This window comes from Hibiscus syriacus, unplaced genomic scaffold (assembly GCF_006381635.1).
Source record: "Hibiscus syriacus cultivar Baekdansim isolate YM2019G1 unplaced genomic scaffold, ASM638163v2 tig00112738_pilon, whole genome shotgun sequence".
NCBI lineage: Eukaryota > Viridiplantae > Streptophyta > Magnoliopsida > Malvales > Malvaceae > Hibiscus > Hibiscus syriacus.
Genome location: NW_024063392.1, coordinates 5,215,140 through 5,287,228, shown reverse-complemented (window position 1 = coordinate 5,287,228; position 72,089 = coordinate 5,215,140). Strand labels below are relative to the sequence as shown.

The 72,089-nt window shown below is 33.7% G+C and overlaps 2 protein-coding genes and 1 long non-coding RNA gene across 4 annotated transcripts; 1 reads left to right on the top strand and 2 right to left on the bottom strand.

Annotated features, from left to right (window-relative positions):
* Positions 1-16,309: 16,309 nt before the first annotated feature.
* LOC120183139 (succinate dehydrogenase subunit 7A, mitochondrial-like) lies at positions 16,310-18,141 on the bottom strand. The gene is made up of 4 exons (XM_039187900.1): positions 17,981-18,141; positions 17,820-17,888; positions 17,177-17,279; positions 16,310-16,580 (listed from the first exon to the last, which is right to left on the bottom strand). The coding sequence occupies exons 1-4, from the start codon at positions 18,035-18,037 to the stop codon at positions 16,498-16,500; spliced, it is 312 nt and encodes a 103-aa protein (XP_039043831.1). The 5' UTR covers positions 18,038-18,141; the 3' UTR covers positions 16,310-16,497.
* Positions 18,142-54,514: 36,373 nt separating this feature from the next.
* LOC120183140 lies at positions 54,515-54,867 on the top strand. The gene is made up of 3 exons (XR_005521917.1): positions 54,515-54,551; positions 54,632-54,695; positions 54,821-54,867. It is a non-coding gene; the product is annotated as an uncharacterized LOC120183140 (long non-coding RNA).
* Positions 54,868-55,452: 585 nt separating this feature from the next.
* LOC120183138 (mitochondrial import inner membrane translocase subunit TIM44-2-like) lies at positions 55,453-59,273 on the bottom strand. Of its 2 annotated transcripts, XM_039187897.1 has the most exons (14): positions 58,938-59,270; positions 58,721-58,827; positions 58,564-58,626; positions 58,372-58,447; positions 57,804-57,848; positions 57,300-57,716; positions 57,116-57,184; positions 56,927-56,991; positions 56,728-56,796; positions 56,565-56,637; positions 56,357-56,461; positions 56,049-56,120; positions 55,880-55,942; positions 55,453-55,678 (listed from the first exon to the last, which is right to left on the bottom strand). In XM_039187897.1, exons 1-14 carry the CDS (start codon positions 59,010-59,012, stop codon positions 55,547-55,549), a joined length of 1,431 nt encoding a protein of 476 aa, XP_039043828.1. In that variant the 5' UTR covers positions 59,013-59,270; the 3' UTR covers positions 55,453-55,546. The 2 variants fall into 2 exon arrangements, with proteins under 2 accessions (XP_039043828.1, XP_039043830.1); XM_039187899.1 differs by lacking the exon at positions 56,049-56,120 and having other exon boundaries at positions 58,938-59,273.
* Positions 59,274-72,089: the final 12,816 nt, after the last annotated feature.

Genomic DNA, 72,089 nt, shown 5'->3' with positions numbered 1-72,089 from the left:
TGGTATATTGAATATCACAAAGCCAACTAGCATCAAAGTATCCTTCTAAGATAACATGATCTATTGAACAATGCAACTCATAATCTCGAGCATGTGTAAGATATCTCAATATCTTTGTTATCTTTTTCCATTGGTTTTCACCTGTATTGCTTGTGAATATGCTTAGATTGCTTATAGTAAAAATGATGTCTAATCTCGTACAGCTCATGAGATACATTAGGCATCCTATGACCCTTGCATATTCCATATGACGAACGCTTTCACCTTAAGTTTTAGACAAATATGAACTAGAGTCTTTTGAAGTTATGTCTATACCATAATAATCATTGTTAAATTTCTCAAGAATATTGTCCATATAGTGTGACTATGCTAGTATGAGGCCTTCAGATGACCTTTTAATTTGGATGCCCAGAATCGTATTAGTCAATCCCATATATTTCATGTCAAATATTGAATTTAACTTATCTTTGGTACGTTTTACCATTTCATTGTTACTTCCAACAATGAGTATGCCATAAACATACTAGTCACAGTTATTTATCTTGAAGTCGTTTGTCATCATGATATTGTCGAACTTCTCATTGTCATTATTTTGGTGCTTGTTTAAGTCTATACAAAGACTTCACCAACATGCATACTTCTTTTTCTTGACCTAAAACTACATGGCCCTCAGGTTATTCCATGTATATTTCTTCATCAAGGTCTTTGTAACACCCAATTCCCCTCCCTTAAATTATAAATCCTAGAAATTAGAAATTTTACATTATATCCCTAACTTGTTCTTTTTTTGTGGATAATCCCCAACTTGATTTTGGACTAAATTAAATTGACATAAATTTCAATGGCCTTTGTTGAAAGAAAATAGAACTTTGTGACACTTTTGAAAATTCTAGGAAACTTAGGGACTTATGTTACGATTTACTCATTTTTATAGAGTATTAACCCTAACCATATTTCTAGGCATGTAAACGAACCGAACGCACACGAACGGATGTATGTTCATGTTCGTTCATTTAATAAATAAGCGAACATAAACGAACAAAAAAATTTTTGTTCATGTTCGTTCATTAAGGAATATAGCTTGTTCATGTTCGTTCATTTAATAAATAAACGAACATAAACGAACACAAACATAAACAAACACGAACATAAATGAACACGAACATAAACGTTGGAGACCCTACCTTCCATTGTTCTTTCATGAAAAATAGTCGACAATGCAAATCAACCAAATCTACAGTGATAATAGCGTAAGAGCTGATTAGCAGTGATGAAATGTTTGAAGATATCAGATATTTCGATCAATCTTTTAAAGATATTAAATGATTCACACAACTTTAGAGTTAATTTGTTCGAACACGACAAAAACATACATAAATCATAAGTAAGCTATATGAAATATAATAAAGTCTTAAAGTTAATTTGTTCAACAAAATAATCTTCTTGAAATCCAAACAACTTCAATAATATTTGTAACATATTCAACTTGCATTCATAATCAGTCGTTAATTCATCATCCATCCTGATCAAAATCAAACAAATAAAATTATATTAAATTAAAGGAGTTATAACAAAAGATGAAAAATATACTAAATTAGCGAGGTTATACAAATTCATTCATCCTCATTTTCAAGGAATCTCAACATGTATGATATCTTCGTTTTGCTACAACAAATCAAAAAACCAAAAATATATTAGTCATTGTAAAACCAAATTCAATAAAACTTAAAACATAAAAATACCTTGTTTTTTATTTTTCTCCAACCCATAGTATTGACGATACCAATCAGCTCCACAAACAAGCATATCTACCATCTTAGTTCCTAAAGAGGATCGATGCGGATCAATAACCCTCCCACCAGCACTGAAAGCAGATTCAGAAGCAACAGTAGTGACCGGAATTGCCAATATGTCAGCAGCCATTTTTGACAAAATGTTAAATTTAATATTGTTCTCCTTCCACCATCCCAGTCTTCATCTTTCCCAAGCCCCGAACCTTCCTACCATGCGAGTCCCTCATCTTCCTTATGCCCGAGTCTGACTCGTTTCAATTCAAATACCTCGACTCACCTCCTTCCATTCCTCCGCAACATTGCACCCATATCCAGCAGCGCTCCACTGACCACGCCACTTTCTTCCCCCACTAGAGGATATAAGCGCAAATCTAACTGGGACTCCCTAAGGGCAACTCTAACGCGGATGATTGGGCAACGAGGGGTGGGCTGGAGAAGACCGACTGGTCGAATGCACCGTTCATAGCGGCGTACAAGGGGTTCCACATCGTTCAAGATACCACCAAAAATCCCTAAATTCACACCCCAAAATTAACAGACCAAAAAATATTCAAATTATTTACCTTATGAAATCACGTTCAAGAAGGGAAAGAGATGAAGCTTTGTCGAATCGTTGCAGTTGAAGACTTGAAACTCCGTCGAATCGTTGCAGAAATGACAATTGTGGAGGGTGGGGAGAGTTGAGAATCAAGAACAGCTGAATGACGGGTTGGAGAAGAGTTGAGAAAATATTGTTTTTAGATTTAGGGTTTTTTGTATTACCGCTTAATCAGGCTGTAAAATTGGGTTAATTATGAAATTGGTCATCAAAATATCATATTAATTAATATTTTTAAGATACATACAAATTGGTCACCAAAATTGATTTAAGAATATTAGGTTAAACATAAATGAACGCACATAAACGAACATAACTAAACGCATATAAACGAACATAACCGAACGTTCACGAACGTAAATGAACGAACGAGGCCTATGTTCATGTTCGTTCATTTAATTAAACGAATACAAAATCTTGTTCATGTTCGTTCATTTAATAAATAAACGCACATAAACGAACTTCCCGCCGTACGGTTCATGAACTGTTCGTTGAACGTTCAGTTCATTTACAGGCCTACATATTTCTTCCCCTTGCGGCTGCTTCTTCCTCTCTTTTTTCGTTCTTTGCTTCTGCCCATCGCGTTACTTTTTTATCCATTCTTTCTCATTGCCGTTGAGCACTGTTGTTGTTGTTTCAAGCCTCGATAAGGCTCGATCTGTCATCGATATTCTTAACTACGACCGTTTCAGACCTTGTGGTGGTCGGGCTTTGCAAGGGAATGGTTGATCGACTGATTTAAAACCAAGCCACCACTGTTGGTTGGTCATAACACTTTCTGGCCATTTTTGGCCTTTCCATAGGTAGCCGAGTGGTCGGCAACTTCTTGGTCGTGTCCTCACCGTCGATCGATCTTGGGAACAGTAGATCGAGTTCTCTAATTAAACCAGCATTCCCCTACCTTGAACCGACATACTTGAATCGAACGAAAACCCTATTGCTCGATTACCTCATTTTGATATGGGAATTTAGTTTATTTTCGATTTAATTGTGTTAATTATCAAAATTAATAATTGGGATATTAAATCAGATATCGTAATTTTTATAGGAGTTATCAATCTAAAATCGAATTTATCAACTCTTCCGTCACTACCCGTAAATTTTAAACCCGCCCGTATTACTTGTGTTGACCGTGAGTGATAATTTGATGTTTTTAGTTTATTTGGCTATGTCAGTTATTTAGAATAATTATTATTACATTATCATATAGAAATGGATTCGGGTTGATCAATTGTTCAAGCTGACAGTGGAAAATGTCACTATCATCGTTAGTTATTTGTCAATGTGTCTCTGGTGCTAAATCTTCTATGTGACAATTGTTTGATTGATTGAGATTGTTTTAAAATATGACTATTTTGTGATATTGTGGTTTTAAATATAAACTTAAACTGGATAAGAATGTTTTTTGGAAGTTGACTTTGAGGATGATGATTATGTGATATTGTTGTATTTGATGTAATTCGAAAATAAAATATGTGATATTTATCGGATTCAGATTATGCTATGCATTTGGTCTTTGAAATTATGTGTAAATTTTTACATTAGGATCTGATCAAAAATCGAATATGTATGTCATTTTCCCATGTCATATTGGGGTGTGTTTGGTAGGAGAAGTTCAGTGCATTCACTTAACGAGGTGAATGTCACTTTCAGATAATGTGATTGTAATTAGAGTGGTTCTAGGGGATCCACTCTTCGGATGGTGTGATAAGTGTATATGTGCATAATCATTTGCATAACATTTAAAATTATATTTGTCACTGTTTGATTTGGATTATTATTATTATTGGTTGTTTCAGACTATGATATGAATTGTGACTAGTTTGTTTGATTGCACTTTAGAGACACACTAAGCTAATAGCTTACACCCCTATAGTTTCAACCTTTCAGATTCTCAAACTTAGGCAGTCCGATACTAGGAGGGTTACATAATTTATTTAAAAAAATATTATTTTTAACATGAACTTTTAGTTAAATTTTTATTTCAAATTTTTATTTGTAACTTTATTTTGGTATTATTATTATTATTATTATTATTATTATTATTATTATTTATTTATGTAATATGAGACTTTGTACATTATAACTATTTTTGGACCTTTTATGCATGTTTATAAATATTTATCATTTATGCCAAATTTTCTTTGGATGTATACTTTTAATAAAATATTGAAGTTTCAAATTGAAAGAAAATGTTTATAAGTTAAATAATATTTTTTATGTTTTGAATTGAACATAGATTTCATGGGGGACAAGTTTCAACATGGACTCTCTAAATTCTACCAATATCTTCTAGGTCGAGTTTAGGGGTGATATTCCTCATTTAGGAAAGCTATTTTAACATCGATTTGATGTATTTTCTAGATTTTGCAAAACGACAATTACAATATCATTCTTATGGGTGTTATTCTTGATACAAGGGAGTATGTATCAAAGTAGTCAATATCTTCCTTTTGTCGATATCCTTTTATTACCAATCTAGCCTCGTACTTATCAATTGTTCCATCCACTTTTATTTTTTGTTTGAAAACCATTTAAAATTTAGTGGTATGATCCCTGGAGGAAGATCTACTAAATCTCACATATGGTTCTGCATGATGGAATCTATTTCGCTCTTAATGACTCCCTTCCATAAGGTGCCTTCAGAGGATCGTATAACATTCTATATGTTTGGGGTTCAACCTCCAATATAAAGGTTAGAAAGTTTGGTCCAAAGGATTTTTTTCACCCTTGCTCATTTACTCCTTCTTGGTTCCATTTCAGTTTTAGCCTCTTATTGATTATCTAGACTATCTTCATTGTTAATCTCTAAAGTTCATTTTATTACACTTTGATCAACCTCCTTATATTTATAAGGGAAACTATTTTCAAAAAAGTATGCATTCTTTGATTTCATATCGTGTTCTTGTGAATCTCATGATTCTTTGATTCATGCACAAGAAATCGATACACATTGCTATTTTCTACATAGTCAATGAAAATGTAATTCATTATTTTAGAACATGTTTTCATTTTCTTTGGTAATGGAGTCGTTACCTTGGCAAGATACCCACACATTTTCAAATTTTTGTAGGAAGGTTTTCGACCTTTCCATAATTCGTATGATGTCTTGTTTTTTTCTTTTTAGGGTATCTTGTTTAAAATGTAATTAGCTGAAAGGATAATTTCCCCAACATGTTTTATGATAACTCATAACTACCTAACAAGGCATTCATCATTTCTTTGAGTCTGATTTTTCCTCTTGATTACTCTATTTGATTGAGGAGAATATGGTGGTGTTACTTTGTGAATAATACTATGTTGTGAACAAAATTCACCGAATGATTCAACATATTCACCACCGCGGTCACTTCTTACCATCTTAATCTTTTTATTAATTTGGTTTTCGACTTCTTGCTTATAGAGTATAAAATTCTCTAAAGCTTAATCTTTACTTTTAAGAAAATATACATTGCAATACTTTATGCTATCATCAATGAAGGTAATAAAATATTTATTTCATCCTCTCACTTGAATAAATTTCAAGTCACAAACTTCACTATGAATTAAATCAAACGTTCAATATTTCTTTCAACAATTTGAAATGTGACCTTGTTAATTTTGTCTCAACACATGTTTCACATTTACGATTATAATTACAATGAAACGAAGAAATGTGTTCTAAGTTAATTAATCTACGCAGAGCATCATAATTAACATGTTCAAGCCTATCATGCCATAAATTAAATGACTTAAGCATATAAATTGAAGAAGAAACATTATTCTTATTCATGCTTTTGGCTTTTGTAGAGATAACATTGAGTTTCCACATATCATTCAATATATATCCTCTACTAAAAAACATTCCCCTTTAGACAAAATTAATTTTTGAGATTCAAACATCATTCTAAATCTGTGAAAGGAGTTTGATAGAAATAAGGTTTTTTTGTATGTCAGGTACACACAACACATTATGTGGCTTGAGTTCCTTGCCAGAAGTCATCTTCAAGACTACGGTACTCTTCCCCTTGATTTCAGAAGTCGCAATGTTATACATGTAGATCTTTTCCCCGTTGTTGTAATGTTTCAATTTAAAAAATGAGTATTTTTCGCAACAAATATGATGCGTAGCTCCAGTATCGAGCCACCATTGTTTTGGATTAGAGTCAACTAGGTTAACTTCAGAGATTACAACATTGATCTATATCCTTCACATCCTTAGCCATTCTTTCCACAACATTAGCCTCATGAGCTTTGGCTTTCTTTGGATGTCTGTACTTAGAGGATTTGTACCCTATCTTTCCACAGTTAAAGTACTTCCCTTGGAATTTCTCCTTCTTGGAAATTCCACCTTTAGGTCCTAGTTTTGACCTATTTTGAGTTATTTTCCCTTCTTGAAGTCCTTGACCTCCATCACGTTTTCCTTAGCCTCTTTGAAGGTTTCCTTCTTCTATTTGAAGCTTGACAACTAGTTTTTCCATGGTCATTTCCATCCTTTTTTGTTTCATATGATTCTTAAAGTCACTTCATCTAAGAGGTAATTTCTAAATATTGGCGTCTACCTAAAAGGATTCACCTATGACCATTCTTTCAGCAAGAATTCCATTGATCAGTAGTTGGAATTTCTCCACTTGTTTTACTACTAATTTAGAGTCAACCATAGTAAAATGCGAGAACTTGGCAACTAAAAACTTTTTAGCTCTAGCATCTTCATCTTTGTATTTATGGTCCAATGCCTCTCATAATTTCTTAGCCGTTTCATAAGCAACATATAATCGATACAGGGAATCTTGTAGACTGTTCAGAACTACATTCCGGCATATATAATCTATGTGCTTCCAATCTTCAACAACATTGAAAGCAAAAACATTGTTTACCCCTTCTTCTCATTCTTTAAGAACATTAGGATCTTCCTTTAATAACTTTGAAAGGTTCACTGTGGTCAAATAGAAAAATATCTTATGTTGCCAGATCTTAAAATTCTCTCCGTAGAATTTCACTGGCTTCTCATTCTGGTTAACTATCACTATCGATTGAGTCATATTCAGATTTGGATTCTGAACATGTACCATCATTTTAGCATCCAAGTTGGATAAACCGGTTGAATTTCTCGTCTCCATTTTCAGTTAAAGAAACATAAATGGAATTAGAAATAATTCCAACACACAAAAATTAATTCTCATTTATTTTAGATTTTGTTATCGAATACAATCAATATTCTGAAACAAAATTAGTAACCAAAGTTACTTTTACGAAAAATTTCTACTGTACAGATTTTTCCACTTTGAAATTTTAGCAAACCCATTAAGACAACATGATAAACCATGAAACAAATTTCTTCGCTATCTCATTTTTCCCACAATTTCGAATCGCTCGATTAAGAAATACAGAAGAATAAAAAAATTTGTCTTAAGATTGTTATCTGAAATAACAATCAGAGATGAAATTGAACTTGAGAAAAAATAAAATAGAAGAAATTAAATTTCTTTAAAAATAAAAGTGAATGAAAGGAAATAATAATACTCTTTTTGTTTTTTGATCTTGTGATCGGAAACAGTTGAGGCTTGTCACTAAACAGTTTCATTAAGACAGATTTTTAGCCACTCCTTTGGTGCTTGAGAGCTTTGGTTGTTTGTCTCCCAAGATACAACAACTAAATGATCAACGAACAATTGCACAAACTTTGAAAAGCACGAATTATCCTTACCTTCGTCTATCACCGGAAAGCTAAGAAGTACATAAATATTTTTCAAGAAAATATAAGCTTTTGAATTTTGAGATGTGGAAAACCTAATAGGTTTGCTCATTATTTATAGGGTATTTTCAAGAGAGTTTTACTCCAACAAGATATCTTTTAATATCCAAATTTAAACAGATAATTTGAAATATTCAAAATATATAAACTCATTTTACCATTCAAACTTAAGCAAATATTTTTTTGAAATATTAAAAAGTATATAATTATCTTTTAATATTCATATTTAAATAGATAATAAATACTTTTTTAATTTGGAATATTCAAAAGAACAATTATCATACTAATATTCAAATTAAATAATATCTTTTAATTTGTAAATCTTAAATCCATCATTAAAATTCATTCTTTTTTTCCAAACGTTTTTATTTTTTAAAATGTAATATAAGATTTTCATACACTTGAGGTGCAACTTTGAGCTTGAGTTCAAGCTTCAACCGAGTTAAGTCTGAGAATATTTTGAGTTCATGTTTTTTTGAGTTCGAGTTAGGTTTCAATTCCTGATTTCGAGTTCGAGTCTAGCTTGACAATTTTAAGCTTGTGAACTTTTGAATCGAGCTTAACAATTTCAAACTTGTGAACTTTCAAGTCGAGCTCAATTCTAAAATTTTTTAAGTTGAGTACAATAATACTCTAACACGACTCATGCCATTTACAACCCTAAGACCAATCAAGTATTTCTTTAATAATTATCTCAATTGCGATAGATATTATAAAATTTAAATTTAACTAAAAAATAAGTGTCTAAATTATTCATCTTGTTGTATTTATGTGTTCATTTTTTTGTTACAGTATGTGCATAATGTTTTCTCCGTTATCATTTAAGGTGCCGAAAATTTCACTACATTACCCTTTTAAGGTCATCTCGTCAACGTATGTTAAAAAATTCATTAACCAACACGAACTGAATGGTAAAAGAATTATTGTTATTTCTTGAGGTCCTGAGTTCTAGCACCAAGAATGACAGGGGTGAGAACGTTCAATGTCAAATAGTTGAGAATTATCTTTGAACATATACTGCCTTATACTTAGCTCATACTAATAAAAAAAATTATTAGAGTCAAAACGTTAAATGACGATAAACAAACATTGATTGAGTGAAAAATATAATCGTGTATGACGAGATTAAAAAATGACGTTAGATTTTGGACGAAGACATAAGATGTCAAGAAGGTGATCGATCACTTAAAGTCCAGCACCCTATCACATTCCGACCCCGAAGCCTGAAGCCTTCAATTGGTCCTTTCTCTATTCTCTTTTACCAATCAGTGGTGAATTCATCTCTTTTCTTACTTTCTCTTTCAGATTATTCAATTGTAGGGTCGGTTTGACAATCGAAAATACAGACTCATTTTTAAATTAAAGTATGAAATTATGAAAATTTCAATATAAATTTAATTGTGACATGTATTTTTTTTGTAATATATTTATTAAATTTTAAATAATTTAAATACTTGGTTTATTTTTAATAATTATTTCGATGACTAATATAATCTCTATAATTCAATTGATACTTCTAAGCCAGATCAAGGAATTGGAATTTCACTATGTGTTAATAACTTCATCATGTATGAATGAATGAGGGTGAGCGTTCGATCGAGTAGAGTAAACAAATTTTGAGTTATTCGAGTTGGTAAGTCATATTTTACAATATTGAGTTGACTTAAATTTTTTTGAGTCGAGTTGATTTTACTATTTTTTAATTTAATTGTAAATATTTATAATATTATATTATTATTTAATTCCAATTTAAATGACTTTCTATAACCATATATACAATACAAAAATATTTCTTCATATTTTTTCATATGTAATATACATATATCAAACAAAATTAAAGGGCACGACTCAAACTTGAAAATCAATCCACTAATTACTAAAAATTTTGAGTTATTCGAGTTATATTTTACAACTCGATTTGAACTTGAAATTTTTTCTAGTCGAGTCAAGTTTATGGAATTGTAACTCGAAGTCAATCTAAATCAATTTTTTTCAAATCGAAAAAAATCAATTTTTTAAATCTAGTGTTTTACTAACCATTTCATTTACCATTTCAAACAAGAGTTTCTTATGATTTTTTACGACACCATAATCACTTCTCATATCAAATTTGGTACTAACAGAAAGTTGAACAATACAAAAACAAACAAAAATAGTAATGAGTTAACTACATGAATGATTATTTATGTTTGTGTTTTGCTACATTTTCTTACTGATTTTAAAAAGTATAATATAAGATTATTTTCATTTTTATTTGATAAAGATGTGATCACTTACCTGATCAAATTGTAAATATTTAGTCACTAAGACTTTAACGGCCGTTAACCATTAATGGATTGATAACTTGATACGGTAATTAAATAAAATAAAAAAACACATCATTTCTACATGAATTATACGTGGATTAAAAAAATAAGTGATTGTTTAACCGACCATTTGACTTCATTAAACTAATTTAACCCATTTTAACTTACTTCGTTAATGGTAATCAAACTGAATGACATGATTTTCTCTAGGTAAAACCAAAAGTTCATAGGGAAAATTTCTCTAGGTAAAAAAGTTCGTTAGTTTAAGGTTGGTTTAGAATGTTTTACACGATTAGTGTTCTTTAATTAGTTGAGGTATTTTACAGGATTAGGACTCTCTTTTTTTGTAGGTTTGACAAGATGATTAAAAAGAGGACTCGCGAATAGGGGATAATGCAATGGAATATGGTAAATGTCTACTTTTAATTATTTTTTTGTTTTGTTTTGTTATATTTATGCTATGTCAACTATACTAATTTTTTAATGTTTTGTTTTTTTACTGTTTGCTTTCTTTGAGAATATAGGCTTAAGGTTATGTTTTTTTTTCCTGTTCTATTATGTTTATACGAGGTTTATGAGTAGTGTAAATTTTTTAGGGTTTTTACACTTGATTATTGCTTATTTAATAAAGTTGTAGTAAGGTGTATTCTGATATTTTTAGAATTACGTTTCTTCTTACATGTGGTCATATACTGATTTTTTTTAATGTTTTGTTTATGTTATGTTCTTAACAGTTTGTTTTCTTTGAGAATATGTGTTTAGGGTTATGTTTTTTCTGTTGATGAGTGCTATAAAAAGATCACCCAACTAGCTATATACTTTTAACATAATTTATTTCGTGAAAGGTATTGTCCCCTAATTCAATATAATTCTTTATTTTTAATTTTTGTTTGTTTTTTAAAATGGTAAAGAGTCTAAGTAGAAGAACTAGGCATGTTGTTGGGATTTTTGGAGCTCAATTTGAACAACCGAAAAATGTACAAGAGGATGAATTGACAAAAATTGTTTAGGGAGTAAGGAAAATAAAAGATAGAAAATTTGACACATCGATTTATAGTGATTCGACTTCTTAACTAAGTCTACTTCCACTACCTTAGCTCATCACCAAGGATTTTCCAACAAATTCACTAATTTGTTCTTTCTTTTTCAATGACAAAGAGATAACCTTTACAAGACTCCTTCGTTTTCCACTTGGCTAAACTAGAATAAATCCCTTTTACAAAAGGTAAAAAAAAGTAAACAATAAAACCTCTTAAAGGTAGGGTGTTTACAAAATAAAGCTCACATGAACAAAATATTTATAAGAGAAAGTAAAATAGGAATGAAAAACTCTTCTATTATGTTTGAATGTTTGGATATGTGTTCTAACCCTTCTTCAAGTGTCTTGAACTTGTATTTATATTTTGGAATGAGTTTGTGGTCGTTTCTAGCCGTTGGGAGTGATTTGGAACCGTTGGGGATGTTTTTATCTGCAAAATAAAATTGTCCAGTACAAAGGGTATCAGTACTCCTATGGGGAGTATCGGTACTACATTTTTTATTTTTAAATAAAACTAGTTGTTACTAGCCATTGGGCCTGATGGTATCGATACTAAGCCTTTGGTATCGATACTAAGCCTTTAGTATCGATACTACTATGTAAAGTAGTATCAGTACCCCTTTGTGTATCAGTACCATTTTTGCATTATGGAATTTGATCAATGTCGGCAGTATCGATACTACCTAGGGGCCGTTTGGTTCACGGCATACAACATTACTAGGGGAATGTAATCCTCATTCCCCCGTTTGGTTGGCCGGTAATCTTATTCCCAATAATCTTTTATTACCAACAGTGGATTTTTTGGGATATATTACTGGGAATGTGATTACCCCTTCCCTTAGGTATTGTTGGATTACCAGTGTTTTGGACTAAAATGCCCTTAATTATTTTCCCAAAACTATCCTTCTTCTGTCGTTGAATAATAAAAATTCTACGAAAGTTAAATTATAAATTTATCCTTAAACTATTTTAGATTTACAAAAAAAATCCATAATTATAATTTTATATGAAGTTCAATGGTTAAAATAAAATTTTACTTTTTCATTAAACCTATTTATCTTTTCAATTTTGTAAAACAAATTATATGAATTTTATGAATTAAATTTTTTTAAAGAAAATATATAAATTAATTATAGTAATATTATAGTAGAATTCAACTTGTTAAAAAAACAAATATATAATAAGGACAATTTGGTAAAATATACATTCCAATAATCTTTTATTCCTTTAACCAAACAAAGTAATCTTATATTCCTACTAAACCAACCAAACACAAAATACAACATTCTCAGTAATCCTATTCCCTGATAATCTTTTATTCTCACTGGTAATCTTACATTCCGTAAACCAAATGCACCCCTAGTGAGTATCGATACTTCTCTTACATTTGATGTCGGTAACATATAAACAATATTGGTCATTGTTCATGAGGTATCAATACTTTAAGAACAAGATCAATACTTCTTGTCTAGAAAAACATTTTGTGCTCAATTCTAAGTTAAATGGACTTTGAATTATTTTTTAAAACTTTAAAAACTTTGAATAAATTTAATTTAAGTCAAAAAATATTTTGTCTTAATTTGTTATATCAAAATATAGTTCAACACAAGTCCCCGAACATAAGTAGGGCCGTAAATGTCGTGCCTAAGGAGCTCTTCATTTTGACGAGGGGGAGACTCGAACAGATTTAACTGCCCCGCAGTTTTGTTCTCCAATTTTGCTAAGGAGTCTGCAACCATGTTGGCTTCTCTTTTGATGAGTTTGAAGTCAATAAACCAAGCTTGTTTAACGAGAGCGGTAATCTCTTGGATTAAAGCATAGTGGTTTTTGGGGGATCCTTCTTTTGGAAGGTGGTAAGCATTCGAGCTATAGACTTGGATTTGGACCATTTCAAACCAGTAAAACCAAGCGATCTTGAGTCCTTCATAGACACCCCAAAGTTCAGCTGAAAGGATCGAGGCTACGCCAATGTGCTTATTGAAACGTGCGAGGAAACTGCCAAGATGGTCTTGAATGACCCCGCCTATCGTTGCTAAGCCACTCGAACTAACCGCACCATCGGTGTTGATGCTAGTCCAATCCTCAGGGGCAGGCCACCATTGTATTTCAGCGTCCCTTATGGTACTGTTAGAATTTGAGGTCAGCTGATGATGCGTGGAGTGCTTTCCAAGGTGCAAGCTCTGGTGGAGGATGGAATTTGCATTACCTCTAATTCCATTGAAAATTAGGTTGTTGCGGCTTTTCCATGTGTGCCAAAGGGCGTAGGCAAATAGAGTATTCCACGAAGTATCCAGCGATGGGTGGCAGCCCGTGATTTCCAGATTCCTGGATATCCAAACGTCCACATGCACATTGAAAAACCAGGGGATATCAAGATCTCTGAGGATATAAATGGTAGTCGTACAGGTTGGGTCGTGAGAGATGCGCCGTTTGCAGTGGTTACCATTCGATAGGATTCTATCACGGATGGAAAGCCAAAGGAAGCAGTGGATCCTTTTAGGGACCGAAAGGTGCCAAATATTTTTCCAAACAGTTTCTTTATGTTGCATATTATGATTAGAAAGGTACAGATAAGCGTCATTTGGGGGAATAATACTATGAATGAATTGAGCTTCCTGGGGATGAAGGATGTTGTAGATTGCATCCTAATTCCAGGAACCATCGTTAAGGGAGAAGTCTTTAACGCAAGTATGGACAGTCAGGGCAAGAACCTACTTTTAGTAGGAAGTTTGTCTAGAACAAACATTCAAGCCATCCCCGAATGTCGAGGGATGTGTCTTGAGTGTCAAACCACCTTATCCCGACCAACTTTATCCTTACACTCGAATAATCTCCCAAATATCAGAAACAGAATTCATACGAGCAACAAGAAGTCCTTGAACCACGAGTTATATCTCTAAGCCTCAACAGACTTCTCCAAGTCCAGCTGCAACATTGTGAAATTAAGATAAACCAAAAACAGTTCTACTTAAGCATATATTCATAGATCCAGGCTACCCAAAGAGACTAAGAGTAAAGAACCCGCAAAATTTCAACCACCCAGGTCTTTGAGCTCGAGGCTACCTTCAAATTTTGGGTACAAATGTGCAGTCAACTCACCCTAGCATCCTTCGGTGTCTTGTCTTTGACTTTCTAAAAAACTTGGAACATAGTTAATTAATTCTTTTAATATTAACTCCAGGCATTTAACTGTTTGTTCCAAAATTGCTAAATACTAAAAATAATAGACTGAATTAACTTTCATCTTCCGGCATATTATAACTGCTTTGCATACCAACCTTTAAGCCGATTAATAATCTACATCGCTCGCTGTGGCTGTCGTGCTTTTAGTAATGGAACATTGAAGAATTTTCAGTGCCTTATAGGCTACAGATATATTTAATTGTTTCTTGTACTGCTCATTCCTTTTTCACTGTTTATTTATACCACAGATATTACGTTGACATCCTCATCTTATACAAGCAAACTATTCAATCCACAATGATTGCCGACACGTATTTTACAACTTTGCTTTCAACTTAGAAGCAAAGAAATTTCAAACTCATTATTCTTCTGATTCTTAAATTAGTGTCTGGTCGCAATAAAATTTAAATATATTGTGGGCAGAAAAAAGAATTAGAAAAATATAGGTATTGGGTAATTAATTTGAGATATAGACCATTTACTATGGTACACCTTGAACTTGTCATATTCACTCGATGAGTTCCATAATATATATTAAAAAAATATTAAAATTCAGCACGTAAGTTGGACGAATGTTGTATGAAACTCATCGAATTCACACGATAAATTGAGTACATCGTAACAAATGACCCCACATATGTATTTTTCAAAATCATTTTTTTCTGCGTAGCTTATTTCACTACATAAGTCATCTGATCAATCACATGAATCCTAAATATAATATCAGGATTCAAGTTGGATCGGATCCCTAAACAAGAATAAGTTTTTCTTAATAATTATTTTTTCAATAAGATTTGAACTCAATATCTTACTCAAGAACATCCAACTCTTTATCCTATTATCCGTTCATAAAGTAGTATTTCTTAGGCATGGCATATATCTATAGGTGCAGGCTAAATAAGTTAAAGCCTAATGGTTGTTAATTCTTATATTCCATGAGGGATGTCATATATATATATATAGGCGCAGGCTAAATAAGTTAAAGCCTAATGGTTGTTAATTCTTATATTCCACGAGGGATGTCGTATATATATATAGGCGCAGGCACTCAACATACATAAAAGTGTAAAGGTTAAAGGTTTTCCACTACCAAAGGTAAGAAAAAGCTGGTTTTCACCTTAAAGGAGTCTCGTTCATGTCTAACAAAGAACAATGCCATAAGAATCTCCACTGAACCAAAAAGCAGCAGCAAGGACTGGCACAGAGATCGAAAGGTTATTTCCCGAAAGAGATTGCAGCAAAATCGATTCGTAGGCAACATTACTGCTCAGGTAGTTCATATACGTCAAAGTTATAACATGGTATCGAGTTCGGAGTCAAGAAGGAAGCAGAGAAGTTGACGACTAGTAAAGGTCTTTATCGTGTAATTGTGAAACCCAGAATCGGTCAAGCTTTTGTTTCGGGAGTCATTGCGGTTCTTGATTACATTCTACCAGGTGCAGGTCAACAGATCAAGGAATTTCTTGCCTAAATCAAAAATCCGATATTATATCAATAAAGAACTTGCTAGAATGCAATCAGATCTGTTGGTTTGACACCATGATGATGATAGCCAACACACTGAATAGCACCCAGTAGCAAATTTTAGGAATTTTCATGTCATTGTGGATACTCCAAACCCAGGGCATTCCCCCCCCCCCCCCCCCTTAAAATTACTGGAATCATCATTAAAAACAATTTTATTAGGCAGATGAGAACCTGAGAAATTAGTTGACTGGTGTCTTCAACAATGTCACAACACGTCCATTTTGCTTATTTATCATTAGCCAAAATCATTAAAAAGCTAAAACAACGCTGCCAATACACTTTTTCGTTTTGGCACATAAGCAAAAGAACGGACAACCTCATTTGTTTTCACCACCAGCCTTAGCATTGTTCCGAGCTTCTTCTCTCAGTGATGCCTTCACATAAATTTCATAGCAACACCCTGAAATAAACAAACATAATACAATCATACAAGAAGTTTAGTCATGGAGTATTTAAACAGTAACAACTATATTTCTTTATGATCTTATGCAGGGTCTGGTACATCACACTCTAGAAACCGAAACAATATCTGATCTATCAAATCTATTAATATCGATTGATTCCACACGCTGTCTTTGTTGATGACTTGGTTCATAATTTCGCAATCCCATTGAAGTAGTGAGGGAGAGCAGTCATTAACCTAATTAATTCTACAATCAAGCCATTGATAAGGAAAGGATGCAATGCCAAATAGGTTGTATAAATTTAAAATTAAGTTTTTTAAATGATCTTGCATAATTTTTGTTTCATTTCAAGCTTTTTTCCCTTCTTCAAAGACGGGGAAAGTGAACTAAAAATGCAAAAGAAAGAACATTTCCAGTTACAATCAAGTCTGATGTCCAAATTACTAAAAATCAAGTCAAAACAAAATAAGCATTCAGCACATAGTTAGAGCATGTCTAAAAGCATATAAATAGGATCCTAGAGAATCAAATCCAACTTCTGGAATTATATTCATAAGCCAATTCATTCAACTTATAGCAAAAGTAGCCTCACCTGCTACAACCACAATCGTCAGTACATCCCCGATTCTCTTCAGCCGCCACACACTCTTCTTATAAGATTTAAATCGTCTTAACAAAGGGTCCTCTGCCAAGAGCTACACGGGGTATTCCATATCAACACAATATCAAGTATGGCACAAGAGCATCAATTTTAAGAATATATGTACATATATATACATATTTGAAACATTAATCTAATCATTTCTAAGCCTCTCCCTTCTAAGCCATAAAAAAGGAAACTGAATGAAGGATCAGAATCATTAGATTATGAATAATCAAAAACCAATTTCCCTATCCAATGTCATGACTCAGTAGCTAAACATAAAAACTTATAAAAAAAAAAGAAGAAACCCACCATAAAAAAGAATTAAAAGAAACTAACATTGAGAATCTTTTCAAATGAGAATCCTCCTACCGTATGCTCCATCAATTAATATGGCTAAACTCAAAGAGATGAAGTCACACTATTAAACCCAAAAGCGTACCTCGTAGCACCTCGAGCTGAACCGGATTCTAGATATGGAAACTATTAAAGCAAATCAAAAGAGCAAAGACGCAAAAAGGAAAACGGGAAACCATAGGCTTTTATCAAGAAAGTTGAACGGAGAAAGAAATACAGAAAAGGGGGAACTCACAGCTTTCTCACGATCCCCAAGCTCAACGTGAAAAGCTCGACTTGGCAAAGCCATGGAACCCTCTGTCTTCTGCTTTTGTTGAGAATTTCATAGAGGTGTTAACAAATTAAGCTAAGATCCACCAAAACTCTATGCACGCATAAAAAAATATATTTTTATACCTGATAAGGAGATCGGAAGTGTGTCGCAAGGCTACTTTGTCGAATGAAAAAGGCCATCTCTTTGATAATTCAGAGATTTTCAGATTCAAGAACAAAAACAGAGATAATAATTAGTTGCCGGGAATTGTGGATTGTCAACCAAAGCAAAACTCCAAGCAGGGCTTTCTTTAAATTTATCATAATATATTTACTTCATATTTGCAGAATTGAATTGATTTTTATAGAATTTATCATAAAATATTATAATAAAATGACTTTAAAAATAATGAAATGTGATATTTAGAACTTTAGAGCGAAGTATTCTCTGTTTAATTAGCTTTTTTATAAATAAAAAAAATGATTCATTTTTAATATCTCTATTCTATCTTATTATAATTCATATTAACTAGTCTGCGCTTGTTGTATTTAAAAACTAGGTTGCAATTGACGAGGTGACAGCGACAACCGATGGGTTTCAACAACAGATTGGCCAAAAGGGATTTTAAAAGAAAAATAAGAAAATAGAAGAGAACAGGACTATGAAAATTTGAGCCCTAACCTGGATTTGCAAGAAGGCGGCGTGACGGAAATGCTTCAGTCCTCGCACAAAAACCGACGGTGAGGCTCGGTGTTGATGCCACAAGCACGCCACTGGAAACGAGGACGCTAAGGCGAGTTCTTTGAATTCAAAAACTCTTCAATCGATGTAGAGGAGACGGCGGTTCAATGTCGCCGGTAATCGCCCAAAAAGAGAGAAGGGAAAGGTAAATCGACGCAGAAATGGCAAAAAATGCACCAACGTATCAAAACATTATTTATATCTATAATAATGAATCAATTATAAGGTCACACCTTGGACTTCCTAGAGTTCATGTTCTATCCTTACAAATATGTTCTGTGTTCATTTTAGTGTCTACTCTTCCCAAACTGGTTTCATAACTTTGAATCTATTCGATTTGGTCATTACATATTGGCAAATCTTAGAAGAAAAAGACTAAGAGATGAAAGAAACTAAATGACAACAACTAATGATATTATATTTAAAAAATATTTTAAGTTAAATAAAAAGTTTATATTTGATTTAAAATAAAATTATGAAATTAGAATATTAATTATAATTTTTAAATGGATAAATGTAATTTAAGAAAAAAAATAAAAACAAAATAAAATGTTGATATATTTTTATTTTATATGCATGATATTATTTTATAATAAGTATTAGAAAATTTGAAACCATATATATATATATATATATATATATATATTATATACTCTTGTAATTACATACAAAATGAAGGATCATTTTGAAACAAATATATTATTTCAGAGATATTATTATCCTAAGATGTGGGAATTATCTAATACCTAAGAAAAGAGATGAAATGACATTCTCAGGAAAAGATCCTAAATTTGTTGCAGTAGGGAATACTTCATTACCTCGAGATGGAATGTACTTAAATTAAACGTAAGTATGTGATTCCGAAAAAAAATAATTCCATAATAATGATATTTTTCCATAAACCAAACTTGCTTAGAGATTTTTGACAAACTCCAAACAAGACGAGTTGCAACGAACATTTTGTCTATAAAATAGAAAATTTCTCATAACACCAAATTTCATCACTGCACCTGTTAATGAAAAACTCATTGAAATAGCTTCCCTAAAGTTCTTTTAATGCAAATTTTCCTTGCTTTCCATCCCCTTCCACAAGTCTCACAAAAATTGATTAATACAAAAAGTCGTTGCAAAATTCACCCATGCATTATTGCTACTAATGTAATAGTCAAATGTACTGGCATTTAAGTTTATACAATTGTAAATTATAGATTTATCTTATAATATATTAATGTAAACTTTTTTTTAGTAATCATAAATGGTAATATATGTTCTGATACCTCTCAAATACCTCTGTCTTTTGGCACGCATTCGATCGTTTGACTGTTATTTCTTTTATCCTTTTTCTCAGAGATAGATTAATTGACGTTGACACAACTGATCAAGATGACATATATTTGTTATCATGTTGATCTCTCGTGTTTTAGACTCTCGAGTTGGATTTGGATACAGATTTTGTATTCATGGATAGTATTTTCACATCCTCGATTCTAATATGTAGTTTGTAGGTAGTTTTTTAATAGCTTGATATCATTTTGTGGTTCTTTTGTCGATGTACTTAGATTTGTTGCCTCTGCTTATAATTCTTTAGCTACATCGATAGGATGGTAATTTAACCTAAGTTCGAGTTTCGACCCGATCCAATAGGGTCCATTTTTTTTAAAAAAAAATTAGGTTCGGGTCGAGTCATATTTTTTCAGGCGAGAGGTGGGGTCGAGTCGGGTTTTTTAGGGGTGAGGTCGGGTCGGTCAAGTTTGGATGGAGGGTGAAAAACTCCGATTTAAGGATAATAATGTAATTTTCTTAAAATTTATTATTATTTTTAATTAGCTCCTTAATTTATACCAGGGCGGGTCAGATATATATTCTAAAAAATCGGGTCGGGTCGAAATTGGGTGGAAGTATATACTTTTCGAGTCAAATCGGATGTATGATATAAAATTTTTAGGTCGAGTCGAATTTGAATGGAATATACATATTTTCGGATCGGATCGACCAAAAACATAACCCTAACCATACTCGTTGCCAACCCTTTACGCCACTTTGGAGATCGAAGAATTCTTTGTGGCCTTCGTGTCCCACAAAGAATCCTATTTGGTAGCCCTTTGAAATAAGCTAATGACAAACGTTGCCTTTCTAGTGATCCCTCATGTCTGGATTGTAATGCACAAGAGGAAACCATGCTCCATGCCCTTCGTGACTGCACTTCGGCCAAAGAAATATGGGTACACATTCTACCCTCGCCTCTCCTCATGGACTTCTTTAATCATGATCTCGCCCGATGGCTTCATCTTAATGCAAGCTGCCATATGATCCACCCAAATTTGAACATCCCCTGTCATCTTTATTTTTTTTTATCAATGGTTAGGTAAACTTGGAAAAGTAGCAAAGATCTAGTCTTCAACGGCCATTACCCCCTCTCGAGGTACCGTTTGGAGTCAACATTTTTCTGGTGATGTTGCTCCAGCTCCCTCCCCACTCGTCGAACTCAATCTCACAGACAATTGGATTTTTCTTAATGTTTACGTTGTTGTTCCTAGTCCTATTAGAGCAGGTTCCATTGGAGGTGCCTATCGTGATGACGAGGGTAATTGACTGCATGGATCTCATAAATCCATTGGTGTCACATATGTCTTTTTGGCAGATTAAATCGGATTCAACTGCCGTAAAGCTCCTCACAGACACTTCATCTCATCAATGCCCATTTCCTATTGTTTGAGCCATTCATCAACTGACAAAGATGTTGGTTGACAAACGTTATATGGATCCCAATCTTCAACTAGGACAAAAATGGCCACTCCACACTCCTTCCATATCTTTATCCTCGACATACCATTATCCAATCTTCAATCAATTTTATCTAGGGACTGACGTAAAATTTTATATTAAAGTGACAAACTTCAACTTAGAAAATTTCAGGAGTGACAAATAAAATTTTAAGGAACGAAAACAGATTTTAAATAAAAAATACATAAAAAAAAATTCTAAAATATACTATAATTTTTTATTTTTAAAAAGTGCGACCGCTCATACATGCCCCTGCACCGCGTAGGTTCATCTCTGCTTTTATCTACGCACGGATTAGGTTCCCGTACTGCAGATCAACTATTACTTAGTTTTTGGCATTTGCCTCTCTTTTAATTAAACAAATTATATTTTTAATAAAATTAGTTAATTTTATAAAAAAAATCACCTTAATTTTATAAAATATTCCTATTTATTCACGCTAATCTTACCGTTGGAGCAAATGAAATGATAGTGGTGCACATTAACGAATGAAGTTACCCAAAAAAATAATATTATATTAAAATATAAATGGTAGGAACTTTAGTATAATAAAAATATTTTTTAATATTCGGATCAATTGATTCAAGTGATTAAAAGATTAGTTATTATGTCTTGAGATCTCTTATTCGAGCAACGAGCACCATGTAGAAATATGAGTGTTTATTGTGAAATAAATAAAAACATTTGAGTTGTAACTGTCTTGTATTTACCTCAAAGTTATAAAAAAATATATTTAATTAGATAATGTTATAATTATTATTTAATATAATTTCTTGAGTTATATTTATTCGTTTCACAACTAAGGAATACAATTAAATTGTTTTTCTAGAATCATAAGATTTATTTGATTCAAATTTTATTTTTTATATGTGTTTTATTACATTTATTTTTTAGGATTAGTATTTATAAAGAAAAATTTAATTTTTTATGTTTTTCATTAATTTTTCAAATAATTTGATATGATATTTCATTGTAAAACCCATACATGTAGCATGAATAAAATAAAAGTGTGTATCAATTAACATATACTTATATCGGTGTAAATATGTGAATATCTCAATATCTTGGTATAAAAAAAATAAACACATATTATATTGTTGTAAATATATTTCTATATTTCTAAAGAAATAAAAAATTAAAAATAATATATATATATATATAAAGTTATTTTGTGTACAAATTTTATTAAAAAAATATAAATTAGAAATAATATTTTCTACAAATTTTCATGTAAATATTTTAAATTTAATATTGAGAAATGAACTTGTTAAAAATATATATCTATATTTTTCAAGGAAAATTTGATAAAACATATATTTTTTTATCTTATATTCGAACACCGGAATCGAGGGGTAGATTTAGTGATGGGACTACCTAGGAGATGGCCCACCCCCATGCTCCAATATATATATAATTTAAATAATATATAAATTATGTTAAACTATTATATTGGTCTAATATATATATTTAGATTTACTTAAAATGTATAGAGTTATTATCCTTTTAAATTAACAATTATATATAAATTTATGTTTGATAAATTTATAGGTATAATATCAAAATCAGTTCTCGACATTAATTAAATTGATCATTTTAGCACCTATTTTATTTATTTATTTAGTATTTTGACTCCCTATGTTTCATTTTATGACAAAAAAGTTTTTAACGTTTGAATGAATAATTACTTTGATTTTTTTTCCCTAAAGCATTGAAGCTCTCAATGTTTCGTTTTAAGATAAAAAGAACACTTATTTTATAACGTTAATTGTTTGTTAACTAACGGTTTCCATCCACAATGATTTTTTACCCAAAATTTAAAATGTTGGGGGATAATTTAGTATTATACCAATTTTTAATAATATTTATATTGACTCACCCAATAATTTTTTATGTATTCACCACTGCTGTAATCTTACATTCATGTCAAACAAACCAAACAATGTTATATAACATTCCCAGTAATATGTTAAATAATATAACATTCTGTTAATATTATTTTCAAAGATAACCTTACATTCCATGAACCAAATACCCTACCAATTATGCTTGCTTTTCATGTTAACTAAGTTGCTTAGTTGTGTTGGCACCAGTTTATTGCAAGTATTGAAATGATTTCTTTAACTCGCTTACGTTGGATTAAAATCCATAAGTTTGTTTGGGGAATTTCCCTTGTTAAATGGGAAACAGTGCAACGTAACATGAATAGTGGAGGTTTGGGTTTGCATAATTTGCATCGGCAGAATCAGGCGTTCTAAATGAAAGTTGCTTTTTAATTAATCTATAGACCGGACAAACTTTGGGTTCAAGCGGTTCACGCTAAATATAAATGGGAGGAGCGTTTTCCGGTACACTTCACAACACAAGTGTGTCTAGGTTGTGGCGGGGTCTTCATTTTATTTGGCACGATTTTACGAAAAGTATATCGTGGAATATCCAGGATGTCAAAGGCACTGATTTTTGGTATGACCATTGGTTAGATAATGAGAATCGTCTAGTATTTTCCTATAAGGGTGTGAATACCCCGAACCCCTTACTTGTTTGTGAGATGACGCTCCCTTCAGGCTCTTGGAAATGGGCGTTTCTTTTGGAAGTGTTACCTGAACACATCATTCATCGTATAGCTACTATTCAACCTCCCCAATTCCACTTGGGACCTGACGTTGCTTCACTGCTAGCTCGTCTTACAGGTACACCGCACAACATGAGACGGTTGAAAACATTAAACAGTGGAAATGGTCTGGAAGTTAGAAGTGTCGCAACGGAGAAGAGTGTTTCTTTGGCTTGCTCTACAAGATCACCTGCTCACAAATGCCGAGCGTTCGCGCCGCCATTTATCCACCACGGATGGGTGTATGACATGTAATAGAGGAACCAAGGATTTAGACCACGTGTTGAGACATTGCATTGTGGCAAGAGAGGTTTGGACCAAAATTGTACCTGCTAATAGATTGAATGTTTTTCTCTCTATTCCTTTTGCGGCTTGAATTGAGCAGAACATTACTTTGAATGTCATGTTTGCGTCTAACGTGCTTAATTGACCTGTTCGATTTAGTATTTATTGTTGGCAGATGTGGAAGTATCGTTGTAGCAAGATTTTTAATCCCAACTATTTTAAAAGGGAGGACCTTATCACTAGGTGCAACTGGCTGGTGGAGGAGACAGTATAGGCTAATATTTCAGCTAGGAGGAACGAACCTGTTGTAAGGAATCATCTCAGGGTGTGGTTAAGGTCGTTGTTTGGGTGGATTAAAGCGAACTCCGATGGTGCCGTCCGGTCAATTGATAGTATGGCAGCAGCAGCAGGTTTACTGAGAAATTCTGACAGTAATTGGATCTTTGACTTTACTCATAGCTTGGGCAGATGTTCCGTTCTTGTCACGGAGCTTTGGGCTATTCATGATATTCTCTTATACGCTTAGAAGCTTGGGTATACTATCGACAGCTCGAGTTGGAAACGGATAATCTCGAGATAACCAAAATTTGGTCAAATTCTTCCGATGCTCTTCGTGGTAATTCTATGGTGGACGCGTTGTTGAGTTAAGGGAGCGTAATTGGTATATAAAAATGCGTCTTATTTGTCAAGAACAGAACCGTGCTGCCGATTGTTTGGATGCCCTTAGGCGTGGTGCTCCGTTAGGAGTTAATGAGTTTTTAGCATGGTTATCAAAACCGGATCGGCCGGTTCAACCGGTTGAATCATGAACCGGTGGCCTGTCCGATCCGGTTACCTCACAAAACCGAGCTGGTAATAAACCGGTTGAAAACTGGTTTGAACCACCGGTTCACTTTTTTTCTTTAAAAAAAATTAAACCAAACGACGTCATTTGTTCAACGAGCCAAGTCAAATTCGAGTATTGTTGAGCTCGACTCGAACTCGAAAACTTTAAAAGTAAGCTCAACTCGACTAAAAAACTCACGAGCTAAAAATAATAAAGTTCAACTCAAACTCGAAATATAATATTAAAACTTGAACTCGAAAAGGCTCAAACTCAAAAAAAATTTAGAAGTTCGATTGAAGCCTAAAATTTGAGCTCAATTGAAGAGCTCAATTGAAGCGGAAGATTAGTTCGCTCTGTGCCTGTGCTCACCAAAAGTCTCCATGATTTTGAATGTCAAATTACCTCTATTATTTATAGAAGTAAGTTGGGATGCTTTTCTATGTTTCTTACCTATGTGGGATTGTTTTGTTCTCATATTTTTACTCTTTAAACTTTTGGGATGCTCTTCTATGTTTCTTAGCCATGTGGGATTATTTTTAAAAAAAAATTTAATCAAATGACATCATTTGTTATGATATTTTTAAGCCCCAATTTTATTTTTTTGATTATAGTTATATAATTATATTTATTATTTAATATGTTTTACCTTAAATATTATGTTGTAGTTGATTTTAATCATTTTGTTTCACTTGATTTTATGGTTTTTAATTTATATATGTTATGACTTGTGATATTTTTATACCCTTTAATATTGTAAACTTAAAAAAAGTGTTACATATATATTAATATTGCTTTGAATATTATCTAAAATAAAAAAAATATATTATTTTATATAAAATCCGGTTCAACCGCGGTTGAATCCGGTTAAACCAGTGAACCAGTACCTTCACTGGTTCAATGTCCGATCTGGTTTTAAAAACATTGGTTTTTAGTGCCGTTGATACAACCGTTTGCAGTGCTACAACAAGATATTGTGAGCTCTAGCTAAGTTGGTGATTCTGTATTAGCCAAAAAAAATCCATAACTACGGGCACACATTTTTAATACATATTGTTATCATAAAATATGACATAAATTAAGTGACCAATTATGTTATAAAGTCATATGAGATTAGAAGTATTATGAAAATAAAAGTTTTGATACTATTAAAGATGTATTTATAATTTGATAAGGGTAGAGTTATAAGTACAAACAATAATTGATTCTTAAATCATTTATATAAAGGGGTTATGGTCCCGAGAAATAGATCATCTCGTATTTTCTCTTATCCCCATAAGAGAGTTTATACTCAAGAGATCCTATCTTATTGGAAGATCACAACCAAAGAAGGATTTAAAGATTTCATCCTATCAATTAATCCAAGTACATTGTTATAAAGAAATAGTTTATACATATTTTTAATATATATTGTTATCATAAAATATGATATAAATTAAGTGACCAATTATGTTATAAAGTCATAAGGAATTAGAAGTGTCATGGAAATAAAAATTTAGATACTATTAAAGTTGTATTTATAATTTGATGAGGGGTAGAGTTATAAGTACAAACAATAATTGATTCTTAAATCAACTATACAAAGGGGTTATGGTCCCAATAAATAGATCATCTCGTTTTTTCTCTTATCCCCATTAGAGAGTTTATATTCAAGAGAATTCTATATTATTGGAAGGTCAACACCAAAGAAAGATTTAAATATTTCATCATATCAATTAATCCATGTACCCTCCCGTAAATCTAGTATTTACTGTTCTTGTTGATTTGACATGATTTGATCCTGATTTGATTTCATATTTATTATGATTTAGTTCTAACAAGTGGTATCATCACTTCGTGATGTTGAATCATTGAGAACCAATTAATCTTTTATTATTTCCTGGATTGATTCATTGTTATGGTTGTATGATCTTGATTTTTTTATCTGATATTTTAGTTATATATGTTGGGAAATAAAATGAAAACAAGTAATTTCCCTATAACCAGATTAGCGAGAATGCGAAATAAAAGCGGAAAAATAATACCCGAAATTGATAACGGAGTTTAGCCAATTATGCCTACGTCTCCGGACTGCTGCAGATCTTTTACTAAGAGAGAAAATTTATAGGTGTTTACAAAACACTCACTACTCACAAGAAAGCTCTCTAGTATTGGGAGAAAAAAATGATTTGGAATGATTTTGAAGCTAAATGGGCTAGGGTATTTATAGTTGAAGCTTAAGGGCTAATCTTATAAATACCCTAAAGGTGCAGTGGCTAAAATAGAAATTAACTCATTTACAATTTTAATTAAAAATTGGCACCAAATTCGATGCCCCCTTTTATTAAATTCAGTGTCATACCATCCCTCTTTCTTGTGAAAAAAACAAATCCCCCCACCATTGTTGACTTTTCTTCCAACAATCTCCCACTTGAAGACTGATTTTAATCTGTCTTCACACCTCGATCAATGCAACAACATTTCTAGTCTTGTTATTCTAGCATGTCAACTGAAGTTGAACACAACTTCAGTTTGTCCGTAGTCACCGTCTTTGTTAACATGTCTGTCAGATTTTGAGCTCCACTAATCTTTTCAAGTTTCAAAATCCCATCTTCCAGAAGAGACCGGATAAAATGATATCACAATTGTATGTGCTTCGTCCTGGAATGAAAAGACATATTCTTTGCTAGATGAATAGCACTTTGACTGTCACAATACAAGACATTGTTTTCTTGTTTCTTTCCTAACTCTTCCAAGAAACTTTGGAGCCAAACCATCTCATTGTTGGCTTCCGTAACAGCGACATATTCTGCTTTAGTTGTGGAGAGAGAAACTATCTTCTGTAGTTGAGAAACCCAACTCATTGTGGTTCCTCCTAGAGTATAGACGTACCATGTAGTACTTCTTCTGATGTCAACATTTATGGCTAAGTCAGCATCTACATAATCTGTTAGTATCTTATCTCCACCTTTGAAATAAAGTGTTTTGTTTGTGGTACCCCGCAGATATCTGAGGATCCATATGACTGCTTCTCAGTGTACCTTGCCTGGATTATTCATGTACCTGCTAACAGCTCCCACTGCATGAGTAATATTTGGTCTAGTACAAACCATGTCATACATCAGACTTTCAATTGTTGAGGCATACAACACCTTCACCATGTGTGCACGTTCTTCCTTCGTCTTTGGTGATTGTTCTTTGGAGAGTTTAAAATGAACACCTAAAGGTATACTTACTGGTTTAGAATCTTGCATGTTGAACCTGGAGATTACTTTGTTGTTGTACTCAGCCTGTGATAACATCAAAGTCCCCGACTTTGTGTCTTTTTTGATCCTCATCCCAAGAATATGCTTTGCAGCGCCCAGATCCTTCATAGCAAACTGTTTCGATAATTTTTTCTTCAAGTGTATAATCTTTTGCATGTATGAGCCTGCAACAAGCATGTCATCAACGTACAATAATAAAATAATGAAGCTGTTGTCGAACCTCTTGATGTAGCAACTATGATCTTCTTGGCATCTGGTAAAACCACTGCTACTCATGAAACTATCGAACTTCTTGTACTACTGTCTAGGAGTTTGTTTTAAACCATACAAGCTCTTCTTCAACCCGCATACCAGGTTTTTCTTGTCTGCCTTTATGAAGCCTTCTGGCTGCCTCATATAGACTTCTTCCTCCAAATCACCATGAAGGGAAACTATCTTCACATCTAACTGCTCAAGATGTAGATTCTCTGCAGCTACAATTTTCAACACCGGTTTGATTGTAGACAGTTTCACGGCTGGAGAGAAAATTTCATTGTAGTTAATACCTTCTTTTTGCTGAAAGCCTTTGACAACCAATCTTGCTTTGTAGCGTTTGCTCCCATCGTGCTCTTCTTTGATCTATAAATCCACTTGTTATGGAGTGCTTTCTTGCCTAGTGGTAATTTAGCTAATTCTCACGTCTGATTTGACTTAAGCGAGTCCATATCATCTTTCATGGAAGACTCCCACTTGACTGAATCCTCAATCTGCGTTGCTTCATCATAGCACTCTGGTTCATCATTGTTAGTCAGCAAAAAGTAGTGCAAAGAAGGCGAATAACGTTGGGTTGGTTTAGGAATTCTGGAGGAGCGTATCAGTTCTGCTGTGCGTGGTTCTTCTTGAAAGGCTTCAGGATTGATTTGAACATCATTTCTAGAAATCTCCTCGAACTCAGCAAATTTCTTTATTTCAGCTTCGGTATTGGAGCTACTTGATTTTATGGTTGACATGTCTTTGTACATCACATTCTCATTGAAAATGACATCTCTGCTTCTGATGATCTTTCGATTTTAGTAGTCCCAAACCGGTAACCGAACTCATCACCACCATAACCAACAAAAAAACATTTGTTGGACTTGGCATCAAGTTTACTTCTTTCAGCAGAGTTTATATGTACATAAGAAATACAACCAAACACTCTTAAGTGTGAAAGGTTTATTTCTTTCTTGCTCCAAAATTACTCTGGTATTCCACCATCCAAGGGAATTGAGTTCCCACGGTTGATCAGGTAAGCTGCAGTGTTGATAGCTTCAGCCCATAGCAATTTGGGCAATTCGGCATGTATCCTCATGCTTCTGGCACGTTCATTCAGATTTATGTTCATGCGCTCTGCTACGCCATTCTGTTGCGGTGTCATGGGAACCGTTGTCTCCATCTTGATCCCATTGTTTGCACATAAATCTCTGAATCTACTATTTCTATACTCTCCTCCATTGTCATACCTCAGCTGTTTGACTTTCAAACCAGTCTCATTTTCCATCATGGCCTTCCATTTTCTGAAGGTATCACAGACTTCTGGTTTCTTCTTCAGAAAATAAACCCACATCTTCCTTGTTGAATCATCGATGAAGGTGACATAATATAGTGAGACTGCAAGAGATGAAATTGGAGATGGTCTCCATACATCAGTATGAACTAACTCTAACTTTTCTGTCTTGGGTGTCTTGCCATTCTTTGCAAAACTGACTTTCTTGTGTTTGCCAAAGATACAATCCTCGCATAGTCTGACATCTAGATTCTTTAGATCCAACAGCTTCCCTTTTTACAAAAGTGTCTTTATCCCTTTCTCGCTTATATAGCCAAGCCTTTGGTGCCATATGTTTGATTTTCCATCAACATCTGTTGTATCAATGATATTCTCTAAATTTGAGGTTACATAGAGAGTACCAGTCTTCTTACCACGATCAATGACTAGTGCTCCTTTGGTAATCTTCCATTCACAGCCTGAAAAGGTTTTACTAAAACATTCTCCATCAAGTTGTTCTACAGAAATTAAATTTCTTTTGAGGTCAGGAATATGTCTCACTCCTGTCAGCGTCCAGGTGGTCTGGTTTGGCAACTTTAATCGGATGTCTCATTTTCTGACGATCTTCAAGGTTTCATCATCAGCTAGATGAACCCTCCCAAAATCACCACTGACATAATTCTCCATGATTTTTTGGCATAGGGTGGAGTGGAAAGATGCCCCTGAATCCAAGATCCATGATTCAATCAGACTATTGATGCTTAGAATCATGGCATCACCTGTCTCCTTTGTCATGTTGGAAGATTCCTGTGCGCCAGTATCTTTCTTCAGTGCTCGGCAATCTCTTTTAAAGTGACCCTTCTTGCCACAATTATAACAGGTAAAATCTTTCTTTCCCGTTCTTGATTTTCCCGTTATGGATTTCGATCTGCCATGATTTGAATTTCTTTATGAAGTTTACCCTCTAGACTCCGTGTGCAAGGCTGAGGAGGTTGATGCTTCACCCGATTCTCTCCATTGAATTTCTTCACTCAATACCAGATCCCGAACATCGTCGAATTTTAATTTGTTGTTTCCCGACGAGCTGCTGACTGCTGTAACAGTAGCATTCCAACTGTTTGGTAGAGTTGATAAGAGAATTAAAGCTCGAACTTCATCACCGAATTCAATATCCACGGAACTCAACTGGGTTGTGATTGTGTTGAGTTCATTTAGGTGTTGAGTCACTGATACCCCTTTTGCCATCCGCAAATTGAATAATCGCCTCATCAAGTGAACTTTGTTTGAGGTTGATGGCTTCTCATACATATTGGAGAGAGCCGCCATAAGACCCGCCGTGGTCTTTTCCTTTGCTATGTTCAAAGCAATATTTCGGGACAACGTCAGTCGGATAACTCCGAGGGCTTGTTTGTCGAGAAGAGCCCAGTATTCATTCTTCATGCCCTCTGGTTGCTTTCCTGATAGAGGTCGATATAGATTTTTCTGGTACAGAAAATCTACAATATGCATCTTCCAAAAGTCAAAGTTCGCACCAACGAACTTCTCAATTTTCACATTCCCTTCGTCTGCAGCCATCGCTCCCACTCAAATATGGCTTCGTTTGGATCGTTTCTGACAATTCTTACGAACCACTGTATATTAGAACACCTCCGTCAATAAATTTGTATCGTCGACAAATTTTTTACTATTCACGAAATTTACTATTCACATTAATAGTAATGAATAGTAACCTCACAAAAAAATGACAAAATTCACAACCAAAAGCTCTGTGTTGAGTTAATCGATTGACGGAATTGGCCAAGAGGGGGGTGAATTGGTAATTAAAAATTTGGTGGAAGCTTTTGCAGAAAATTGAAAGTAATTGCACAGCGATTTAGAGTGGTTCGACTTTCTCAATCAAAGTCTACGTCCACTACCTTAGCTATCCACACTAAGGATTTTCCAACAAATTCACTAATTTTTTCTTTCTTTTTGAGGCCAAAGAGATAACCTTACAACACCCTCAAGAATATACCCCAATTCTTGAGAACGCTCTTTCCCAAAGAGAAGATTACAAATTTGCAAACTTACAAGGAAAACCTCACAAGGTAAGATGTTTGCACAATTCTAGAATAAGAAAAGAACACTCAAAGATAATTACAAATGAGCACAAATGGTGTTCTTGAAAGAAAAATGAATATTGAAAGGAAAATTGGCTTGATTTGCACAAACTTGGTGTTTGATGCTTTCTTTCTTGTTTCTATATAATTTCTTGTAGATCAAGGGCTTCAGAACTTGTTTAAATACACCTTGAATCACTTCTGAACATTGGGGATGATTAGTGAAGATCATATAACCGTTTTAGTGTGAAAACAATTAATAAAACAGCTTGGAGCGTGGGGGGAATCGGTACCCCCTATGGGGAATCGGTTCCCTAAGTGTAAAATTTAAATATTTCGACCGTTATAAAAGGGGGGGGAATCAGTACCCCCTGGGGGGAATCGGTTCGACCGAGCATAGTGGAATTCTCGGAGCCAAACCATTAAGGGGGAATCGGTACCCCCTTAGGGGGGAATCAGTTCCCTCTGAGCAATCTGGAATTTTCGGCTTTGAAATGGTTCGAAATACTTTGTAAAACTATTTTGAAATTGTTTTAAGATTAAAACTTAATTTTACACTTTGAGTAAGGATTAAAAATGATCTTTGAAAGATTTGGAGTAATGTTTTGATATTCGAATAATTCTATCGAATATACTTAGAAAATCATTTGGAAAATCTTAAAATTCATTTAACTTAATTTGTTATATCGAAATATCAAAATGTTTTCAACAATCTCCCCCTTTTTGATATAACAAAACATTTTAGTAATTTTAAGATTTTGAAATCAAGTTTTGAAATTTTTGAAATCAAGTTTTGAAATTACTCCCCCTTACTTTAACACTTCTCCCATTTATCATTTAAAAACACTTTTAACACTTCTCCCCCTTTTTGTTAAATCAAAAAGACATTTTAAAGAATTTAAACAAGGTTTTGAAATCATTTAGCCAATTGATTATATATAATATAAGCTGCTAAGATCATAAGCAAGAGAAACGTTAGCCATTAGTTTCATAATCAATATTCATAATTAATATGAAATGGCAAAATTGGTCATATATCTAATCATGAAGTAAATGATGCAATAATGAATAAATTTAATCACACCAAATAGATAATTTCTAACCATTCATGAATCCAAACAAATTCAAAGTCAATCAATCCACAAATTCAAACATTCCAAAATATTCAAAATGTTAAAACAACAAGTTTGGAGTTCAAAGAAAAACATTGAATCACATATACGGATCAGGAGGAGGAAAAACGAGCTCGCATAGCAGCCATTTCGTTAGTGAGGTCATTAATACGTGCATTGGTTGCTTTATTATTTGCACGCATTTCCCGAAGAATTTCTAATTGTTGAGCTCCCATTGTGGATAAATGGGACTCTATAGAAGTAAAGCGCGAATCCATAGTAGCGTATCGAAAATCGAATGTCTCCATAAAGGATTGGAAATATGGAGGCATTGGATGCGTTTGTTGTGCTTGCTCTTCGGGCTGCTCCTCGGGCTGCTCAGGTTCATCTTCGGCTTCATTGATGTCTCGCATTAATTGCTCAAGCTCGAGATCTTCGTCAGCTTCTGGTGGAGCTTGTGAAGAACTAGCTCCCGGAGTATTTGCAGAAGATCGAACCCATTCACCGGTTTCCTTATCCTTAATCCATCCCGCTCTCGTTAAGGAAAGAAGGTTAATTTGTTTCTTAAGGGGAAAAATGGCATCTAGATCGACTCTAAGCCCAGCTTTGGAAAACAGATTACTCAAAATGCAACCGTAAACAAGAGATGAACAGAGTTTTTTGTTAGGAACAAGATTTACGGTTTCAACAATTTCAGAAAAAATAATCTGAGGTAGGTTGATTTTAATATTGTTTTCGAAACAATGTAACCACCAAAGATCTAAGGTTCTAAGAGTAGAATAACGACCTCCGGATGGTCGAAACCACCAAGAAATCATTAGATGAAGAAAACGTTCATGAAGGTCTAGGATACTTGCACTATCCCTTCTTTTATAACGAGATCCTAAAACCTGTTTTTCATTTGAAATCCCATCATTATCTAATCCGAATGTATTGGCTATGTAAGCCGAGCCAATATATAAGAATTGTCCTAGAAGGTAGGAACGAATTCCTATGGTTTTGGTTTCAGTTTGGTTTTTAACACAAACGGCATTAGAATAGAAAATACGAACAAGTTGATGGTAAACGATGGGTTCAAGGTCAAAGAGTTTATCAAATTTCCACTCTTGTAAAAGAGGAAGATATTTAAAATTGATAGCTAACATAGCTTGACGAGAAGGAATACGTTCTTCCCAGATTTTGTAAGAGTCGAAATATTGATAATACCAAAAACGATGATTTCTAGGACCATGATGATTGAAACACGAATTTCGGATAGTCAAATTAGGATCAATAGGATTAGGATTAGAAATTGGAATAGGTGGAGGATTTGGAGGTGATTTGGTTAACGGTGTGAACGACTAGATGAAGACCTAGCACGTTTAGGATTGGACATGGTTTAGGAAATCGGAATAGAATTGATAACCTGCAATTTAGAAAACACATGTATGCAATTCAATCAATCCCACAACTCAATTGAGTCCTCAATATTTCAAGGTTCTCTAATTCAATCCTAATGGGCAAAGTTTTTGAAAAAACTTTTGAAAAATATGGTTTTGAGAAACAATATATGTATAGTTTTCATAATAACAACATAATTTAATCAAAACACAATAATTTGAAAATTTAATTTTTTTTTATTTCGAAAATTTTGAAAATTTAAAAAAAAAAATCTTGTGTTTTTGATGAAATTAGTTGTAATATCTAGTTTCTAATTACTAACTAATCAATGCCCGATCAAAAATTCAACCTAGAACTAATTAAAACTAGTTCTATGTTCATAAATTGATAAAAAGAAGTTTTGGAAAAATACCTTGAATGATTTCGGATTTGAGTGAGATTAGATGAAGTTTGCACGTTTTTGATGATTCCAACAGGTTTAGAGGATGATATTTGAAGTGAATTCCGATTAAAAACGTTGATTTGAGACAAAGTGGAGATATGGAGAGCGTACATAGGAGAAATGGCGTAAGAGAAGAGAAGAGAGTTTTGGGCCAAAACCAAGGGTTCTGCCCGATAAAACTAGAACCCCAGGGGGGGTATCGATTCCCCTGTGGGGGGAATCGATTCCCCTTCAAAGGGGGAATCGGTTCCCTCAAGGGGGATCGATTCCCTCTGCACCAAAATGCTAAAATCCGATTTTAAACACCCAAAATGCTAAATTAATTTCCTCTAGTGGTATTGGCAACTCATATATTGAAAATTAATCATGTTCAAACAATTCAATTAATCTTTAAACGATATTTGAACATAAAATTAATTTTTTATCAAGAATCATAAACTCCCCCTAACTAATAGCAATGAATGCAATCAAAAATTACTATTATAAGCATTTTTCATTTATTATTAAAAGTGCTAAAATTATTTTAAACACTCAGTGAAGATAGATTGGTCAAACCTAATTCTCTCCTAAGTGTCCAAAATCGTTCCTTGTCTAAAGGTTTTGTAAAGATATCCGCTAATTGGTGCAAAGTATCAAAAAATTCTAGAACTACATCTTCCTTAGTGACATGGTCTCTAATGAAGTGATGTCTTATTTCAATGTGCTTAGTTCTAGAGTGTTGGATGGGATTTTTAGTGAGACAAATAGCACTAGTATTGTCACACTTGATAGGAATGGTACTTACTTCAATTCCATAATCAAAAAGTTGTTGTTTCATCCATAAAACTTGTGCACAGCAACTACCAACTGAAATGTATTCGGCTTCAGTGGTAGATAATGCAACACAATTTTGTTTCTTTGAAAACCAAGAAATTAGCATATTTCCAAGGAATTGGCAAGTACCGGAGGTGTTTTTCCTATCTAATTTGCATTCTCCATAATCCGCATCAGAAAAAGCATGCAAGCTAAAGCTAGAGTCTCTAGGATACCAAAGTCCTAAACTAGGAGTGTCCTTAAGGTATCTAAAGATTCTCTTAACAGTTAGTAAATGTGATTCCTTAGGGCATGGTTGAAATCTAGAACATAAGCAAACACTAAACATAATGTCCGGTCTACTTGCAGTTAGATAAAATAGAGATCCAATCATTGACCTATATAATTTAACATCTACACATTTACCTCCTTCATCTAAGTCAAGCTTTGTTGAAGAGCTCATTGGAGTGTCATGAGGTTTCCCATTTTCCAGTCCAAACTTCTTGAGCATATCTTTGACGTACTTAGCTTGATTGATGAAGATGCCATCTTTTCTTTGCTTGATTTGGAGTCCCAAGAAAAATGAGAGCTCCCTCATCATGCTCATCTCAAACTCACTTTGCATTAGCTTAGAAAATTCTTGGCAAAGAACATCATTAGTAGAAACAAATATTATATCATCAACATAAATTTGAACTACTAATAAATATTTACCTTTATGCTTCAAAAACAATGTAGTGTCAACCTTCCCTTTTGAAAAACCTTTTTCAATTAAAAAATTTGACAATCTTTCATACCAAGCTCTAGGAGCTTGCTTTAAACCATAAAGAGCTTTTGTCAATTTTAAAACATGATCCGGAAAATTTGAATCTTCAAAACCTGGAGGTTGTTCCACATACACTTCTTCTTTTATAAAACCATTTAAAAATGCACTTTTAACATCCATTTGATATAATTTAAATTCATTGAAACTTGCAAATACTAATAACATTCTAATTGCTTCCATCCTAGCTACGGGAGCGTATGTTTCATTATAGTCTATGCCCTCTTCTTGAGTATACCCTTGAGCAACAAGTCTAGCCTTGTTTCTCACTATATTACCACTCTCATCAAACTTATTTCTAAATACCCATCAAGTACCTACAGTAGATTTATTACTAGGCCTTTCAACTAATGTCCATACTTTACTTCTCTCAAATTGATTTAACTCTTCTTGCATAGCCATAATCCAATGTTCATCATTTAATGCTTATTTAATATTCTTAGGCTCTATGCATGAGATAAATGCAACATAATTACAATATTTCTAAGAGAAGATCGAGTTGTTACCCCTTTTGATGGATCACCTATAATTTCACCATCCTTGACATAGTTGTACTCTCTTGGATAAGATACTTCCCTTTCTTCAATGGTTGGATTCTCAAGAGGATCATGAGTTTCCTCATTTTTCGTTTCTTCCTTTGATGATGGTTCTCCAACGTCATGTCTAACGTCATTTGTATTTATAATACATACATCATCATTTACACAAGAATCCTTCCTCGGAAGGGGATTATCATCGAAAACAACATGTATAGACTCTTCTACAACTAAATTTCTTTTATTAAATACACGATAGGCTTTAGAATTTAAGGAATAACCCAGAAAAATTCCTTCATCACTTTTAGCATCAAATTTGCCAAGGTTTTCTTTACCGTTGTTTAAAACAAAACATTTACATCTAAAAGGATGAAAATAACTAATGTTAGGTTTTTTTATTTTTGAAAATTTCATATGGAGTTTTCTTTAAAATTGGCCTAATCATTACTCGATTTACAACATAATAAGCGGTATTTGTGGCTTCCGCCCAAAAATATTTTGGCAAATTATTTTCACAAAGCATGGTTCTAGCCATTTCTTCTAAAGTTCAATTTTTCCTCTCAACAACTCCATTTTGTTGAGGGGTTCTAGGTGCTGAAAAATTATGGCTAATACTGTTAGAGTTACAAAATTCAGTAAATCCAAGATTTTCAAATTCAGTTCCATGATCACTCCTAACACTAGTTATAGAGTAACCTTTTTCATTTTGGATTACTTTTGAAAATGTGATGAATTGTTCTAATGCTTCATCTTTAGTATTTAAAAATAGAACCCTAGTATATCTAGAATAGTCATCTACCAAGACAAATGCATATTGTTTTCCACCCAAGCTAGTAGTTCTAGTTGGCCCAAAAAGATCTAAATAGATCAATTGTAAAACTCTACTAGTTGATACATCATTAATGGATTTAAAAGAAACTCGCTTTTGTTTTCCTTTAGCACAAGCATCACAGATTTTATCATTATCAAATTTAAGCTTAGGCAACCCTCTTACTAGGTCTCCTTGAATTAACCGTTGCAAAACACTCATACTAGCATGTCCTAGTCTCCTATGCCATAACCAACTATCATGTTCATCCTTAGCAACTAGGCATAAATTAGTCATATCAAAAGAATCTAAATGCACCATGTATATGTCCCTATTTTATGACCAATAAGCATAATCGAAAGTAGATGCAATGTCAATCAATTTTGTAATCATTTAAAATAAAACATTGTATCTTTTATCAAATTTATTTTTCAAAAGATTATGCTTTTAACCCATTCACATATAAAACATTATGCAATGTTGATTATAGAGAGTAAGAGCACATGCATAAAGTTTTTGAAAATGTTATGCATTAAAACTTTATAATATTTAAACAAAAATCTATGCATAAATACTAAAAATTTCAGATCAAAATTTTGCAAAACCAAAGTTCTTGAAAAATCAATATCAATTATTAAAGAGATATCAATTACATTTTTAAAAAATAATTTTGACCAAAAATTAATATGATGAACTAGAGTTTATAAAAAAAATTACCATGTTCATCATACAATATTTTTCAACATACATGAGACAAAACATAATCATTTAGAATTATTTAACATTTAAAACCTCATGCATGCATAGAATAAATGAGCAACCAAATAAAATAAAAAAAATTAAGTTTAGAGGTTACCCATTACTTTTTCATGTGTGGCTAGAGCATCTTGAATATGATCAACTTCATCACCATTTCTCCCACACACCTACAAGAGACATTTAAGTAGATTTTGGTATCCAAATTGCTTTGGATCCTTGAACATTAGTTTCAATGCCTCTTGTTCCTTTTGGAATCCATACTTGTCTAATTTTAAATCGTTTTCCTTTCTTTAAAGGACAAGTATGTTCCTTATGACCATGATAATGACAATGTGAACATATTGTCATTATTGAACTAGATGAATTATTTAGAATGATCTCTTTTTCTTTTGTTAAACATTCAAGCTTATCTTTTAAATTGAAATTTTCTTTTTCAATACTTTCAAATTTCATTTTTGAGAGTTCTAAATCCTTCTTCAAGATTTCATTTTGATTTTCAAAATCCATTTCCATTTCTAGAAGAAGTTTGTTTAATTTGAAAATTTCTTTTTCAAAGTTTTTAGATTTTATTTTTGAAAGCTCTAACTCCTTTCTCAACATTTCATTTTGATTTTCCAAGTCTGTTTTAGCTTTCAAAAGAAGATCATTTTTAGCAATAAATTTAGAAATCAATTTATTGTATTTTGAGTTCATGGTCTCAAACTCCGAAAATAATTTATCATAAGCATCTTGTAACTCATTAAAAGATTTTGAATTTGATATATTTGAGTTAGAAGATACCTTTGGCTCTGTGAGAGCTAATAGAGACATCACTTTTATTGGTTCTTCTTCTTCCTTGTCTCTATAGATCTCCTCAAGCTTATCCCACATTTTCTTGGCACTTGAACAAGAAGAAACTCCTTTATATAAATTAGGATCAATTGCACAACACAACATGTGCATAGCCTTTGAGTTTTGTTGAGCTTCATTCCGTTCTTGAATACTCCACTTCTTTGCCTTCTTAGTAGGAGAGGAATATCCTTTCTTGATTATCATCCAAGCTTCCATATCAAATGCTTTGATGAATATCATCATACACCTCTTCCAATGACGATAATTTGTTCCATTGAAGTGTGGAGGCACGTCAATTGGTCTGGATTCTTTCATGGAGAATGAACCGGAAGTGGACGCCATCTTTATCGATTTAACTCTTCCCGGATCGACTCAAGAGGCGATTAAACCTTCAAATGAGTTAGGCTCTGATACCAATTGTTGAGTTAATCGATTGACGTAATTGGCCAAGAGGGGGGTGAATTGGCAATTAAAAATTTGGTGGAAGCTTTTGCAGAAAATTGAAAGTAATTGCACAGCGATTTAGAGTGGTTTGACTTTCTCAATCAAAGTCTACGTCCACTACCTTAGCTATATACACTAAGGATTTTCCAACAAATTCACTAATTTGTTCTTTCTTTTGAGGCCAAAGAGATAACCTTACAACACCCTCAAGAATATACCCCAATTCTTGAGAACACTCTTTCCCAAAGAGAAGATTACAAATTTGCAAACTTACAAGGAAAACCTCACAAGGTAAGATGTTTGCACAATTCTAGAACAAGAAAAGAACACTCAAAGATAATTACAAATGAGCACAAATGGTGTTCTTGAAAGCAAAATGAATATTGAAAGGAAAATTGGCTTGATTTGCACAAACTTGGTGTTTGATGCTTTCTCTCTTGTTTCTCTATAATTTCTTGTAGATCAAGGGCTTCAGAACTTGTTTAAATACACATTGAATCACTTCTAAACGTTGGGGATGATTAGTGAAGATCATATAGCCGTTTTAGTGTGAAAACAATTAATAAAACAGCTTGGAGCGTGGGGGGAATCGGTACCCCCTATGGGGAATCGGTTCCCTAAGAGTAAAATTCAAATATTTTGACCGTTATAAAAGGGGGGAATCGGTACCCCCTGGGGGGGAATTGGTTCCCTCCGAGCATACTGGAATTCTCGGAGCCAAACCATTCAGGGGGAATCGGTACCCCCTTAGAGGGGAATCGGTTCCCGCTGAGCAATCTGGAATTTTTGGCTTTGAAATGGTTCGAAATACTTTGTAAAATTATTTTGAAATTGTTTTAAGATTAAAACTTAATTTTACACTTTGAGTAAGGATTAAAAATGATCTTTGAAAGATTTGGAGTAATGTTTTGATATTCGAATAATTCTATCGAATATACTTAGAAAATCATTTGGAAAATCTTAAAATTCATTTAACTTAATTTGTTATATCGAAATATCAAAATGTTTTCAACACTCTGATTACCAGTTGTTGGGAAATAAAATGAAAACAAGTAATTTCCCTATAACCAGATTAGTGAGAATGCAAAAATAAAAATGGAAAAATAATACCCGAAATTGATAACGGAGTTCAGCCAATTATGCCTACGTCTCCGGACTGCTGTAGATCTTTTACTAAGAGAGAAAATTTACAGGTGTTTACAAAACACTCACTACTCACAAGAAAGCTCTCTAGTATTGGGAGAAAGAAATGATTTGGGATGATTTTGAAACTAAATGGGCTAGGGTATTTATAGTTGAAGCTTAAGTATTAATCTTGTAAATACCCTAAAGGTGTAGTGACTAAAAAAGAAATTAACCCATTTACAATTTTAATAAAAAATTGGGGCACCGAATTCGGTACTGCTGTGCCATACCATCCCATTTCTTGTGAAAGAAAACAAAGCCCCACCATTGTTGACTTTTCTTCCAACAATATATTGAATCTTGTAAATTTGCCTTCTGAAAAGCACTTTATTGATTTGTTTGGGATAATTTATATTTTATAAAGAATTAGGGGTTTAAAATTCAATTAAGGTTCTCTATAAAGTTACAAATCGTTTAACCTTTTGGGCTGAATAATGGGGTCGGGATTGACTTAAATTTTTAGAGGGTTTTGTATTGGAGTCGTATGACCTATTAAAGTTTCACTTTTTTTTTTTATTAATTGGGTATCATCTTGCTTCTACAATACAAGTTGATGTGATTTACTGCAATGGTCCAACTGTTATAATTTGTTTGTTCGTTTTGGCTAATCTCCTATTAATTTTATCGATTCTTATTTTTTGGGTATTGTATTTCTCAAGTAAGTTTGAATTTCCCCTTAATATTTTAGATTCTTAACATGAGATTCTATTATGGAAAAATATATGAATAAACATTAAAGTAGCGTTATTATTTTTCTAAAGGACCAATACAAGGAGGTAAGGATATTGTTCTTCAATTTTAATTGGTTAACAATTTTAGTTTAACATGAATAGGGGTCAGTAACAACAATCTGTCATTATTTATGAGCCTTTGCTATTTTGTTGTTATACAAGAGATAATTATTTTAGTATGAAGTTTTAATTTTTATTATTATTATAATTGTATCTATTACTCTCTTGGATATTTTGATGGTGAATACCGAAGTTTTAAGTTGGTATAGTGGAATAAATTTATAATATGGTTTCTTTATTATTATAATAACCAACTATTATAATAGTAATTATGTATTTGGTTTTGGTTTATAATATTACTTTTTTTTATTTGGTAAATCTATGATTGAGAAAATTTTGAGAAATAGTCAAAGATTTTGGTCTTTGGTTTCTGATAACATCATTTAGACAACTTTATTATGAGTTGCTTAAAAAACCATGACGTGATAAGAAAACGCAATTTTAGTTTTTGGCTGTTATGGATTATGAAATATAAATTTGGAATGAAATTTATATTCAATTTGGATTTAGTTTGACTTTTTGTTAAATATTGATTATTTTGAATTCTGTTTATTTTTTGGTAATTTATAAAGTTATGGATTAAATGTATGTCTAAGAAATTCTTCAAAAACAATCAAAGACTTTAATTTCCGTTTTTTATAGCACCATTTATGTAACCTTATTATGGGTTATTTCGAATATTGTAGTGTAATTAGAAATTTCAGTTTTGACCTTTGATTGTTATAGAAATATTAAATTTGAATATTGATATTTATTTTGAGATGACTTAATTAAAGTAATAAGTCATTAAAGTGACCTCAATTATAAAAATATTAGGTTTTTTAAAATATTATGGTTTTGTACATGTAACTTAGGATATATTAGTATTGATCGACTCAAAGGAAGATTAATAATTGACATAATCGCATGTACAACTTTGATAATAAGCATGTGATAATTATTCAACTTGATGTGTGAGTAATAAATCAGCCAAAAGGAACATTTTTGCTTGACCTATTCTTACTATCAATGTTTGAGTATTGCGCCAAATATCACTTAAGGTAAATATTTGTCTAAAGATGAAATATTAATGGAGCATCTGATATCATGGGATAAGGTTTAAGTGTATTTAAATTTATTATTATTTTAATTATCTTTTAATTTAATTAAAAGATAAATTGATTTATTGATAATATTTATATTTTTAATGCAATATATGTATATATTTAATTCGCTTGATTAAAATTTATATATTGAAACAAATTAATTCACATTTTAGCTATATCTGATATTTTGATATATTAGTTGAAACATAAAGCCGCTAAAGTGAACTCTTTTGTGTAGACTGGTTTATTTAAAATATCAAGATGATTATGTGTTTATTATGATTCATGCGTTTATTAATTGCCCTAAAGGAAAACTAATATTTGGTTGGATTTCAAGAGACACATGTAGTAATAATATGTGACGATTATAAGGTATTTTATGTGAGCATAGCATTAGTCCAAATAGTATTATTTTGTTTGACATAGTTTATTGTCAATATTTGATTACTAAAACAAGAGTATTGTTTGTTTTCATCATTATTGTCCAAAGACTTGGTATTAATGTAGTGTTTGATATATTGAGATGAGAATTAACCATCCTTTTGAATTTATTGTTTGCTTATGTGATCTTGTTGTTTATTTTGTGCATCTAGTTATTTTGTTATCACAATATATACTATTATGCATTTTCTGCTTATAGAAAAACGAATCTCAAAAAAATGGAAAAATGTACTTACATAAGGTTTTGGTTGTATAAACATAGACTTTGCACTAAGAAAAGAACAACTTTCACCTATAATGGAGGATAACATCCTTAATTAATTAAAACAGATCTTGAGAGGTGAAATTTGTTCAAATTGCATAAGTCTAGTGATTATAAATCACAATACTTTAGAAGCCTTTAGGGGCACATAATCTGAAAAGATTACTAAGACTGATGATTTTATTGATGAAATCGAAAAATAATTTCCCGAAAATAATATGGTTTAAATGACATCACTTTTTGACTTATTTGATGTCTATAAAATATAAGAGTCAAGGAAATGTGATGGAGTACATTATGGATATGTTTCATATTGCTTCAAGACTTAAGATATTTAAGACACTTAAGATCGAGTTTTTATTTTTGAGGAATTACTTATTTTTGTGATTTCTGCATCGCTTCCTATAGAGTTTAATAAACTTAAAGGGAGAATTGAACTCTAAATGAACTCATTTCTCATTATGTGTAAGAGAAATAAAGTTTGAACCATAAGAAGTTTGAAATTACTCATTCGAAAAATATTTGTAAAGATAAAGGTAAAAAAAATTAGAATGTAGTTGTTTAGGGTCTAACTCAAAAGATACAACGATATGTTACAAAGGCTTGTTATCTATTGAGATAAATTAGAACATATAAGGAGAAATAGAATTCAAAAACATTAAGCAACTACTTTGATTATTTTGAACGATTAAGGGGTTATAAGTTTTATGATCTCTTAATTAAAAATATTTTTAAGGTGAGATCCATAATATTATTTTTTGGCATAATGTAACAAAATACCCCTAACATTTGACAATATTGTCAAATTTACCCTTATTGTCTTTTTTTAGAACATTTGACCTACCCTCGTTAGATGAAAACCGTTAGTTAACTAACGTTTAACTCCTGGAGCTGACTCAGCAAGAACGTGTATAGGGTATGTAACACCCATTGACCGATGCGGGTGATCTAATTCGATCTGATGTGTCACATTAGGGTCATCGGAGTGACCCACAATAAAAATTCTGAAAAAATTTAAAAATTTTGTTAAAATGTGTAAAATCATAAAACAAACTATAATTAAAATATAAGTTCAGAAAACCATTCATATGTTATAAGAAGGATTAAAATCAAACAAGTTTCAGACTCTTACATAAAAATAGAATACAACCTACATGCCCCCTAATCATATACACTGCACTCTGTAAGAACGTCGGTGGAACTCCAATACTGATGTCGATAGTTGCACTCGCTCAATTCTTTTAACATGAAATAGTGAGTAACAAAGTGAGCTTTGGGAAGCTCAGTAATACAGAACTACCAAGTGATGCTGAAGGACATGCAGGCAATAGGTAAGCATAATTTTCCTTATTGATTCAGACATCTACAGATTTTTGTGATGAGCTGAGGTTCCACTAATATTTCATCGAGTAAAAGCCATGAAGATTTCAGTTCATAGGAAATATTCAGAGTACCAAGTTTTCAGGAGATCGAAAAATTATGTCTAGTGTATTCCAACCAAAACCAATGAAGAGATATAAATCTTTTTAAAACAGTAACAATTTAAAACATATTTTTAAACACCATAATAATACCCTCCAACTGAACACCGTTATGCAGTTCCCCAAAACTGCATCCATAAGGACTTACCCTAAGCACACAAAAGAAGAGCCACCCTAAGGGAGTATCTTAGGGCCTATGGGCCTACCCAAGGGTCTCCTTACGTCCGTAAGGATTTAGCATCTTGATCAGAGCTGAACCTCCATACTCCAGAATCCTACCCATGTAGTATCCAGTAGAAATCAGATTTAACAGTAAATAGTAATATCATGATCGTGATCCAGTAAAATCTCGTAAGAGTGATCATGAAATAAATCACATAATTGCACTCCACCCGTACACCATATGCAGTCCCATGATTTACCCAATGGAGTACCTTGGAGGCTGAGAGCCTACCCAAGAAAGTTTATTGGGGCCTCGGACCCTACCAAGGGTCAGCATAGGTTTGTAAGGATTTACCAGCTTGATCAGAGCTGAACCTCCATACTTCAGCCTACCTAGATAATGTCCTAATAAAATAGTTCAAGTAGTAACCAATAGATTTCATGATCCATAATTCAGGAACGATCATATTTTCCAGTGAAAGAAGAAAACCAGACAACATATTTCAGGTAACCATAGTTCATAAACCAGTAGATTCCATGATCTATAAATCAGGAACAATCATATTTTATAGTGAAAACATGTAACCAGAGAACATATTTCAAGTAACCATAGTTCATAAACCAGTAAATCAGTGATTTCGGAAGATCATGTTTAAAATAGGTAAAACATTTATATGTCACATAAGGAACACACTAGAGGATCCAGATATTATTCGGAGATACTTGGTACATATCAGGTAGGGAATCATGAAACTTTTGTAATTTAATAGAATTTCAAAATCAAGATCCCTATAAAATAGGGTTTGATAGCTAACTGATTCATCATTCATTCGAAAAATTATTTATCCATATCATACAATATTCAGCTATTTACGGAGGCAATTAAGTAATCAGAAAGACATTTAGAATCTTTTACATCAGAGTTATTGAAGATTTAGCTATAACACGAGTGTTCCCATTATTCAGGCAAATCAAGGGCACTTTAGACATTTGGTTCTTGGAGAATTCTTAGGAATTTAATCTAATAGGAGTAGAGTGATGATTTGTGGTATTTAAGATTATATATTGAATAACCAAGATTTTGAGTCCAATTAAACCAACGATCTCAACACTGTGATACTTGTCAATCATTCAGACCGTGACACTTCACTATTATTTACTTATTATTACTAACTGCACCAGCTGATCTGATTAATATCAGAATCATCCTTGATCAGTTCTTGAGGAGATGAATAGGTATTTTTTTGGTATTTATTTCATTTCCACGTTGTAATAGTATCCCAAAATGTCCGACGACTTGGGTCATGCTCTATAACTTCTGGAGGCAGTACATCATTTAGGTTCATCGATGTTCTCATAGTCTATCTAACGGCATTCACTTAATCCAATTCCTAAAGGTATTTAGGTCATCTTGATATTCAGGGTTATCATAGTCATTTTAGGGTTCATGCACATTAGTTATTTAAAAACTTGAGAATAATCCATCATTTAAATACTTTAGCGACGTGCCGCACTTCTAGTAATCTAATCTTCAAATGATCATTCAAAAAAAAGAGGACAACCGTATTAAGAATTTCCAAATGTAGAAGTTTATTTTTGGTGTTTTTAAAATAGATCAGGAATTTAATCGGTGATTCCAAGGCTCAAGCGAATCATAATTTGAGCTCTCAGATCATGTCCATTATCATAGCCATCCATAATCTTTTTTATAGTTTAACCATATTATCATCATTCCATTCAATTTTATCAGTGGCATTACTTCAGATAAATTAGGCTTCAAAATATTCTAGTTCTTTTAAAGTTCAGGGTATTTTGGTCATTTGAACATTTGAGGTTATTTCGTAGGTGAAGGATATTTTGGTAATTTCTTTCAATCCAAACAATATGCACTTTTTCTGATAATTGGTCAAGTATGTCCATTCTAGGTTATTCTTCACCATCAGGGGAAGTCTTGGTCTTTTACAGTATAAGGGCATTTTTGTAATTTTACCTCATAGGGCTATTTTTGGTAATTTCTTATACAAATATTACCATTATTTAACCTTTAAAGAAATTAATCAAAATTTACAGTTCTTGAAGTCAATTCATTTATTAATGAATCACTGAACTTATAATTATTTTCGATCGATCTTCCAGTTTCTTATGCTAGCCATATGAGTCTTATACAATTTACTGTCTTGTTACCGAAATTCTATTCAAGTAAAAAAATAATTAATTTTACCCAAAGGACCAATCATTTCATCAATAAAGTTACCAATTATCAACAAGTTCCGAAAAATATACAAAAGGTAGTAAAGTATTACCTCGATCTTCGTGCTCCACCAATCGAACATTTAAACTCCATTTGTTCACACTCGAAATTAAATCCAACGTCCAATAATTTCTTTGATACATAGCAAACGAATTTACGTCAGAACTAAACTTAATAAAAAAAATTGAATTCGAAGATAAAACATTGAAAAACGGCTTACCAAGTGTGAATTTGGAAAAACAAACTTCGGATTCGGATTGAGGACGACGAAAAACATAAAATATGACTTTTCAAAAAATTACTTTTTGGGTCAAAGTCAACGGTCAATGGTTAAAGAAAACAGTCAAAGTCAAGGGGTCAAAGTCAACGTGTTGACTTGGACGAGTTGACTCAGTTTGGGTTGACTTGATCGAGTCAAACAGACCAGGTTGGGTCAGTTCGAACCGGTCTAGACCATTCTAAAAGACTCCCAAGGGCGTGGGAGAGCCCCACGCACACATGACGGAGGTCATGTGATCGGTCGTTTCATCCAGGAGCATCTACTCACCATCATCAAGCCAAACCAACCCAAAGATTAACCAAAACCATGTAAAAACCGAAAGAAAATTAACCAAACTATAAACTCGAAACATACCTACAGTCGCTGGTGATAGAACGACGGTGAGGCGATACTATTGGTTGGATTTTGTTCGAGCTTGGATAAGGAGTCCAACGACTATGGTGGTGAGACTCACCATCGGCTGGAACGGCCGGAATCGGGGAGAGAATCGATGATGATGAAATGAATTTCTTCCCTTCGATTAACGACATTCGGTGATCAATCGGGTCGTTGACGACTGGGGATTGGTTACCGGAGGACGCCGATCACACTTGTGGCATCGAAGTACGATAAAGGTAGTCGGACCCGAGCAAATTGCGGTGGAGAGCGATAGTTAGGGTTGGGTATAAATTTTGGGGTTGGGATTTTAGAGATTACGGGGGAGGGGTTTTTGATATCTTATTTTTTACTATAAAGGAAAAATGAGAAATTTTAGGGTTAAGTCTTTGAACTTCCCAAAGTTTTAAAATCGAGTTGCAAGATTCTAAAACTTGTAATTTGGTCCCTTAAATTTACTTAAATACTTTGAAATTCTAAATTTTCTTTTATTAATATTTTCCCTAAAAATTTGTGTGTGGCAATTCTCCTCTCCTTAAAAGAAATTTCGTCATCGAAATTTACTCAAGTAATAGAAATGTAGAAACTAAGTTTTCATCTAATCTTTGATCTCTTGTGAATGTATATGCCATTTTACGAATGTCATAGCAGCTGGAAGTTGTCAATTTCTTTGATGAGGGCATGATTGCACGTGAGGATAGAGCTGGGAAAATGACATCAGCAGTTGTTGAGCCACATCAGATCTGCAAGATAAATCTTGCCTTGACAAGAAAAATTCGTTCCTCAATGTCGTCTTCTTATGTTCCTCTAGCCCTGGGAAATAGTTTTGTCTCAGCAAATAAATTCTTCCTTAGTTATTTCCTGCATCAACACAACCAACAAAGAACCTTCCTCGTCAGCAGCATCAGTTAAGCCGAATAAATCTTGCCTAGGCAAAACTTATCCATCACATGCAAATATTACCTAAATGCAACTAAATACAACTAAAATGCTATGACAACAGCTTTTAGACACACAATAACTTAAGTAAAAAGACAGAAAACGTAGTCTTTTTACAAAGTTATCATACCCCCAAACTTAAGTTATTGTTTATCCTCAAGCAATGGGTAATAAGCAGTAGAAAAATAAATTACCATGGCAAAGCAAAAATATATGACAATCATGTGGTTTAAAATTTCAGCCCTTAGCAAAAAGTTTATCCTCAACATGGTAGACTGTACGAGATGTTAAGTACCATTCTTAGGTCATTACTCTTTGTTAGTGTGTATGCGTGATTGTATAGCAATATATGCTTTAATGTAGTTAGAAAACTCATAAGTAACCGCTTATGTTTTGCTAAGACATCAAATTATTCATTAAGCATAGTTTCACTTCTATTTATTCAACATGTAACTTCAATTTTTTTTAAAGCAAACTTCAAGGAGAGTCAGCTCATCACAACTACCATCCCACACTCTAGGTGAAAGGGAGCACACCTTTCACCCCGAGCTAGTCAGGTAGAGTCATCCCGTGACTACTTTCATTCACTCATATGCTGAGGCAACCATTTATTTAAGGGATTTTTCCAGGTCATGCCATCGCACAGAAGAGCGTCCCTCTACAATTATGTCGAGGCATTTATTTGCAATTCAACACAATTCAAAACAACAAGGAGTTCAATTTAGCCTTTTAAACATTTAATGCCACGACGCGCAAAAAATTCTTTCCTAAAAATTTTCTAAGCACCTTAAGCCGAGAAAACATACAATCGTGTTTAAAGAGTCACTAAGAATTAAGTCCTAAGGTCGGTTATAGCCTTCAATAGTCATGTAAAATAATTTTGGCCTTGGAAATAAAATTTGCTTTCATCATCGGGCATTGTCAACTTTTTCCAACAACTATCCTAATAAAACTCATTCCATGACAATAAATATTTCAACCAATTATTATCAGAAATGCAAAAATTAAGTATGGAGTACAACACCTCCCCCAAACTTGAGGGATGCATTGTCCTCAATGCATGAATACGAATGTAATGAAAATTACTCTAAAATGCTAATGTAAATGCAAATGAAAGAAAGATTACCTCAATGTGGTGGAGAGGCTTGACTAGACGTGCGGGTTCTACATCGTTAGAGAGGAGGGGGCTTTCGAATCCAGTATCTCTTGAAGGAACTGAAGAAAGAGATGGCCTAGCAAGACGATCATCTGTTCGCTTGATACGACGCCGCGTACTCTGGGGACTAGCCGGTGATGGCATCTCCTCAGTGTGCGTGGGCTTAGCATGAACGTCTTGAGATTGGCTTGCTTCAGGGTCAAGAGCTGGTTCAACATTGATATCAGGGGGTTGTTCAGATACTTATTCAGGAGTAGGTTGGTCAGGGAATGGGATAAAATCATCATCAAAGAATTCTGACAGAATTTCTTGAGTGTTCTCAGAAGAAGAGGAGGAGGAGCTGAGATATTCATCTATCTAGTCGTGACCTTCTTCGTGTATAGGGGAGACATGCGTGGCAAGAGGAGTGACATCCACATGAGACTCGGGTGAAACATTTTGTGTTGCTCTTCAAAAAACTCAAAATCAAGATTTATACTAATTTGGCCATCATGATTCACATGCTCAGGAGGAGTAACTTTACTGTCAATGCACTTAAGCAACCTATGTCTTTTAATTGTAAGAAAAACTTGTTAATGCCACAACAAGTAGTTGCTTTCATCTAAGGTTAGATTAATTTTTTTAGTCGAGAATAGTCTCTGAGAGAAGTTGTGATTACCAACCTCACATTGACTCTGATCAGATGAAGAAGTAATAGCCATAAAGAAGGAACAACAGAATAACCCTAAGCAAAGAGATAAAAAACACAAACAGACGACCAAACGAGCGAAATCACACAATTGCAGAAGAACTAAGTCAACCTTAGGGAAGAATCAGTCGCAACAGAAGCAAGCAAGAAACCGAGCAGAGAGATCACAAATTAAAAGAGGCGAAAGGTAGAATATGACCAGATTTGATAGGATTCACTAATAAAACGCTCGAATCAACAACAATTCTCATCAAGAACCTCCAATCGCCCAGAACCGATCAACCAAATGAGCAATCCATAGACTGAGAGACACATTTGTCAACAAGCGACAATAAGAAAGCAAGATGGCCAGAAACAACTCTGATACCATGAAGAACTCCGATTATCGGAGGGAGATAACAGAAACACGAAGCAATTGTTTAAAGAACTAACAAAGAGAAAGAGAGTCAAAGAAGTCAACCACATCTGATTTCTATATTCAAAATACAAAATCCCATCATACAAACGAATCTAATTGGGTATTTATGTTAAACAGTCCAACAAATATTAGTATAGGCCTAACCAACCCAACTGTAAGGCAGTTATAACAAATTATAACAATAACATATACCAACTATACTCTATCAACCACAATCCTAGATAAGTATATTTTCTATTATTATTATTTATACAATTTCTATACATCTTCTCGCAACAAAATTCTCTTATTTTACCAAATCTTTGTTAGTAAGTCGAGCACATCTTTAGAATATTTTCAATTTTCGAGAAGCGTAAGCATTAAAAAGTCTACATTTATCAATTTTGAATATTTTACTTTGACAAAGATGCAAACTTTGTTAGTAATAATGATGGCATGAATGTATGAATCTGCTTTTGTTTTATAATGATTGAATACTATTGTTATCTTTTATGACGGTTCTTGAGATAGATAATAAAAGGTAAAATGATAAAAATTATTTATTTATTAGTATTTTTTATATTGTTACTTATGAGATTTGATGTTTTTACAAATATTCTTTGATTATGATTATACGGTGAAAGGGAAATTATTTTAGTGTTTGTGATAACCCATGTAAGAACAACTATGGTGGTGATCACATTGTTAATAATCTTCAGGTACACTTACTATAGTTTATATTTGTTGGTCATGTTTCTCAATATTGTAAGTGTCAAATTCATTGAAAGCTCCAGAAGAGCTAAATGTTTTTTTTATTCGAATAATAATGTCCTGCAGACATAGTATCGTGAAAATTTTTTTAAAAAGTATTTTGAGTTAGTATTTTGTTTTCTTGTAATTGAGTGAAATAATGAACTATTAATGAAAAATTATGAGTCCTATCCTACTTGATTTACTCCATTCCTTGTAGTGAATGTGACATCTTATAACAAAATGTAAAGACCACTTTAACAGCCGTGTTTGTGGTAGTGGATGTGACCATAGTCATGGTCACAACAAAAGACATGGAGGATGTGCTCACAATTGAAAGTTTAATTTATTATTATATTATTCTAGTTAATTACTTATTGCTTCCTAGAAATATGTAGATTGCAAAGGTAACAGAGTATGAGATGGATATGAAAATTGATTTAATGCATACATTTCTTTTGACTACATATTGTTAAATTGTATATATAATTATTTATTAACAATTATGTAATTTTCAGATAGAGGGGAAGTTTATGAGAATGGGAGTTGATAACCCATACGTTAGAATACGTGGTATATTTCTAGTTCATACTTTCATTAAGGTATGCACTTAGTATTGAATTTAATTAATTACAGAAGTTTACAATTTTTAATAAGATTAAACTCATATGGTAGACCAGAAGTTTACAAGTTTGTATGAATAAAATTGAATCACATGTTATGGTAAACCATAAGTTTACAAGTTTAAGATTTTAATTAGTTTACATGATTGGTTAGACCATCTCATTCAGTAATGATGCGAAAATTATTGAAATTTACATAAATTTAAAGAACCAGAAGTTCTTATGTTATTTGTTTTCAAAAGGAATTCAGAACGTTACTAGTTAAAGTTGACATCGAATGTCTTGCATATCTGATTGAAATATGGCTCTATTTATCTACAAAGTAGAAAACTTTGATATGATTTCAGTAGATACATCTACTAGATAAATCACATATATATTTCCAACTCACAACCTGTAGTTTGTGAGAGAAAAAATGAAAAGTTTAAGATTATGCAATTAAGACTATTCGTCTTGCTAAACTTAGTTTATATTTCGAGTTTTTAAGGTTTATATATCAATTGAATTAATTGTTACAAAGTTTATATTGTATATCATCATATGTGCTAAATTAATAACTCAAATATGACAAATAGACTGTCACGTTAATATTGTGGACTATCATGTCAGCATCGTAAACTATCACGTCAGCACCATAACAGTCAAACGACGAAAAACGCTGGTCAAAGGGTCACATTTTATTTATTTTCTGAGTTGAAGGGACATATTAAGAGAAAAAATAACACGATAACGACATTGATTTTTTCAAAAGTACAAAATTTGCGATATTTTTTGTTTTTTATTATTCCACCTAATAAATACAAATTAATTAAATAAGATATACTACTACCTCTAGACTTCACATAAATCAGCCTACTAAAAAGGGAGGCAGTTGGATTTGGAGGGTTAGAAGACCCCATCTATTATTATTTTATGTAGTATTTTTTAATACATTAATCATTATGATGCATATATGATTTATTAATAAATCATGTAAATCATATTTAATTAAGTAATAATATGAAAAAAATGGAAAGTAACATGATCGGAAATTAACGCTAGCAATATCAAAAAGGTCAAATCTAAGCCGTCATCACCCATTTTAAAAACCCGGCCCGATATCCGAACCCTGTCAGTTCTTTATGCCCAAATATATTCGGATTTTGATCGTACTGACAGTTTCGGCTGTCGCAGCTCTCATTTCTAAACGTTTCGTACGATAAGCAACATTTGAACCAACAGTTTGTTATGTGGGTTGCATTTGGAGTTTGAAAGCATGTGATCAGTAATCGGATGCGGAATTTAGAATATGGATGAGATGGCTTTTGCTTAGTGTCTATCTCTGGTTTCTTAATTTGTTTTAGCTTGCGGGTTTGGTGTTGAACTGTTGGGTTATGTTTCTCTTTTTGCATTGAATTGCATGCTCAGAGGCAGAATGCATGACAACCATTCTAGCATCTGCTGAGAAGCTGGTCAACTAAATGTAACTTTATGCAAGAATTGTGTTGCAGTTGCTGCTAAATGTTTCCGAAATGGAACTATAAATTGCCGACTTAAGTAAGACCATCGTCAAAATACAGCACCTTTCTCCCTTCCAAATATGTCATCAGTTGTGATGATGGATACCATTAATGTAGGAATAAATTGTCATGAATTTCATGAAAGATGAATTTTTCATTAAAATAGTTATTTAGTGTTTGCTGCAGCTAATTTTTCTGGATCGATAAAAAAAAATATGGTGTCTACAACTTTTTTTCTCTCTCAGAACCACTCACTAGCTAGTTTCTCAAACTGAATTTTCCTCTGCTATTGTTTGCTTTTTCAGGCTGAAGATGTTGCCGCTGGTAGAGACGGTGAGCCTGTAACATGCAGGTGCATCAACAAATTTCCTTTCTTAATGTTTTATTGTTTGTTGTTACTTTGTGTTAGGTAGATGGGAAATCGTACTACGGCGGCGCATGTCGGTCTAAGGGTGGAGGTTACTTTGCCAATGGGCAGTAAGTGCATTAAATTGTAAAATTTACCTTGGTCTGAAACGCTTGAAACCAATAACTAAGGACACTTGCAAATGCTTTAAAGATATTCTAATCCCCCAACAAACTAATGTCCGTGTTCTTCACAGAGGAAGGCCAAAGAAGGGAAGAGCTAGAGAAGCTAAGAGACAGACACTAGAGTGAATCAAATTTCGACTATGATGATGATCCTGAAGTCACATTTTGAAACGAATTTCAATCTGATGAATTATTTCTCGGCCTCCCCCAAGCTTTAATGCCCACTTTTAGGGTTGTCTCGAAACGATCTGCAGCGGAAGATGTTATTCTGTAGATTTTGAACTCTACTTTTTCAAGATGATCAAACTGAATTGCGGTACATAATGTTGCAATGTCGAATGACAGAGTAAACGAACTTATATAGTTGAAAGCTGCTTCTCAGCAAGCTTCAAACAACTAGCTTCGTCTCTTTGATTTTAATAGTATTATTTATATGTCACATTCATGTATTAATATCATTTCATGTTTTTTCATATGACATTGCTATCAAGTAAATATGTTATACATGATCACAAAATTTGCTGGTGAAGTTTAAACATCCATCAAACGAACATTTAACTGCAATCAAGAATATCGGGCAAACCTGATCCTGGAAATAAATTAATATAAGCGTTCTTGTTGAAAATTCATTTATTTGCTGAAAATAATAAAAATTATTTATCAACTTAATTTCTCCCTGGAGAAGAAACGAACAAAACCCAGGTGAGCAATAGAAAAAAAATATATCAGAGGACGGCGCAGGGGGTTCAAATCGTAAAATATCCATTAATAAGAGATGATATTGACTGTAAATCGAGCTAGATAAGGGCTTGTACACCCATTTGTTGCATTTCTCTAAGCTTCCATATTGGGTAGAGGGCACCCTCTCCGAGTTCTTCTACATCCACTTGTTGCATGGCCCATGCATAATACACGGTGTGAATTGTATCCTAGCGAGGCAGTTTTAGAAGATTAGGATCAACATACGGTTCATGTTACGCAATACGAATCTCTTCAAAGGTATATGAACATAAGACATCTTCCACAGGTGCATAGAATTACTTATGTCTCAAGTTATTCACGTCCATTACTTTACAAACCTTACATGTCATGGCACAGCATAAAAAACAGAAAATTGAACTTTCATTTACCTTCCCGCCTTCCGTTATTTTACCCTCTCTATCCCGTACGCAGTGGATCTGTTGTGTTTGAAACTGTGAACATCGAAAGTAAATAGGCCACCAGCATCAGTTTCAAAAACCTTAGAATGCTTAAATCAAGAAAGATAGAAATTGAAGCAAAAGAATAAGAAACTCATACTGCCACTATGATAATGGGGGACGTCCCCATCATTTTGGTCTCTCTAACTTCGACGTCAGATATATGTAGAATCTGCAGCAAAATTAGGTGAAATTAGTAAACATCATTTCATATCAAGAATATAATTCAACATGACATTTACAACCCAATAATCCCTACTGCAATCTGCAAGCTGACATATTCAAGGCCGTGATAATTTATAACCACACTTGATTATTAAAGGTACATGTTTTCTTACTTATTTATGACCACCTTATCATGTCCCATATAATAGGGCTTACAGCTTTACATAGAATTGTCGGTCTTACCTTGTTATCGAAAAATATACCATGGCTCTGATAAGCAGTATGTTCAGCTTTGCACCTATCAATAACTTCAGGACTACAATACTTCTTCAAAGTTTCAACATCTCCCTGTGCGTATAAAGTTTTATATATTATAGAGGCTGCCACTACCCGAGACACTTTTCATTTGAAAATATAAAATTCTAGAATATAAGCCAGAAAAATCCCTTACTTTTATATATGCATTAAGGACCGGTCTAATTGCTTCTTGAACTTCTGCCACAAACTCTGGCAAAGAGAATGACCTACTCCATGCACCAAAGAATTCCATAGATCAAGAAACGGAACATTTAAGTACCAAAGCAAAAATAAACTACGGTTGAAGGTGACAATACGGATCTCGTCGGCGTATTTCTTTGTACGATGCTGCAGCATCTGTTTCTTGAAAGATACTCTCGTTTATACTGTCAAATCAAGAATAACGAAATCAGCATCCAAAACATCACATAAATTACTTTCTAATTCTTATGTTGAAAAGTTGCTAGAAGCATAGCATGGAAAAAGAATAAAACACAAGAAGAATCTATTGCATACTCCTGAATTTTGTGAACAACGGGATTATCACTGGTCTCCCATATTACACGCACATCCTCTGCTATCTGCCAGTTCAATATAAATTGTATTTCACAAATTGAGACGCTCAAGAATAGGAAATAACCAGAATAAGTAAAAGAACTGTAAGGGCAGTGGGGATGAAAAAAAAAGCATAGGTTGGAAACTTACCTCTTGGCCCTTTGTCACTACAGGTTCACTCATCCCACTAACACGCTTGAATAATGGATGACCTTGCATCTATGCAGAAGAGAACAAAATCCATCCAATAAGAAGGGAAACACAAGCAATAGATAGATGAAACTTTTAAGTGATATTTGGTTTGTGTAAAACTCAACACCGACGGTAAACTTACCTTCTCTTTTAATGCCTCCCACTTTTTACTCCAACGGGACTGCTTAGATGGAAAAACAACAATATCAGTTCTTGTACTTCTTTCACCTGTTGATGAGGGAGGAGCTGTATACTCCAGATGCTTTCTCTTACTTGGGTTATCACTTAACTCGTCTTTAACAATGTCATAACCCTTCTTTGCTAAATCAACAACCTTAGCTTCCTTTAACCTTTGGAAAGCCAATGAAACCTTAGGAGAAGAAATGCTAGACTTAAATTTTCCAAATACAGTTTCTGCAGTATCACCCGATCCAGATTGCTGGTAATTCTCTTCCTTGGATGTTGCCTGACCTTCATCGTTCAAATTAGCACAACGCTGAGCTGAAGTATCGGTTGACTGCGAAGACTCTTCCTTTCCAATCCCAAAACTCTCCTTAACCTAAACCAACATAAGTCAAATAACTTGATAAAATATAAACGGTCAAAGACATTATTGTAGATCAACTATTTGAATTAAAAAAAATACCTCCTCTTTTGTAGCTGAAATCTTCTCTTTCATGTTGGCAGAAACCTACTAACATCATAATAACAATCAAATATGAATTAGGTATCATTAACATTGAAAGCAGCACCATCAAAAGCTTCATATTCAAAACAGATAACCTTTTCCACATCTCAGTTCCATCCCAAGATTTAAATTACAGCAAGACAGTAATTTCATGGAGCAACAATAATTCTACACTATGAACAATATAGAATCTAAATTACCAATATAAAATCCTAGGGAGGTTGGTTTTCAGCAATCATCCTTAGCTTCTTGTACAAAGCAGCCTACCCTAGCTATGGTCAAATTCTAAACTATAACTAGTTGATTAAGCTCGATTACACATTTATTCCACAAAATGAATTGGAGAAAAATTACGAAATAAAGGCTACGTATAACTTAATGCCTATCGTGTAATTGACATAAATATGCATTACAATGAAAAGCAACTTAGAAAAGAACATGGTGTAAGCATATATAGTTTGAGGCAAATACACTATATATCAAATCCCTGAAAGAATTACAAGAGAAGATAAATTTGAACCCCAACCTTTTTAGCAGTAGCTTCGGCCTCAGTCCAAGCACCATCGACCTGTTTGTAAAGCTTCTCGGTCGTCTGCTTCGTTCTGCATTGGCCATTTCACCATCTCAGGCAATCCCTTGACATACAATGGTATGTCTCAGCCTAATAACCCTAATAATGCTAATATAAGGACGAAACCGATTTTACCAGATACATTACCTAACTTTCAGCTCTTCTGCTTTACCCTTTAGCTGCTCAACTGATTGCTGAAATTCCGAATTTCTACAAAATTTTCAAAATACCACATCAAAAGAGAGATAAGAGACTTGTTTTTTTCCCTTTTTCAAATTGAAAAGCATTACTAGCTTCAAAACACCTGCTAGCTTCGCCTTTAATTTTCTTGGAGAACTCTTTGAAGACACTAAACTGACGGTTGCCCGAGTATCCATTTCCAAACAGTAATCTTAGTCTTACATTAGAACCCTGAAACATCAAAATCCCACAACCACCAAAAAATTAAAAAAAAAAAAGTGTTTGAAAAAAATAAGAACAGAACTTTACATTGCTCGAGAAACAAGCTAGCAGCTTTGTACCCGTTGAGACGAAAGGCGTTGTGTAAGGGGATATCTTGCAATGAAAAAATCTCGAACCAGCTTCTTACTAGCCATAATCAAACAAAATTCTTCAGAAAACGTCTAGTTTTCTTCTTCTTTTTACATATGCATCGGGTCTGGGATTCCCTCCAAAACAGTAGTAAATAAGGAGACTTTGAATTTATATTTTGGGGAATGAAAATTTAGGTTAATTGGTTAGTGAAATGAACCAGAATTTTCTTCTGAAAATAAAAACGATAGAATTAAGTGGCGCCTCTTGCTTGAAGAGCACTAGAAGTTCGACCTTCGATATCAAAGTTGAGTCGAGGACTAGGGTTTTCGATATTAATGTTTGTTGTGAAATTACCTGAAAGGACTAAAGGCTTAACAAAGGCTCAAATACAAAGTAATTGCCCAAACTATTCACGAATTAGTGAGTAATCTATTTTATGAATCATTAAGGGCGTTTTTCCCGATATATTACATTTTTCATTTAATTTTCTCTGTCAGTTATTCTTCAGACTATTTTTTTTGATATAACACCCTTTGCAGTAAGACGTGCGCCCTGCAGTAAGACGTGCGCCCTGCAGAGCGTTTTACGCTACTCTGATCTGGCTCCACGTAGGGTAAGGCGTGCCCCCTGAAGCGTGCCTTATGCTGACTCGGATACACGTGTGTAAAGCGCGGTGCAGGGGCCGCGTCTTACCTACAAATCTGACACGCGTCAGAAAAGAGCGCCCCTGCGGCGCACCTTAGGTTTAATTACATACCTGCCCTGACCGTTCACACCCCATCCCTCCCTATAAATACCCCAATTCTCAATCACTTTCATCACACCAAATCCTCTTAACTTCTCTCAACTTCTCTCAAATACTTTTATATTACCTCTCTCAAATACTTTTATATTATCTGTTGAAGGTATATTTTATTATATTTTATATTTAATTTATTTAAGTATTTAAATTATTTAATATTGTATTTAATTAATTTTTTTACAGATATAAAATGGAAGGCGGTCTGCTTCGCTTGGATATAAATCATATATCTCGACATTTTGCTGATACGGTAACATTTTAACGTTTTAATTTAATTTAAATTATTAGTAATAATTTATTTATTTATTTAATGCATGATTATTAGTTTAAAAATTAATTTTTGTAATTATTTATATTTTAGGAGAGAGATCATATATTAGATCCTTTTATTAGGAACCTTAAGTTAGTGATACATGGTTGTGTCATATCATATTTAGTAGAGGTTGGATTCGGTCACATAGGTAGATATGAGGGTCACTGTAAGATAGAACCATACCTTATTGTTGCCTTAGTGGAGCGGTGGAGGTTGGAGACCCACACATTCCATCTTCCGTGCGGAGAGTGCACAATTACACTTGAGGATGTTTCTATGCACTTGGGGCTTACGGTGGATGGAGGTGTGATATCAGGGATATATTCCGGTTCGTGGACTACTTTGTGCCGGGTGAGTCTAGGACGTGTCCCGAAAAATTTTAACGATGGTCGGATACCGTTAAATTGGTTAGATGCCAATTTTCGGGAGTTGAGCGCAGACGCCTCTGATGATGAAGTTAAAATATATGCACGGGCATGCATACTGCAGCTGATAGGAGGGTTGCTAATTCTAGACAAATCGCGTAACCAAGTTCACTGTATGTGGTTGCAACATCTTGTCGACTTTCATATGGTCGGATCACTTAGTTGGGGCTCGGCAGTTTTGGCTTTCCTGTATAGGGAGATGTGTCGAGTGACTGACTACAGAAAAATGGTATCGACGGATGTCTCCTGCTGCTGCAGTCTTGGGCATAGTATCGATTGCCCTTTTTATGTCCCGTTGTCAAGAACCCATTCGTATTTCCACTACTATTGAGGTAACTATAAAACTGATTTCGCATATTAATCATTTTATACAGTGTATAATAATATTTTTTCTTGAATAGGTGGTCTACTGATAGGAAAAATCATCAGGAGCTACCTGATGATTTAGAAAAAATTAGGGTGTTAATCGATCAGAAGGTTGGCACACAGGTATGCATTTTAATGTTTAAAAATCGATTTTAGATTATAGTTATATAATTAGATTATTATTTTGATAAAAATTTATATATTTGTTTTAGTTTGAATAGGTGCCATATTCTATTGATGATGTAAGGATGGTGATCCCACCTGAGTTGAGGGGCCCATAAGATGTTTGGATGGCGATGGTCCCTTTGATCTGTTATGGGATTGTCGAGTGGCACTCCAATGATCGCGTGCTCCGGCAATTTGGTTGTTTTCAACCAATTCCGGAAGCATCTCGCAATATGGACAAGTTGCATAGCACAGATCGATGTGGCAAGATATATACAGATTGGCTGGTAAGGCATCATGAGTAGGTCGTGTTGTGGGAGGATCGATATCAGCGCCTTCCCCGTAGATAGCCCATTTTTTATGACCTCTTGATGGTTACTGACGGTTATTATGACTGGTTCAACAGTAACGGGAAACCATTTCTGCTTCCTGAGGATGCACGAGGGTGGACCTTTCAGCGACGTCAACAGAGACGTTCACGGACATAGCACAATCGTCCTCTGACTCGTGGACGAAGAGCAGGTGCTTCCGGTTCGTCCTCAGCTGCACCACCAGGACCTTCACAGCAGCCATCGTCTCGAGTGACTTACATACCGCAGCCATATATGATGCCACCACCGCCATTCTCTTACCCGATTCCGCCGCCGCCATCGCCACTTGGTTTTATGACCCTGCCGCTTCCACCGTCACAGAGTTATATGACCCCGCCGCTTCCACCGTCATAGAGTTATATGACCCATCCTGGAGGATATTATGGGTTTATGTTTGCAGATCATACTTGGGGTTCATATGTTGGATATTTGGCGGGTATAGCATCATCACCTATGGCCGCTGCTCAGACACCTCCTGTACAGTTTTTACACTTGGTGATGTCTGAGTTTTATGAGTTTTCCCAGTTTTCGCAGGCCGGTGGGATCGTCATCAGCTCCTCCTCAACAAAAAGTAGCTGCTCAGGATAACGACGACGACAACGAAGATGGTGATGACAACGATGAGTCACAACCAGTGATACGAAGAAATCCTCCTCGAGACCGACAACCACCGTCTTGCGGAACACATTCGCATCGCAGGCATCGATAGATTTTGTTTTTTATTATATTTGTATTTAGTTGTTTATTGGACTTTTTTATTGTAATTTTTAATTATTTATCATTTAATACTTATTTTTTCGTTAATGTGGTTGGATTTATTTTAATTTTATTTTGTTAAATGTTTTATTCAGTTTTGTTAATGTATTTTGGTTAATTTTGTTTATTATCATTTAAAATCAGTTATTGTTATTTGGTTATCATTTACCATTTAATACTTTTTGTAAGTTTGTTGTATTTAAAATTATGTTCAAATACCAAATTATTATTAGTTTGATAAAATTTAATAATTGTGTTCTCAAACTTTCTTCAGTTTGTCACTTATTATATCTTTTTATTATAATCACATATAACGCCAACGTTCAATCTCGTTTTCTTGTATCGTTTTTACTGTTCATCAATGGTTATCGAATGACATTAACTTTAAGTAAATGCAAATTAAAGTACAAAAATTATTATTTGATAAACAACTACATCATGTCCTCATCAATTGTTACTTGATGACAACAGAAGTGGACATGTTTTTCTAGTGTGTCATGGGTTTCTATAATGCCCACATCTTCTGTCTTGTCTAGATCTTTCTCAAATATCCATATTGCAATGAATTCGATTGGATTTTGGACGACCACGCTCCCTCAATAAACTCGGATTTGGTACAATCGGAAGCCAATCCTGAACCTCATCAGGATCTTTGTCATTACCTATGGGGGGAACTCAAATTCATATACCTTATAAACTTCAGATAGTAGGTATATGGGATCCACAAAATGGTTATAGTCTTGACGCGTATGAGAGCAAGCTGCTATCACATGAGAGCATGGATACTTCAGAGCTTGAAAAAACCCGCAGTCGCACGTTCCGTCCCGTAGATTTACTCTTAACGACACAACTTCAATCCCTTGAAGAGGTCGCGGCAACTCTGTGATACAAAACATTTCATGACTTCTAGAGAAGTCAGATACAGACATTCTATTTGATGCAATAATTTTTTTCTGTAGATCTGCAACTAATCTAGGGTGATAGACATGACCGCCTTGCAACCAGGTTTGAGCTTGTCCACCGAGCTTCACAAAAAGCGCCCCCCAAAAAAATATGTAGTTTTTACCAAAGCCTCTACAGGTAAGTGACGTGCACCCTTTAAGGTTGAATTAATTGCCTCAGCCAAGTTGGTCGTCATGTGTCCATATCGATATCCACCATCTTATGCGTTCGTACACATTTCTTTATCGATGAGGTTGATGTAATCGTATCCTTCCTCATTCTTCGCCCGTAAATCTTGAAGCATTGATTCAAACGTTCGAGGAAGTAGTTCGTAACCTGATCAAAAAATGTATAACTTACTAGCTTGCTTTCTTTGCAAAATTAAAATGATCGAAAGAAAACAAACTACATCAGTTTCACTTACCCATGCGCACAATTAATTGACGCTCATCATTATTCTTGTACCTCTCATGGTAGTTCGCAATAATGTGTCGGAGACTACCTATGTTGGACAAAGGGTGGTTGCCACATTGGACCCAAAGACTCCATTGCTGCTTTGATCTCAGCTCCGCAATCTGAAATGACACAGATTTGTTCCCTTGTGACAACATGTGCACGTAAGTTTCAAAGGAAAAAAGCCCAAGAATCTGTATCTTCTCATTCGAAAAGAGCAAAAGCAACTGGAAGAATGTTGCGATTGCCATCTTGGACAACTGCCAATAATAAAACTTGCTTGTATTTTCCATACAAGAAAGTCTCGTCAATCTGGACCACAGGCTTGCAGTATTTGACAGCATTAACGCACTGTGGGTAAGTCCAAAAAATCCGGTAGAATTGGCATCGATCGCGTAGAACTCGATTATTATGGTATGCATACGAGGTTTCGATGTCCACAATTATCTCAGGATTCAACGTCTGTACCAGCCTAAACCAACCTGGAAGTTCGTTGTACGATGCATCACATTCTCCATGAAGTTTGACAATGACATTTTGTTTTGCCAACCAAGCTTTTTTATAGGAGACATTGTACCTATAATGCTATTGTATAGCTGAAATCAACACTGCAACAGCTATATAAGAGCTTGCTTTAACCATGGGCATGATGGCTTGGCATATCACTTTAGAGTCCAAGTTGGGATGATCTTGGTTGACCCTTCCAGCAGAACATGTGTGAGGATCGTTGTATACTATTATTTCCCATCTGCTGTTTTTCCTATTCCTCTTCGATACGCGAACCATCCAATTGCATCCATTTTCGCGTCGGGCACAGTAGCATACATATTTTTTGGTCGTGGAACAGTCGACTATGGACTGAATAAAATTACGGATATTGTAATTTTTTATAGCCATCATCGCTTTTTCTTTGCTTGAAAACTCCATGCCTAAAGATAACTCACCATTATTTATTGATGAGTAATATCCATAGTCACCGAGATGAGGCATATCTGCAAATTCTGGTATGTACAATGCACCATAATCAGCTTCATACATGTGTGCAGGAGGGTCAGCTTGTGCCACATTTCCTGGAACTTCATCTATATCATCATCATCGAAGTTGAATTGCGGTGATTCTGGGTGAATGAATAGTCCAGTCTCCGCACCAGGCTCACGAAGCGGTTCTTCTGGTGGAGATAATGGTTCCTCCATGCTCTCCACATTTAGGTCGAAGAACCTACTACTTGCACGCCTTCCCCTTGAACTGGAAGGCATATCGACATTGAGATCGAAAAAGTTCGTAGTCGAATGCCTCACCCTGGAGCTTGAAGTAATCGTGTCAAATGGATATTGCACAGATTGTTGTGTCGATGGCATCTCCATATTATGGTCAAAGGGATTTGCAGATGAATGTCTTCCCCTTGAACTGTAGGCGATGTTGCCATACGGATTGTTCGTTGACCCACCTCGGTATATATCGTAAGGAGTTGCGGATGAATGTCTCCCCATTATGGCATTAATATCATTACACATTACTGTCGTCGGGTTGTCAACTTGGTTAACTTGTTCAACCAGCCCATAGTGGGAGCTTAATAACTTACCCCGAGCAGCATACACTTGAACAAATTTCTGTACAGCTCAATATCGGCGTTTGAATAATTACTTTGAGATTTAACCATCACTTCAACATCATCATTGTTTGAAAGTTCGAACGCTATATAAGTTAATGACAACAATGATGTTGAAAATCTGTATTGCAACGACGACATTTTTCTACTACTTCCAACATGAACCTTCCTCGAAATCTTCGTTATCAGCTCCTCAAGAGTTAAATTTCTCTTGAATGATATTTTAAAATGCTCATTTGATACGAAAACAACGCCAGTTTAATCTTCTCGAATTTCACCATCATAATAAACAATAGCTAAAAGTCGTGTTATTCTTTAAGTTTAAAAGTGCGACAATATTATATATGCAAAACAACAACTGAAACAAACCAGATTAAATAAATAATATATGAACAAAAATATAACACAATAAAATTTTTACACATAAACGTAAATAATTTAAATAATATTATTTTATTTTATTACCTGCACCGTAAAACTATTTCGATGTATGCTCCCGCTTTCCAATTTTACAAACACAAAAATTAATTGAAAACAATTAGTATAATATTTTTTCAAATAATCATAATAAACAATAAGTATAATAAAAAAATTTATAACAAAATTACCTTATAACGAAAAATCGCACGAACTTCTGAATCAAATATGAGAAGATTGCCGGAATTATTGATTCGTTGACAGAATTGTTGTATTAATTTATAAGTTGAGAGGGGAGATGTGAGGAGATGTGAGGAGTTTACCGGGGGGAGAAGGGTATTTATAGCCGAGAAAAGTTGCTATAATTATACAAGGCGCGGTACCTGCACTGCGCCTTATATAATTGTATCAGTTAAAGCTAAGGCGCGACCCCTGCCCCGCGCTATTGCCCTACATGGCGTAAGGCGCGCCCCAGGGGTCGCAGATTACACACATGTATCCCAGTCAGCATAAGGCACGCTTCAGGGGCGGCGCCTTACCCCACGTGGCGCCAGATCAGCGTAAAGCGCGTTGCAGGGGGCGCGCCTTACTGCAAAGAGTGTTAGATCTGGAAAAATAGTCTGAAAGGTGCCTCACAGAGAAAATTAAATGGAAAAGGTGATATATCAGGAAAAACGCCTCATTCAAGTATCTAACACTATAAATATTATCACTTTACGTATCTTGGCCGTTATAAAATCTCGTTAAATGACACATGTCACAATTTTATAATTTTATAATTTTTATTTTTCTTAAAATATAAAAATATTATTAAAAAATGAAGAAAAAAACTATTTCCCCAACTTGTGTCCCTCTCCTTCTCCCTCTCATGCTTTTCCATGGCTTCCCTCCCTACTTTTCCATGACCAAACAATCAAAGGTCAAACAATCAATTAAACGATTGATCAAATGATCAAATGGTCAGTTGCCACAATCGGCTAAACAATCGATTACCAAGATTGACTAAAGGAATTTAATGGATTGAGTAATTGATATTTTAGGGATTAAGGATTGAAATATAGGGATTTAAGAATTTTGATTTTTGAGATGATAGCAAGAGTTATTACCTGGTCAATGGGTGGTCAGTAGGGTATGGGTGGCCGGTCACCGACGAATGAGTGGTCGAAGAAGACTAGTAGTTGGAGTAAATAGGATTAGAATAAGAGTTTTGAAGAGTTTGAGATTTTTTAGGATTCTAGAAAAATTTGGGACTTTTTCAAAAATAAAATATTTTTATTTTTTTAAATAAATTTTCAAAATTACCATATTATAACACGTGTCACTTAACGAGTTTTTTAAATGACCATTAAAATCGAGGTATCTAAAGAGATAACATTTGTAATGTTAGACACATTGATGATTAAAAAAATAGTTTAATTACCAATTAGTGAAAACGATATAGTTTAGACACTTATTTTATATTTAAGTCTTTAACAATGGGACTAATATCCAATAAAACCAGAAATTACTTTTTCGCTAATTTATGGGAATAATTCTTAGACCGTCAGTATTATTAATCCAATATAAATATAAGATGATGATAAAGGATTAATTAACAGTCTTTCAAAATTCTAAGGATTAAAATACAATTATTTAAGCGCGAACCAAGGGAACTTAGTAGTTAAAAGAATGTCTATTATTCACAAAGGTTTCGGCTTTTAACATTAACAATTGCAGGTATTTGAGCATTCATTGCCAAATGATTTACAGTTTTTAAAATATATACAACCACTTATAATCACTCTAAATTAATAAAAATATATATAAATGTTCAAAGATTAAAGGTGTAACACCCAAATCCCAAGGATTTGACATCACACGGAATCACCGAAGTGACTAACCATTTTCTTTTTTTTCTACGCTGAAAACATACTCACTTTAAAAACATTTAAATAAGGTATGAAACTATAATAATTTTTTAAAGTAGTGCCCTAAATTTAAAAGCTTTATAAATAAAACAAAAATTAAAATATTACAAATCGACTCATTTCAAATTATAACCTTTACATGCCCACTAAGTCGTCATTATTGTATTCTGGTACTCCGATGAAACTCCTCCGATGATATCGTTTTCCTCTCACATTTCACGAAACTTGAAACTTGTGAATAGGAACACATTCTGAACGTTGAGCTTTCAAGCCCCGTGCCACATAATACCTCTACTATACTACTTGTATCCACAACATAAGTATGCCAACAAGTACAGTCAGTAAAGCAATACTACTAAGTCATCAATGCTACTAAAGCATATATTCAAGGTACATCTACTATCAAAATAATTTGAGCCTCATACTTATCTTAGTCCGATACTAAGGTTATCGCCTCGCCATGAGTATACAAGCAATGGTATCTAACCATAATATCATGTTACTATACATTATCATATGTGACACGTAATCATTAACAAACAAGATAAAGTAGGCATCATGGTGTGGTCGGAGGGTTTCAACACATCTTAGAGAGATATACCCCTTCTATCCTACCTAGGGTGAGATCCAGAATTTCTACATCAGAAGCATTCACTCGGCTAACTTGCTTCGTCGAGTCTTAGGGCATCTACGCCCAGTTAGCAACTAAAGTGCCTTGCGCACTAACTGAGTTATATATCCGGATATTCTAACAAACAAGTTGATCGTCATGTACATACAAGCATAAAAGGGTACCCATAGACCACAAATATCAATTAATGCTACACAAAGGTTATAAATGGTTTATTGGTATTTTATATCTATTAGCTTATTAAACTTCCCTATCCTGGTCATTTAACACTAAAGGGTATTTTAGTCATCCTCGTTGATATTGTTTATAGTTGTAACTGTATTTATCATGGTTCTCACTTGTAATTTTATTCGATGGTGTTTTGGTGTTATTGGGTCTCTCAATCTAACTCTTTAATCCCTTGAGTTTTTTTACCAAAATATTTACGATGGTACCGATACTGAGCCCTTCGGTATCATCACTAACCCTTGAGTATCGATACTCAACCTTTGATATTGATACTAAAATGACTATTGCAATTATGAAGAATGGGTTGTATTGATACCCTTAATTAGGGTATCAATACTTCTGAACTGGGGTATCAATACTATCCTAAGTATCAATACCGATTTTTGCTTTGATGTTTTAAAAAATGATTTAATATTGATACCTCTACTAAGGGTATCGATACCCTACAATTAGTATTGGTACTCCCATAAGTGTCGATACCAAAAATGACTACTGTAATTTGTGACTTAACGGTAGTATTGATACTTCGCCCCTTTGTATCAATACCTCACAAATAGTATCGATACTCTATGAATATATTACCAATACTACCTAACCAAAAACCTTAATATTAGTCATTTGTATTATTCTTATTGAGTTTTCATAAACAAACACTTGTTATAGAGCTAAACGCCTCACATTGTTATTTAACTAATTTATAACTTAAACTATTACACATATATGTTATTTCGTTCCTTAAGGTCTATAAAGGAAATTCGCTAATTTCAGTCCCCAAGGGTATTCTAGTAATTTATCATATTCACAATTATATCAAATGTTTAAGGCTTATAGAAATAGTGCTTAAATAATTACTAGAGTCTTAACACCTTTTTTCGTACGCTCTATCACTTATTATGACTCGGGGGTAGTTTTGGTCATTTTATATTCTGGGGCATCTCAGGCTTCAATTTGAGTTTAACGATCAATCATAGATATCTTATGTCATTTCTCAAAGTCTTACGCTTTTAGAGGTAATTTTGGATCCTTATAGGGAACAATTTACAACTAGGGGAAATTTAGTAATTTCAGTCCCCCTAAGGGCATTTTACAAATTTCCCACACTCGAGCTAGATGTTTGACCTCATTAACTATTAAACTCCTCACGCTCGAGTTTATTCGACATCTTAAAGTTATTCAACAACTTTGGGTATTGATATCAAGCCTTCGGTATGGATACCAGTTCATCTGGTATGGATACCAAATTGTCTGGTATAGATATCAGCGGTATCGATACCGACAATCTGGTATCGAACTACAACCCTCAGTGTCGATTCCAAGTGATCATTATCGATACCAGTTCATCCAATATCGATACTGAGACCTAAAAACCCATTTTTCACCCAAGATATTAACAATATTGATACCAATCTATCATGTATCGATATTGTTGCCCAGAAACACACTGTTTTACTCAGGAAGTGCCTTTAAAATCACCCCAAATCATTTTTTTAAGATAAAAGTTGATTATTAAAGCTTATGAAAGTCATTAGGGGTCATCATACATCTTTTTTACACCAACCTAACACCAAAAACATCTAATTCAAGAAATCAAGCACCTAAACCCCTACATGCTCTTTCACCCCATACAAGCAAGAAAACTCATATGGATGACATACAAGTAGTAAAAAATAGTTATAGTATGTTACCTTAGTTCTTAGCTACACAAAAACCTCTGTAGCTTACCCAAGAATCAAACATTTCCTTGACATAGATCTTTGGGGGGTTTGGAATGCTTTTTTCACCACCAAAATGCCAAACAACGATTCCAACATGAAAAGAAAGAATACTAGTTGTTAAAAGACAACTAAACCATAAGAAAAATGAATGGAATCAAGGGATGAAGCCTTTAAAACTCAAACCCTCTCAAAATCCATGAGAGCTCAAGAACACCATTGAAGAAGATGGTGAGCTCTCCATGAAGCTCAAGGACTCTAGGTTATGAATCTTACCTCTAGATTTTGGATTGAAGAATGAGATAAAGAAAGGTTGAAGCTTTTCTCTTGTTCTTGCTTGGGTAGAGATAAAGAGAATAAGGAAGAAATAGAAGGAAGAAAAGAAGATGAAGAAGGAAATAGGCCCCTTTTTGGCTCCCCAAAACACCACAATTAAAATAGGAAAAAATCACATCAGCTATATTTTTTCTAAATGGGTAAATTGCACTCTAGATCCCCTTACTTTTAACCTAAGCTTAAAACTCCCCCTTTTATAACTCTACAAGGCTAATTTCTTACCCAATTAAACTCAAATTCGAATCAATGGACCTTCATGCTATAACAACCCATTAAATAATTTTTTGGGTTGACACGATACCACTAGACCAATATTCGGGGCATTACAATTCTGTCTTCCTAAAAATATTTTTGTCCATGAAATTTCCTCAATTGAACTACTAGCATATTCATACAAGTTGTACAACGTTTACGACTCCTTGAATTTTCTAAAAGACTTTTACTAATGCATCCCGAACCAGTCGAAGCTCATTACAAAGGATCACAATACCTCTGAAGGATTAAAAGATATTCAACCATAACGAACTCATTAATTCTTAGTCGATCAGATTTTTTACAAATGAGATCCCGTAACAAACGAGTAATCTTTTAGGAATATGCACTTAGGTGAAATATTTCCTAATACTTAGAGGATCACAAATAAATACAATGACAGAGTTTTCTAACGCTAATAACTTTTCTTTTATGCTACAAAAATTGAGAAATTTAAATATACTAGTCAAAATTTATCGAACTGAGACAAACGAGATCTTTGATCTATAAGCATTCCTCTAATACATTTCAAGATACTATGGATCGAACAAAGACGTCATAGAAGACGTAAGATGACACAATTGAATGTAATGTCAACATAGGCTGAACGGAATTTCCATAACAAGGAAGACACCAACACAATCGGTGGTCTTACCAGACTTGAAATACACAGAGCTTATCATGAAATAGACACAAATTTTACAAATATTTTCCTTCGCTAGAACTCAAAAATACATTCGTCAAAACCTGTTGGGAATTTCAATAGATTGAATGATCAAAACATAACAGATTATCTAAGAGTCGGTAAAAAGAAAGTTAATGAAACATTCGAGGTATTCGTAGACTACTGAGTATGAAATTTTAAATTTACAACACGTATTTTTCACATTCTAGGCTCTTTCGAGGACATGATACATACTTTGAGGTCTAGCTCTGTCATCGACCTTTATCGAAAACTGATCAATAAATATTATTTTAGAAATCACTAGTAGGAATTCATCAAGGTCAAGGGAACTTGAATCTGAGTGAATTCAACAAGTTATGAGAAAATCCATGAAGCATAATTTGCGGAATTCAATTTCACAAATATGAATTTCAAAATTTTAAGCTGACATAATCTCAAACTAACAAATCCCTTATGAAAAAAATATACGAGTCATCATAATAACGATTCTTATTAGAGCTTGATGGGTTGTTTTAGAAATAACACGAACACTTACCTTCACAGAACATTCGACTGAGAAGTATTTTTTTTTGTTGGAATATCAGAATATTCACTTAAGAATGGCAGAAAGATTTTTTTTTGTTGGATCACTTGTGAACACTGCTTAAGGATTACAAGTAAAAAATTCTTCAAAATCGAGGAGATTTTCACTTACTAAATTAATAAAATGATTTATTCGATGACTTTATATTTTGATCGAATATATAAGAATATAATTGATGAAATCGA

Excerpts from the sequence above, each read along its gene's own strand:
- LOC120183138 (XM_039187897.1), bottom strand. The coding sequence starts at position 59,012 with ATGGCTAGTAAGAAGCTGGTTCGAGATTTTTTCATTGCAAGATATCCC. Across the intron at positions 56,797-56,926 it reads GTTGTTCACAAAATTCAGGA|TATAAACGAGAGTATCTTTC; the intron begins GTATGCAATAGA and ends TTGATTTGACAG. Across the intron at positions 56,638-56,727 it reads GAAATACGCCGACGAGATCC|GTCATTCTCTTTGCCAGAGT; the intron begins GTATTGTCACCT and ends TGCATGGAGTAG.
- LOC120183139 (XM_039187900.1), bottom strand. The coding sequence starts at position 18,037 with ATGGCCTTTTTCATTCGACAAAGTAGCCTTGCGACACACTTCCGATCT. Across the intron at positions 17,280-17,819 it reads TTGGGGATCGTGAGAAAGCT|CTCTTGGCAGAGGACCCTTT; the intron begins GTGAGTTCCCCC and ends TACCCCGTGTAG. Across the intron at positions 16,581-17,176 it reads GACGATTGTGGTTGTAGCAG|GGTGTTGCTATGAAATTTAT; the intron begins GTGAGGCTACTT and ends TGTTTATTTCAG.